The 64,994-nt window shown below is 41.9% G+C and overlaps 3 protein-coding genes across 3 annotated transcripts in view; 2 read left to right on the top strand and 1 right to left on the bottom strand.

Annotated features, from left to right (window-relative positions):
• KLHL6 (kelch-like family member 6) overlaps nt 1-1,593 on the top strand; it is a 21,303-nt gene extending 19,710 nt beyond the window's left edge. The window contains exon 7 of the mRNA XM_009880774.1: nt 1,059-1,593. Within this exon, the coding sequence (XP_009879076.1) occupies nt 1,059-1,360 (302 nt within the window). The 3' untranslated portion in view covers nt 1,361-1,593. The remainder of the gene's footprint in view (nt 1-1,058) is intronic.
• A 6,610-nt stretch (nt 1,594-8,203) lies between these two features.
• Nucleotides 8,204-9,262, bottom strand: GPR148 (G protein-coupled receptor 148). The gene has a single exon (XM_009880796.1). The coding sequence runs from the start codon at nt 9,260-9,262 to the stop codon at nt 8,204-8,206; it is 1,059 nt and encodes a 352-aa protein (XP_009879098.1).
• Nucleotides 9,263-38,839: 29,577 nt separating this feature from the next.
• Nucleotides 38,840-41,854, top strand: AMER3 (APC membrane recruitment protein 3). Its single transcript, XM_009880775.1, has one exon. It carries the CDS (start codon nt 38,840-38,842, stop codon nt 41,852-41,854), a length of 3,015 nt encoding a protein of 1,004 aa, XP_009879077.1.
• Nucleotides 41,855-64,994: the final 23,140 nt, after the last annotated feature.

Here is a 64,994-nt window from a genome sequence, read left to right on the forward strand (position 1 = left end):
CAGCCCCACCTGAGGTTTAAAAGATAAAAGAGCATTTTGTTACTGCATCCAAAGCCATCATATTACCCAGAGTGATGAACTGCCAGATGAATCACTGTAACTAACACTGTATGTTTTCAATCTGCCCCAATTGGGAAATAACACTTGTTTAAGTCACCTCACAGGGACTTGATCATCCCCGAAGTACTGGATTAGTATTGCCAAACCCAATATTTATTATAACCACAACAGATAAACACTCACTTTGCCAGTGGGTAGGATACCAAGCATTGTTGCAACTTATCAGTAAGATATCTTCAAGGTTCCCCCAGCCCTATTCCATACAGAAGACAGACCCAGTCCCTGCAAATTTCAGAATGAGAACCTTTCAGCTGTTGGTACTCTCAGGAGCAGTGTTTCTTGGGTACTGAGGTATTGACCATTTTTCAAAAGAAAAGGACCCTGCAAAATTGGAAAAGTTCACAGAAAGTTTCAAGAGTGACTGCAGATTTAGGAAACGTGGAGAAACTGACTGTCACTCTCTGCTTAGCTTACATATAAGAAGATTATGAGTTCAGTCTCACAAACCTCTAAATGAGAAATGGGGTTTTGAAAATAGCCAGCTCCAGGCAGAAGAAGGTTTAATGGGCAGGTGGACACTGAAGTCAGAGAAGTCAGTGAAGAAATCACGCACCCATTTCTAATGGTGACAGCTTACCACATCTAGTCCTTCATGATCTGAACTCTTCTAACCAAGACTGTATTTTTCTAAAGTTGTGTTCTTAGCCGAAACAGCAGGTATGGGAAAGGTCTGTTGCTGGCTGCACTGTGGTCACACTGCATGACCATAGCAGTTTGTTCTGGCCTTAAATTCCACAGCTTTATGAACAATAAGTGGCCTTCTGCAGATCTAGCTTTCAAAACAATAAAGTATCCTGTGACCTTGTTTTTTCTTAGCTTTGGGGCATAAATCATTCTTACGAACGTCAGGAACGGACGGAGTCTTGTTGAAGTGGGTGGTTTAGTTAAAATCTCTTACAGGAATGGCTGGTGCAAACTGATATCCATTTCCTCTCCAGGTGGGGCAATGAAAGCACTCTACTCCTACAGCCCCCTGGAAGACACATGGTGCCTGGTGACTCAGTTCTCACATGAGAGAGCCAGTTGTGGGATTTCTCCGTGCAACAACAAGCTGTTTATCACTGGGGGCCGAGATGAAAAGAACGAAGTCATTGCGACAGTGCTGTGCTGGGACCCTGAAACTCAGAAGCTGACAGAAGAGTGTGTCCTGCCTCGGGGGGTGTCTCATCACGGGAGCGTTACCCTCAGGAAGTCTTACACGCACATCCGTAGGATTGTGCCTGGGGCAGTTTCTGTCTGACCAGAGGAGAACTGCAAATAAACCCAATACCTCTGTGCCGCTGTGGCACAGCCTGCAGTGATGATTTTTTTAGCAATGGATGGAAATATCACCACTGGGGTCCTCTGGGGAGTATCTGTATATATGCTCAGTCCTTGCATTTCCTCTGTACAGTATATCCTTAAATTATCTCAATTCCTTCCCTCCACAGACAAACAAAGGGACCAGCTGTATTTCACTCCTGCCAACACAATACCTCCAACTGGGCAAAGAAATGTGATGTGTAGGCGGGAAATTTACTTCCCAGCTATATCTGTCCTGAAACATGCTTGAACTGGCTCAGCCTGGTCCCGAAGTTTGTTCAACTATTTATTGTGTTAAATTGGATTTGCAGCACCGACTGGTGAAAAAGAGAAGGTGCTTTTTTTGGAATGAAAGATTTTTAACTTTGATGAAATGTAACGTCATTTCCTCCAAAGCTGTGCTTTTTTTTCCAGTGGTTGGCACATTAGATTAAGTTAAAACTGGTTTGTTTGTTTGGTTGTTTGCGTGAAGACACTTTGTTAGTTTTTCAGTTCTGCGTGACCAAAAAAAAATAAAAATCCATCTCAGTTTGCAAACCTTGCTGTCATTCCCACGAAAGAGACTGCATAGGCTGCAAAAATAAATGAACGCTAATCTGGTTCCACTGAACATTCATTGTAGCTGTTTTCTAATAAAGCAGACCAAAACCTAGTTTCGCCTTTGTTCTATTCTGGGATGGTTTACTGTTCTGCCTGAAAGGCTTTTTCCTCTCACTGTTGCTGTACGCAAGTGCAGTACCGGTGCCTCCGCCTGGCATCCCTGCCTCCATCCCCACTGGGTGGCAGTGCTCTCCCAGGATTTTTCTCACGGGTTTTGATTTCCTGGAATGCAACCGGATGGAACAGTCTGCTGGAGAGAAAAACAGTTCCAGGTACTGTTCCCAGCCTGATTCCTGGGACCATCACATGCTGTACCAGAAAGGGCAAATGTTCAACAGGCCAGGAGGGCCCGAGCCTTAAGTCCCAGCATCTGGGTCAGTTGTAGAGAGAGAAAAATAAACATTGAAGAGGTCACGCCCGGGACGCTTTGGGACACTCTTGGCCAAAGGCTGGGAACACATTCCTGTCCCTCCTCCCCTGCCTAGTTGCTGGAAAGAGCCAATGCACCATTAAATCAAGACAGAAAACACTGTGCAAAACAAATCTCTCCAAGCAGACAGCAGTGACTCCTTCCAGCCTCTCTCCCTCTCTATAATATCTCCTTTTGCCTTATACAGTATTAAAAATAATATTTCTCTCATGTTGGGCTGAGGAAAAAAAACGTGGCTTCCTGAATTTCAGCATACTAACACTGAAGTGCTCAGCAGTACAGTAGGGCACCAGACGGTACTTAGAATTCTGCTCCAGCCACGCAGGCTGAGGGGGGCAGATGCAGCCCATGGTGTAGATGCACGCCCTTCAACAGCTCTCCACTGTGTCCTTCCCTCACAAAGACTGCGAGAAATTCTGCCTCTTCTGCAATTGGCCCCATGCCTTGAAACTCACTTCTGCAATTCCAGCCACTCCCCACATTTTCTTACTCTAATCTTCCTACAGTCCTTCCATTTTCAACCTTTTTTTTTTTTTTTTAATTGGTCCTCTTCCTTCTTAATGCTCCTGTTGTTCTGCAGGTGCAGCACTTTTCACGCTTCCACAGTGGCCCAGTTCGTCCCATCCTGGTCTCCTTTTCGGAAGGCATGAAGAAGTGCCCTCTAAAAAGGGTATTTAATTTCAAAAGGTTTTTGTGAAGAACAGTTACCACCTTTGACTTGGCTGGTCTGGTACTGGCTGGTCTACAGGGACAGAGAAGGTGAATGAATGGTGGGGGCGTCTCACTTTCCCTTGAGGACCTGCGCTTCTGCATCTTCACCTGTTGCCAAAACTAATGATAGTGGCTGCTGGAGCTGGCCAGTTCTTCCTACTGGGAATCATCCTAAAAACCAGTAGCCTCCAGGAGCTGGTTGCTGATTTTCTCCCTGTGATGTCAGTAGCAAAATGTATTTTTTTTTAAAATAATACAACTGAGTTGGAAAAAAGTTGTCCAAATAAACTTTCAAATACAAATTCTTAACTCTACATATCAGAAGACAGCCTCTTGCCTCTCCTGTGACAGTTCCCCAGCCACACCTGCAGACCTTGGACAAGCACAAGCCAGACCATCCCTCACTGACAAACATGAGACGGCAGAACCACGCAGCTTGGCTCCTTTCCCTCTCCTAACTCATGAGAGTCTCTCAAAAACTCTGATGTTCTAATAGCAGTGCACGAAGAGTTGTTTTTATTTGACTCCCTTCTCTTTGTACTGTTCAGATTCATGTTGCAATCTGAAGGACTCAAAGCATATTGAAAAACAAAAAAAACATTCAGGATCGGTAGTTTTGTGAAGAAGCCAAAAATCACAAGGCTTGTGAAAAAATAGCAAGAACCAGCAGTCCTGTGCCCTCAGTTACTAGCAGCGAAGCAGGGGTGAAGACAGGAGGCAACAGAAATCAAGTCTCAAGGAAACTTGTAATTTCCTTTTCCTATCACGGGTTCTCTCGCGTCTGTCTTACATACCCCCCTCCAACAGGGAATGGCCACAATCACAGTTTCTGTCAAAACAGACACACAGTATCTCGGTGTACAAAACCAGCGACTAGCGAAGCAAAGAGCAGACGACTCCCTGCGGAAGCTGCATTACTTGTCCCAGGGGCAGCCAGAGCTGTCCCCCAGCGCTGGGACACAACCCCAGTGTTCCCGGGGCTGCCTCAACTGCAACCAGGCAAATGCCAGTTGCCTTCTGACCTATTGCTATATTAAAGTTCCCTTGGAAAATGAAACAGGCAGCTGATGGAGCAGAAGTAGACACTCTAGTATTAATTACTAAAACAGCAGGAGGTTAATTAGTTTTACTGAATAATTACTCAATAGTTGCAAATGAACTAAACCTCAAATCCAAAGCTGTGTGCTTGTTTACCTGCCTGGAGATTCTCCCGCATCTTGTGACACTGAAACTGATCTCGTGTGAGGCACAGAGCTAACTGCAGATTTATTTATTTCTCCAGTTCTATATGGCATGTACCCAGTCCCTGGAATGAGGTCTGGCTCCCCTCCGTCTGCAGGTTGCAGACACCAGTCAACTGCACTGTCAATCCAACTGGGAGAGGGAAGAGCGCAGCGGTAAGCTATGTGACAACATTGGCACAAGAAAAGAGGGGAAAAACTGACCAGCAATATATTTAGGCTATAAATTAGAATCACCTTAGTGAGTCATGCTGTTGCAATTTATTAAAGGATTACTGCCCCCAGCTGCCAAATCACATGTGAAAGTCAACCGCTCCCCTTTTCACTTTAAATTAAAATGCTGGGCAGGCACAACGACATCCAAGAAGTTCACTTATGTGCCCCCAGAGAGGTCGCTAGCTGGGGTCTGGTAAATAGTCTCAGTTTGAACTTCCAGAGTTCATCTGGAGACATCCTTACAAGGTTGCTGATCACCACAGCCATGAGGTTCTGGCAAAACAAGAAGCCAAACTATCTTAAAGATAAAATTCAAGACATTTACGAAAAGACCTATAGTAACCTAGTGCTTGTGATATTGCCCTGGTTACTCCTTTGATCCCATTCAGATAGATTTGGGAAATCCCCAAAAGGCAAATGATTCAGGTGTACGGTGTGTTTCTTCTATGCGTGCTGTAACACACTGCTTCTGTGCCAAACAGCACAGTAATATTCCATGGTAAGAAGTTGCCTATAAGCAGTCACTTAAGAAAATCTTATCCAAGTAATGTTAAACCAACTTAAAGTGGGTTAATAAAATATCATCAACTTGCAACGCGGATGACCTTTTTAGAATTCCATTCAACTTCATTTCACTTCAACTAAAACCTTTTCTAGGCAAACACCCATTTTAGGGAACAATTTCAAGGACATGAATAAGATTATTTAATTCATCTTTCTTAGAAGATTATTTCCACAAAGCAGTGTTTTGTTTGCTTGGTCCTTACATCACTCTAGACAGATTTCACACACATAAACTTGCCACAATCATCAATTCATTTCCTTCTTCTGTCAGTGTCCTTCTTTATATTACCAAACTTCTAGTTGTCTCTAACAACATCCATGTCTCTAAATACATCCAGGGAATGTGTAACAAGAAGTTACAGAATTGGCAATATCAGAGTCTGTCCTGGAGATTAACTTCATAATTGACAGAGGTTAACAGGAAGATCAAACACTATTAACCCACAGCTACTCAAAGTCACGTATGTCTGTATATAGAACTACCTTACTTTATACGATTTGCACAGTTATCTTTACTACTTAGCATGGAAATTTACAATATAGGTAAACTTCAGGTAATAAAGCTTGAAAGAATCTTGCATGGACAAAACAACCTGTTAGTTATCAGCCTCTTTGCCAACGGGCATTGGCATAAAGATTTGGCCCAGGATACAGGTGGCCTGGGGAGTTACCGGAACCTCTTCCCTTCTTGGTCGTACCGCACGCTAAAGGCATTTAGTGGAAAGCACCTGGTCTAGTATACAGACATTTTCCCCATTCTTCCTAGTGTTACGGAAGAGCCCTGTTATAGGCTGAAACTAAAGTCTTTATACAAACATAGCTGGTGTGCCAAATGCCTACAGCACATTCATCTCAGAGAAGAATAAAAGCAGCCAGTAAAAAGCAAATTTTAGGTCCTTTTTTTTTTTTTAATTATTGAAGAGGATTGAGAAGAAATGCGTATTTTTTTTCTGAAAAACAAAACCATTACTCAGGAATTTAACGTTTCTTTGGGTCACAATACGGGAAGTGCAGAACCATGGTTAAAGCAAATACACAATAATACAGTTTATTCACTTGCAACAACATTAGCTAAAAAATACTCGTACACAAGAAGCGTCCCTTAGCAGCAAAGGTGCTAAGATGTCCCTGCTCGTTCCCATCTCTGCACTGGAATTTGTTACCCCCTCAATTGTGCTGACACAGCTGTTTGCAGAACATGCTATAAACCAGACGACTGGGACAAACTTGGTTAAAATGAAAACAACACCACTTCTCTCTGGAGGGATATTTTTAACCTGCAACCCCAGAAGCAGTTGTATCAGCAAACTGGAGAGAGCAGACACTGCAATGTGAGGAGAGTAGCAAGCAGTTTGGGAATGAGGAGAGAAAAAGATAAGCAGGAACTTCTCAAGCAGGATTCATTGCCAAAAGAACATCTCATGCAACTAGACACCGATCTCCTCCTGGCTGACACTTAGTGGAATTCTTCAGATGACTGTGAAATACACAAAAGCCACATTCAGCACTTTCTGTGTACCGCTTTAAGCAAACAGAAGGTGGAGAGAGTTTGCACACAAGTGAAATACTGCACAGAGTGAAATCAAGGGCTGTTTTCTAATGCCCTTTTTGGTTTTTTTTTTAAGCCCAATGTATTTTTATATAAAAAGTAACAAATTCTAAAAATACCTTCAGAAATACAAAAGCTCATTTCTCAAGTCCAAGGAACGGCACAGCAATTTGAATTTCCCACATTGACGTTTACATCTAATGAAACGTTGCGTTCTTTAAAGATTAGAAAACCATTTCACTCTTCTATATGTAGGTAGCTGATCTGGAAAACCAAAAAGGCTCTTACAAAATATCATCTCTCTTGCCCCTGAGTACATCAACAGGCTCTGCAGCCTCTTCTCCTGACCTTCCTAGGGGTTTGGTGGCAGGTGCCCAACACCAGCTCTGATATGGTACAGCTGTAACCCGGCATCAGGCTGCTGGAAAAGATCTATGTGAGAGAGACCTGGGAAATGCCTCAGCAGGGACTTAGAAGCAGTGTTTACACTTAGTCCCTCACCCCGGCTCATGTCTGACCATGCTATGGGTATACCTGCGCCCAGCCTCGTGCCTCTGTGCTCCTGCCCTGCTGCCCCAGCTGCTGGGCACGGCCTTGGCCTGGTTGCCTCAGTAAGGACTCAGCAGGGAATCGGGGCTCTGGGCTGACCCGGGCTCCCTGCGGCCACCCGCTTGGCTCACCCGGCACAGGCAGAGTGGGACTGCACCCTGCAGGGAGGCACTGCCACCCACTGCTCCCAGATCGTTTTCCCTCACCGAGCAGCACATCTCTGTTACTCCCTGACAGCATCATGTGCTGGGCTGCCCAACGGACACTGACCAAAGGTGACTTCCCGTCAGACTGAGCTTTTATAAAAATTGAGTGTTTTTCAGATTGTCAGACAGAATCCATGAGGAAACTAATATGCTAGCACACTGCAAAAGATAACGCACAGTGTTTCACTAAGTACAGAAGTTTCCAGAAGCACCTTCCAGCATATGTTTTAAAGAAAAGGACATTGGCTACCAAACTTGCAAGAATACACTACGAGTGGAAGAAACAGCTGTTGTGTTCACAGCACATTTGGTTAAAGATCCTCTCTGCTGTAGGTGATGCTGTCAAGAGACCTGTGGTTACCCCCTTTGCTTTGCACCATCTATTTTTCATTTACTGTTTTCCAGAGAGGCATCTGCCACAGGTGGATGAAAATTATCTTGATTCAGTACCTCCTCCAAAAGATACTGCCCTCCCACATCAGAACAGAGCTTAGAACTTCATCCAGGGTAGCATTCGTTGTATTCCCAGCTGTGATGTGATAGAAGATCTGTGGCCTTCTGGCACCAAGGAGACAGAGCGATCAACCCATGCCTTCTCTGACATGGGCTGATCACTTCTTCAGATCAGTTCTTCAGGAGCTGAGTGATTTCCATCAGGCTTGCATGCTATCAAGGTAAGGACAACCTCTCTGCTGTGGCTGTGCTCTGCATTGGCTCAGGATGGCGATGGAGCAGGTGACACCAGGTGAAGATGCTTCCTTCTGACAATGGATTTGAGAGATGCTGAGATCTCTCTGTATCGAAGCCCATACAGAAAAGGAAACAAAACTTTTGGCAGAATCATCAGGATATTGCAGACTGTCAGGGAGACCCAGATTCCTGTCTGCGGTCTTATTACAACGTTAATGCAGAGGAATGACTCTACAAAAAGGGCCAAGAGTGGAAAGAAGTAAAAAAATAATACAGTGTTGTGCATTAAGAACGTTACACTGGCTCTGGAGCAGATGCTCTCCCATATACCCAATTGTTTAGTTTTAAAATACAGAATAGCATAGCAACAAAATATTAGAGACAGGCAGAGAAAGATAACCGTGGTAGAAAGCCAGAAACAGAGTTTCACAGCATCAGTCCCATTCAGAGTCAATATCAGTATTACTGGAACCGAGCACGTTTCCAGGACACAGGGCACAAAGCTGTGAGTGCTCGATAGCACCAAGAAGAAAATCCCAGGGAAAGCCCCTGAATACATCCATAGTAATACAATAATTTTTTTGGTTCGTGAAGGTGGCAAAATAGCAATGTAGCGCAAAGGAAATAAAATAGCTATGTATGTGTCCAAGACTATTGCAGCAGCTGTGAACAATCCACCACAGTAAGCCACTGCCAGCAAAAATAACAGGAGGACACAAGCTTCCTCTGGTAGATGTACATGTGCCACATTGAGAGCGGCTGACAGGGTGTAGAACAACAGGTAGATCAGGTCAGAAAGCAGAGCATTTCCCAGCAGCATGTACCTTGTTTCCTGATGGATGCTAAGCCTAGAGAAGATCACAAACAAGATGGTAGGAATGACGAGGACACCTGCCACGAAGCAGACAACTGGAGGGATTAAAAACATCTTCATGTTTGCACCTGGTCGGTTGAGAGCCCATTCCTCCAGCAAATAGTACAAAGAAGCATCATCCAAATTTGTGGAACCGTTGAACACTGTCTCTCTTTGGCGGTATGCAGTTGCATTCACTCTCTTTACTAAAGCACAGCCAGGGAAGTCCATTTCCTTAGGATTTTGGGATGATTGTCTGACTTGGAGAACACAGGATCTTCTACACTGAGTCCTTAAAAGGGCAAATGAAGGAGAGGATGCAAAAAGCCTGTGGAAGAAAAGTGATTTCTGTAGCCAATTCTACCAGCTCTTCTCAAGGACAGAAAGTTGAAACTTGGAAGTCAATTCTGTGGTGCCAAAAGATATTTTTGCCTGAAGTAGAGATTTTCTTTTCTTTCTGCAAAATCTAATGTTTAGAAAAGAGAATGAATCTTTGTGTGCTTTAAAAAAAGTCTAAATCCCTCAGCTAGCTCTTTGATCAGAAATGAATGGGTTGATCATTTTCAGTAATTTGAGTTTGTTCTCATCACATTATCACTCCAACGAGGCAGATGAAATATTAGCTTGATCAAACAAATATGTGATGATACAGAACAACATTCCACGTGTACTGATGTAGGAGAGCCATAAATTGGTGACGTTTTGTACCAATTTGTACGCAACACCATCGATTTGAAGTGATCAATAAAAATGGCTCTCAATCCTGTTGTAAAATTGTATTGCAATGGCTCTAGTGAGTGAAATTATCTCATTTATAGATGACAAACATTTTTGCTTCAGTGAATCAAATCATGTTATTTATAGATTATAAGCCTTCCCCTGCTTTTTTTAATGCATGATATAGATGAGAATTCAGTGTTTCTATTGCAGACTTACAGTCAATATGTGACTTGTCTGGGATGAGTGACATACACTATAATGTACCAGCATACACCACAGCAGATGTAGCATTTCCAATGTCCATTTGGAGACAAATCCTTGGCTTTCTGGCCAGCACACTGCTGCTGCACTGTGCTGCTTTTACTATCAGATCTCAGCATCGGAGCTGGGAGTGCAATGAAAGAATTGTGAAGCATCTGGACTGTAGAGAAGGACCTCTTCAAATCCTTCCAGGCGTGGTCTGATCAAAAGAAAAGCTAGGGTTTTTTTGATAGGCTCAGCACTGGCTAATGATGCTTTAGTTTTGATCAACAAGACTGTATTGATGCAGTTGTTCATCATCTTGTGTGATGCAAAGTGGGCAGAGCAGCAGAATTTTATTTCATTGTCTACACCTCCTGTTGCTTAACCCTGTGTAAGCTGCACAAAGCAGCACACCGCTGCTACAACACCACATTACCTTGCTGTTTACACAGCGTATAAGTAGCTAAGACGAGATCTGCAGAATATTCAGCTTTGACAACTCCCAGCTCTAGGTGCTCTTCTCACCGGTGGTTCAGGGGTATCCTGGAGCTTTTTAAGTAATGGTAAGCATCAAAGGATTACTCCCAGTATTTGAAAACCAGTGCCTGCACAAGCCAAAGGACTAATAAAATAGTCACAATAACTAGTCAATGAAATCTGCTGGCTGCTCAGCTGTTTTGAAGTTATATTATTTATTTAGGTGCCTAAAAATATAAATATCTAAGTTCAGACAACCCCTTTGACAGTCCTGACAAATCTACCAGAACCTCCCACATTTACTAGCATGGTCAAATCTTTAACTATTGTTTCAAGTATGATCTTCCTCCTCCTCTCAAGTAATATGGATGCTACTACTGACACTACAAGAGTAGAAGGAATGCAGCTGCTTACTTAAAATGGCATTATTGTATTTGTTATTTCCCCAGCACTACCAGAATACAGCAATGTAGTGTGCTTCCATCCATGGGAGACAGCGTTTAGAGTCATCTTGCAGAAAGTCGTGCTGTGCCATGCACATGCTGTCTCAGGGCATGCCAAGTAACAAAGCAGACAGCTTATGAACCTCAGCATCAGTCATCAAATCTTGCACACGTTTCATTTCCTTACACACTGATAGCTGACATCCATGGAACTATATGTTAAGACAGTTTCACAGGCTGCACCATATGGAACAAAGAGATAGGAGGAAAAAACAGTGATAATTTTAAGCACAGCATTTCAGTTGCTATGGTGCCTGGGTAGGCAAAACAGAAGGTGATTATTTTTGCTCACTCAATCCTGCATCCACTGAAAAGTGTGTGAACAATATTGATGCAATTATACATTTGGCTTCAGGATCATGCCCCGCATCTATCAATGAGTCACAACACAGTTAATACCTTAAGTAGATGGCAGCACTCAAACACCCAAATTGTTGAATTATATTATTATTGCAAAATGGAAGGGAAGCAATGAAAACTCACATGTGTGCGAACCACCTCCAACTATAATTTCAGACCTTTGTTAATAGTGGAAGCGTTTCCTACCTCCCAGCTTATGGCATTCCAATGGCATCCTATTAATGGGCAGATTCTCTCATTTCCATATAAAATCATAACTGTATTTTCCACCAGCTGGTTAGGATTAAATATGAACAAACAAAAGAGTTCATTGTCATCTCAGCTGCACACTTTTGGCTGATAGCAAAATAAATGCAGATACAATATACAGTGATCTGCTGGCCTTTATAGGCGTGTCTAATGCAGCCAAGTATTTCACAGAGTGATGTTATACAGCACTGTAGTTCTGCAAATATATATCTATCTCAAGGGCTTGTTGTTTTTATATAGTTGTTCAATTAACAAAGTTCTTATTTCTTCACTCTAATTATTTTCCTCCTGATGCCTGAAAATGACATCTTTATAGCAGATCTATTCCTTCCTCTTGGATAAAAGAGCTACTTATCATAAGCTAGAAGTTCCAGCTACATCTGGGAGGGTAACAAACGCTGACATCCTCACTACTGACAAGTACAAAGCCACAGCGGTAACTCTAGCAACCTTCTACCGAACCACCTTTTAAAAATCCACTTCTATGGTGATGAAAGTGTAAATGTGAATAATGTAAGGTAAATAATGTTAAAGGTAAGCAAAGGTATGAACTTGCTAATTATTCCACAGTAGCTGACTGCAGGTTCACTCTCAGCTGAGATCCTCAAGACAAATGCAAAGTAGCTCATGACTCTCTCATTAGCCCACATGCAAAGAGTACCACAGAGCCCAGGAGACATCACAAGTTCACAGCCTCGCTTATCCTGTGCTCAACTATTTGTCTGCTACAGCCAACGGATGGCAGAGTAATCCCTATGGCATGAGCTTGTTCAGCTTTACCTGTGCTACTCTAAAAGTCTTAGGAACGCAGGCAGGCTTTAGTTTCACAAGAATGGACAACAGCAAATAACTGGAAGACAGATTCAACCCCATTAGACCCAGGCAAGTCCAGCCCAAGCCACTCCCCCTACATTTCCACAGGGGCTTATAACTGTTCAGTATAGTCCTCCTAAGATTTAAAAATTTAAAAGGTTGGTGTCAAAAGGTTGATATCCAGAATAGGTGGCTCCAGAGAATATCTGGCTGTTATCTCCTTTCATTTTCTTGAGCTTATAAGGCACTTCCACACCTAGACCATTTGCAAGGGGCTGGCAGCCCTGGAGACCACTCCTGAGGATACTGAACTTAGCCAGCTCCTTGCCATTTCGTCTCAGTGTTCAATATTTTGTGGTGCCAACCTGAATGATTCTCCTGCAGTTTCCTGTAAACCTGATCTTAATGCTCTAGTTATTGATTTTTTTAAAGTGCTCTCTGGTAAATTTATGTTAGGTGGATGCACTTTTTACATATCTTGCTGATTCAGACCTATAGTATTAGCAGCTCCTCTTCTGGCTCTTATTCTGGTTCAATACAGTCTGTATTGATTTTCAAACTGAACCATGTACTGTTAATTACTTTACTCATTTCTGCTTCAACCAACATCCCACTGAAAGCTTAGTTATCTGTTGAGTTCAGGAGATCTAAGAAAGCATGCATTCAGCCATACTGAACACTGTAAATCCAGCAAAGACTGTACTACATTATATTCTGTTGCTGACTACAAACAGGTATTGTCAAATTGAACAGAAAAGGTCAGCAATATTACTGTCTTACAATAGTTGGTATGGACTTAACTGTGTACACACATAGGGAAGCTTCCTATTTCACAAAGAGTTTAGTCTAACCAATTCAACAAGCACACTGCTGCCATGACAGGGAAGCACCATACAAGAAAGGGAAGCCAACCAGAATAACGCTAAGATTTCCCCATCCCTTCATCCCCAAGAGATTGCCTTAGGAGGAGATACCCAGAGGAAGTGTGTGACTAAATTGCATGTTCCCATTCACTGCTGAGGTTCCCTGGGTGCCATCACGTCACTGCCTCAGTACGAGCATGGAGTCTTTGACATAGCTGCCTGTTCCACCATCACTCACCAGGTCCTACCCTAGAAAATGACACTGTGCCTCGGGTGTGCCCCAGAGACTGATCTGCCTGGCCAGGAGCTCAGGGAGAGCAGTGTAGAAAGACTGCCTCAGAGTCCACCACAGCTCTTTGAACAGGAGTGTTTTGGATGAGGCAGTTGGGTCCAACAAATCAACATTTTCACTAGAATGTTGTTTCACGGGGATATTTCCCGTCACGTTTAGTAACAGAGCCTTGAGCTCAGGAGCCTTCATGTGCCATTACAGTTTCTTCAACTTCCAGAAGGCATCTCACTTGCTGGTGAAGCTCTCTCAGCTGTGAATAGCCAAGGGCCCACAAGCAGGGCTGGGAAAACCAGCCCTATTTCCTGCCTGTATCCATATTCTCACTCTGGGGAAATGAGCTGCTGTCAGTGAAAAAAAAAGTAATCAGAACAGTTTAACTGTACTGTTTTTCTGGTTGAGCTTTCCTTTGTTCCTCTCCTTTAAATAGAAAGTCAATTAAAAGATAACTTTTTTCTAAACCTTTAAGATCCCCTCTAAACTTTTCTGCAAGCCTCTTCAGGCTCAGGACCCGGCAGGGGAGAGGTACAGCTTGTCTGTCCCAGTCTTATTGTCCTAGACTCCATGCATCAGCTATCTGTCTCCACCTGGTTCCAGAACGATTGTTCAGCCTCTTGCTTGTTATTTGCTATAGACAAGAGACATACGTGTTGCTCTTGTAACTGTACAAAGTTCACAAATCAGGCATAGCAATTACCCAAAGAAACAGGTGTGAAAACTAAGATCAGATTACAATGATTTTAAAGGTCAAATGAAACCCGAAACAAAAGAAAACAGGGATTAGAAAGCATTGGCTTGAAGACATTTTGATGAGGCTCCCAAACAAAAGAGAAGACACTGAGAGAGAGACTGGGACGACTTAGCATTAAATCCCTGAATCACTTTCTCTAACTCCTAATACCATCAGGTCATGGTGATCACAAAGCCAAGGTAAATTTTGTACCAAATCTACCCTGCAGGTGCAGTATTAAGAATTAAGCTGGTTGTCAGAAGAACAGAATTTTGGAATATTTGACAAATATTCCAATAAAAGGTTAGAGAAATAACACAACCAGAGAAAAAAGTGCCTGTAAGCTCCAGACATCTCCTACTTTCCTGCAGGTCACTGCTTGGTCCTGACTGCTGTGAGCTGCAGGTAGCAGAACTCACCCATTTTCATTTCCTGAGCCTGGCAAGGCAAAGCAGGACAGGTTTTCCATCTCTGCCACAGTGCCTCTTTCACGCTGAAAAGACCTACACGGTTCATTCACTAACATGTTTTCATGTGACAAGCTACAGATATGACCAAGGATTTATAGCAAACAACTGCTAGCTTACATGGTCGTTTGTGGACAGATTCACAGGACACCAAGAGAAGCCATTCCAGACTGTTTCTTAAATTTATTGATGTCTCCTGCCTACCTCCTTTTCATAACAATGTATTTTTGAAACAGGAGAAATCACCTACTAAATAAAGCCTATTTTTTAAATATCATCCCTCTTTCCTAAAGGAGTTTAATCTGTGAGTATCCTTTCTAAAAGAATTTCAAACACTATACAACATCAGCGCTAACAAGAGTTACTTGCAGAAATCCGAGGCCTTAGGTAAAGAACGATACCATATCACTCTTATCTGAGCATTTAGCAACTAGAAGAGATTAAACTGACGTTCAGTATCACAGAGTCATGAGCAGAACTAGAAATATATGCCTGAATTCATGGCTCCTCCTTTAAGTCAGGCAGAAAGCTCCTTTTCCTGAGAGAAAGCTTCTCAAATGGGGAAGCTACATACATCCATCAGCCTCTGAAGGGCCTCCTTCCATCTCAGGCTGTCTTTCTGGTTGTGGCTGGCACCAAATATTTTGCCTCTGTCCTTTCTCACCAGCAAGGATCTCCAACAAGGCATAGGAAGGACTGCTGCAGGCAGGCAAAAGCAGAAGTTGTCTGGCTATGTCCCTGTCTTAACTTGTTTTGTCTCATGTAGCAGTACAGGAGAGGTTTAGCATGATGTTTTCTTGAAGGATGATTTGATGAGAAGGGAGACAGATGGCCGGAGAGTGTAAAGTGCAAGATAAAATTAAATACCAGAAGAGAGATGGAAGGAAAAAGGGGTAGAAGAGACAGGTTGGCATACACAGGCAGACAGACAAGGGCTTTAATGGTGATGCAGCAGACAGAAGGACCCCAGCCACAGCTGTACACTGTCCCAGTTCCTCCCTGACAGCTGGGAAGTGTTCGCCTGCATTGTACAAGCTGGGGACAAAGACAGTGTAGGAGTCAAGATGGAAGGAAACATGCTAGAAGTAGAGAAGAATCAGAGAAAAGGTAGGAAAAAAGCAGTGTGAAAGAAACACGTTTTCTCTTCCTATTCATGCCTTTTGATGACAGACTGTGAATGAATGGATACAATCTGTACACAGCACGGACTAGCACAAGGCACAGCACCATCCTGGGGAGGAAAGAGCCTCACTGCCAAAGTTAAGATGCTCCTATCCCAGCTCCCAGCACTATACCTACAAATGGCAGTAGTTCCCGGGTGACAAAGACACTGAAGCAACATTGATTATCTGAAATACCTCTGCCCTCAGGGAGACGCTGACCTTATCTCACACTGATGAAGCAGGTGCCATGCACAGCCGCCATATGGCAGAGAGATTAACTGCCAGCATGTGCTGAATAAGAGTCACAATCTCTTATTAGCCAAGCGGGGGATATGCTGTGGGTCACATACACAGTGCCATTCACAAGCTCTGTTGTCCCTTCCCAGCAGCTCCTTTGTTACTTGTCCAGCACAGGTGCTTAAAAATTAGATTTCCTCCATATGAGGCCTCGCTCTGCCTTGTCCTCGTAACAGCGGCTTTGTACTGCTCCCACTCATTTCCATAGCAATAGCCTGTCCTCTCACAGCAGAGATTCAGACTTCTTGGCAGGAAAGCAATGTTAGGGGGGGTGTAGGAACACAAATGCTCCAAACTTGTAAAGAAAAGAGATAATTTTTTTTTAGGCAAGACTACTAGTGTTTGGGTTCTGTAAGCCCACATCAGTCTGACTCTCCTGGTGATGCCCACAGGCATAACGCAGAGGGCACATCACCCCTGATATGCCCAGAACTTCTTGCCAAACTGCCTGGCAGAGTTACAGCTCACAACAGGGAGAGAGAGGCACGGCGAGAACACTGTTGAAGGCAGCCAGCAAGCTAAGATCTTCACCAAACACAGTCAATTTCATTTCTAGTTTAATTATTTGTTTCTTTCTTCTCCAAGTTCCAGCTCATTAAAGGAAGCGCATGAGGAGCTCGAGAAGATACATCCTCTTTTCCTTGCTGTTATCCCCAGCAGCACCAAGAGCTAACAAAGGCTCTATGATCAACAGTACAATGGTACCTGATGAAAAACAGAGGCCAGGTGCATTTTCAGCAATTTAACAGAAATCATACCAAAAAGCAGTGGCAGAACCAGAAATCAGAATTTCATCTCCTGAGTTTTGGTTCAGGGCCAACATATCGCACTCCCTTTTCAGTCTCTCCACTTTCGTAAGCATTGCTACCTCCTAGCATGGTAGCCAGCTCTAAACTGCCTCCAGGTAGCTCAGATATAACTCAGCTACCCACAGGAAAATGCCTGTCTTGTGGACAGTTCATTGTATTTACAGCTACTGGGGGCAACTAGAAAACAAACAATTTTTCTAACCCATTCTCGGCATTTTAGGGAGGGAGCCTTTATCAGGCAGTGTAGTGACAGCACAAGGGGTAATGGTTTTAAACTGAAAGGGGGCAGATTTAGATGAGGTATTAGGAAGAAACTCTTTACTCTGAGGGTGGTGGGACACTGGAACAGGTTGCCCAGAGAATTGTGGATGCCCCATCCCTGGAAGTTTTCAAGGCCAGGTTGGCTAGGGCTTTGAGCAACCTGGTCTAGTGGAAGGTGTCCCTGCCCAGGGCAGGAGGGTTGGAACTAGATGGTCTTCAAGGTCCCTTCCAACTCAAACCATTCTATGATTCTATGACTCTGATTTTCTCAGGATTTCCTAGGTCCTTTTAATTGAGCTGCTTTTTCCTCCCATGAAGTAGAAGTTTCTTTCTCCAAAGAAAACATTTCAGTGCCAACCCAGCACAACAGATAGCAACTATGAGGAATATATAGATGCACAAAACTGCTATAGATCACAAAAACTGCAAGACAACATACACAGGAAGAAAACTTAATGAATTAGCAACCCATTTTAATGAGCCATTTCAACAAGCTGTGAGTTGAACCAGATCAGAACTGCACTGGTCTCTCACTGAAGTCCTTCAGTGATGCTCTGAGGCAGTTCAGGGGCACACACCCAGCTGACCCATGACCCTTTCCCCTTTCAAACACTTGGCTTCCCTAGGAAGCCCACAATATTCTCTTGTTTTTGGATCTTGCCCGAGCTGTATTCAAACCAGCGCTGTTACATCCGTGCCAGCTACAGCTCTAACACAGCAGCTGCGGAATTATGTGTGCCTTCCCCTGGGACACCACCTCAGCCCTTGCCACTTGTGTCTCTTCATTCCCTGCCAAGTATCATGCCAATTTCTTCCGCATGAATTTCTGAGCCAAGACTGTCTCTCTACTTATTTTTGCCATCGCTTCAATCTCCAACAGCAGGTAGCAGAGAGAAATAAGACTCACAATGCCACTTCTAATCTCCACCTATCTGTCCTGAAAGTCTCCTACACTGTCTATTTGTGAACCACTTCAGCTCCCATCAACACCCTCTGTGAGGCAGTTTCTGATATGCACCACTGAGCCCCACTTTCAGTCAAGGCAAACGTATATCTAAGGCTCTTTCTGCTGTTGGCAGCCTGAGAAGCTGAGGAGCCAGCATAAGGGTAAGCCCCTCTGTTCCTACAGTCTCAAATCTGCACCATCAGTAGTACAGGCTTTTCACATAAATCAAATGTTCTTGAACTCCTGCTGTCCGCTTGGGCTGATATAGGAGCTGCCTGCCATGTGCTCTAAACCCAGTTTCACAGCAAGTGTCTCACCTTGACACTTTGCTAAAAAACAGCGACCTCAGCCCTGAAGCGAGAGAAACGGCATGTAAGGACAGACCAGAGGGAGGTAACCGCCCTGGAGGCTACACCCCAAGCTGTTTGCTGGCAAGATTCCCAGGCCCTCCCTTACTCTTCCCAAAATAGAGAGAAGTCTGTCCAATGATTAGCCATCAATAAACACCAGCTGGGGGGACTTCCCCCTCTCCAAGCAAAGCCTTTCAACTTGTTGGAGAACATCATACAGTGGGTTAACTTTTGCTTTGTCAGACTCAAAACAGGGTCCTCACAGGGTGTCTGCAGGGGTACAGAATTATAAAAAGGTATTTACTTTTGTAAATGAACTGGAGGAGGGTCAGCTCCTCCTACCCACCCTTCATACTGTCCTTTCTGGTTTTAGCATGCTATAAATGACTAGCTTTTCTAGTAATTTATGCATAATCAGGACTGATTTCCAGCAAGAGGCCCCACAAAAGCAGTTCTGAACTACTAAGTAATTTACTGGTTTTGTTTTCAGTTAATATAGTAGCCTTAGGAACAAGCAGCCTGTGTTCTTCATTTAGGCACAAGATGATCTCTAACTGGATAGAGAGCTCAGCAGAGGTTAGGCAGCATCTAGTCTGATGAAGAGTGGAAAGAAACATGTTCTCACATTCATGCACCTCATTTATTTTTCTAAGTACCCCTCCTAATCTGGAAATCTTTATCCATTTTCATCTGCTCTGGAATTTCCTTCTGCCTCCAGACAGAATTTTATCTTCTCAGGGAAATGGCATGTCTGCCCTGAATTTTTACATGTTGGGTGGGTGGGTGGTTTTGTTGTTTTGGTTTTTTTGTGTGTGTGTGGGTTTTTTTTTGGTTGGTTTTTGGGGTTTTGTTTTTTTGGTTTTTTTTTTTAGTTTTGTTGGGAGGGAGGGGAAGGACTTTTCTGTACAACCCTGTCCTAGGAGCTGATCAGCCCAGGCTTCCTGCATCTCCATGCAGTCGCAGTGAAGACAGCAACAAATGCAATAAGCCTATGTACCGTGCCTCTGAATCCATGCAGGAATTAAGCCCAATATGAGAGGATATGCAAAGGAGGAGAGATTATGGCTGTCTAAATCAGTGTGCTCTGGGCACTTAGGCCAAAGACAGCCTGGAAGACACCTCCATCTGATCTACTTACATTTCTGCACTATGATCCTTTGTGTGGAGAAAACGTTAGGGGATTATAGCTGCTGTGAGCAGCCCAGAAAAACCACTAATGCCTCATCCCATGCTACATGCATTTCCTTCCCCCCCCCCCCCCAACCAAACTCCAGCAGAGTTGTGACTGGCACCCCCGAGACTCACTTGGCTTGTTGAACTACACTTTGAAGCACATCTGCCTTGTTAACATTGAAAAGGATGGGCCAGCCTGGCTTGGACTGGGAACAGTTTGGCTAAGAATAACCTTTTCTTAAACAGATCTCGACTGGGCTTGCCTCTACTACAGTATGAGCATAATTACATTTATTATGACGAACCACAACTGTGTACAGGCACCCTTTTTCCCAGACTCAACTCCCATAATTACAAAGGAGTTGGGTTAATCCTAAAGCTTGCCTCTTCCTTCACAAATTCACACTAGTAGCGACACTTTAAATTGTTTTATCTGCAAACCACATGTCCACATCACTTCTCAGCTTCTGGTTCCAGCCATGAGGTTGTCCAGATTGTCTCTTTGTCCTTTTAAGACCTCTGCACTAATCCTCAGTAAGCAATCAAATCTCCCCATCTGTGCTTTTACTATTTCCCTTGACACCATGGTATGACTTCTCTATTTTAATTAACTCAAGCTAGATGCCTTGTCAAGACTTAGCTGCTCTGATTTCTCATTATATTATCATAATACCATTTAGCAACACCACCCTTCTCAGCAAGGAGAACTGATTCCAGTCCCTTGAAGGCAACACAGTGAAACAAAGAGCACTCACCAGGGCCCACAGCAATATTCAGTCGCATTGTTCTTAACCTGCTGCATTTCCTTCCAGGTAAACACACCAGTTCTTGCCTAGTCAGAAAAGCACATTTTAAGATATGTTTTCTTATTCTGATGGTCACCATCACTTAATTTCTAACTTTTTAATCCCTCTGCATATTGCTTGATCAATGCCCCCTACACACACCATATTAGTGACAGTTTTAATTTAGTTATTACCAGCATCAGTTGTTAGTACCCCACACCACCATTTGCCTTTTTCCTGCCAAGCAGCTCATTACTTCAAATTATCCTGAGCCTATTGCATATTTAGCAGCAGCTTAAGACCTAAGGTCTATGGGTCACTTTACAAAATAAGAAAAGAAGTAAGACTGTTGCTTTCATTTCAGTATGAACATTTCCAAACCTGCTTAGCTGGGATATGGTTATTAGCAGCAGCAACTGAGAGGACAACAATAGCACCCAGCTCTGCAATAGGCTGTATGCACTGCACTGAGGGATGACACAAAATTCTTCTATCATTTTATTACAGCCACCAACCTATAAACCTAGTCCCCAGCCCCTGCCTTATCCCAGTCTCAGCAGCACCTTACCCTCAGTCTCTTCCCAATACCTGTTTCCATCTCTTAAATTGTTGTGTGGTTCCTGCAGGTGCCATGAGTTGCCATTTGTGCACAAAGCATCAGGTTAGCACCAGGGACCTGTTTCGCATTAACTCCTCGTCAACTACTTGGGTGAAATTCCCTTTGTGAGCACCTGCACACCACCAGAATGAGACACAGCCTCTGCCACACATCCACCATCAGGGTCACTTATAAAGCTCTGGAGTGGTTGTGTACCACTAATGGTCTATGAGTTATCCTCTGAGAATAACCAGCACTGGAAAGAGCTGTGTGTGAAAGCAGTTTACCTATATGGAGCTTATGGCAGGAAGATGAGACTTGCGTCAAGCATCCTGCAATTTAACACTAGGCAGCATCAGCAAAATGCAAGAAGCACGGGAAGGTGTTATTTGGACAAAATGGAGTGACCTGGAGGAGCAAATACAAGGAAGTATTCTCTGCCACACTCCAAGGAAGAGACCTCCAAAAATGGCCTCTGTTGGCTTGTCATAGGCAGAATAATCAGAAGGGATGTCTCTCAAAATTCCTCAACCAAAGCCAAAGCTGAGGTTGATTAATGCAATTCTTTAAATGTTAATAATGTCAATTTACATCATCTGAAATTTTAGTTCTGTGGGTTTTTTCCCACTTAGGAAACCCTGCCAGATGTAAAAATTTTAAGCAGGTGCAACAAAACAAATGACAAAGCTGTAATATCAATGCTTTCTCTTTTGTTCCTGAACATGAATGACAACCTCAAGTCCCAGATCTCAATTTGTTATACATGGATAAAAAGAACATTTAACAGCCACTTATATAGCTCCCATATGCAAGAAAGCAGGATTTTAAGCATACATATTCTGAGGACAGGTTGACAGTAAAAAAGTCAAGGTATTTTAATGTAGGTATTGAGTTGCAGGAATAGATGGGTGCCCAGTCTCAGGACTGGGGAAGACTTGTGTTTGGACCGTGTGAATCATGGGATAGGAAGTTTGTTGACAAAGCTTAAAACCAAGAAATTGTTTCCGTGTTTACATGGCAACATATTCAATGTTTGATGTAGAGGGCCATCTAGTGGAAAGTCTCTTTGTTTGCAACACCAGCCCAAATACAGGTAGTATTTTTACAACAGTCTGAACAAAGGCATCTTTGCCTGTTGACGTCTCAAAAATGCATTTTACGAGCTTTTCTTTTCAGACGGAAGACTTCCCTGCTGAGACACTACAGCATCCGCAGGAGAGGCTTTGGAACAAGAAATCAAGCCTGTCTCACTGCAGGATCCATTGCAACAAAGTGTGCATTTCCTAAGACTCATTTACTCTGACTAATGACTACAGGAAGCTTTCCTCAAAAAAAAAAAAAAAAAAAAAAAAGAGAGGGAACAACAACAAAACTCAAACCCCCAGTTTCAGTTACTGTTCTTATTGATAAAAGTGCAAATCAGTCTCAGTGACACTATCAGGCAGCATAACCTGATGGTGCAAAAAGGCATTAGTATATATGTAATCCTGTATCTCTGGTATCTGACCGAATTAATCAGATCGCTGTGCTGGCTGATACTCAGTATTTTTTCACAGAAATATTCAGTGTTCTGAGAGAGATTCTCTGGTCAAATGACTGGGGTAGCCCAGAAAATACTGGAGTCACTTCAGAGACGTTCAGGTTAATTCACCCATCTACCCATCTGTCCAGTGAGGAGGGCGAGAAGGGGGTTTTACAGCAGTTGTAGGGTTACCTATAAATCCCACTGTGAATCTGGAAAACAACCAGGATTTCCAAAAGCATGGAAAAATCTCTCAGATTTAGTTTTTTACCATTTTTTCATATTTTCTTTACTACTGCTTATAAACAATTGCTGCTTAACAGAGGCGTTTTGTTCCCCACTGATTTACATATAAAGTAAATAGTTCAAGCACTGTAACAAAGCCTACTTTTCTGGGGCCTTGTAATCTGTTGTCGACCAATTGCTTTTTGTATCTAAGATGTTAACCTGCCTGCAATGCTGCTTATTTGATTTCCAATAAAAGCCAAGTTTCTTTTCCAGCCTTTTTTTCCCCAGTGGACGTACTTACATGGCCCGTCTTTGCTAGCTTGCCATCTAGCTTCATGAAACCCTTAAAAAAAGGCAATGTTTTCTGAGAGCTCTCTCACCATCTCAAGTAAGGATAAACCTGGCCAATAGGTGTAGAAGTTATTCAAAGGTAGGGAGAAGTATGCAGGTACAAACAACAAGATTTCATAAATCTTGCTGAAATTAAGCTAAAAAGAAGTTACAATATTGTTATAATTTTTCCTGTTAAAAATGCTTTAAGAGTGTGCAACCATTACTTCATTCCATGAAAGCTGACTTTGAATATTTATTTCTTCTTTATTATGAAGCAAATTAAAACCCAGTTATAGTCATTATATTAAATAACAATATACAGTGCCTGAGAGTGTAGTTTGGGCTGTTCTCTAACCAACCAGCATCTCTCTTATAAGCACAATACTTAATATATTAATACAAATTATGCCTAATTCAACGAGCAAAAGGAAAAGGCCCAAAGAATTAATGGGAACAATAAACCCTTGCATTTTCCTAAACATTTTTTATGTCTAGAAATATTTCAAATGCTTATTGAACAAGGGCTGTTCTTCCTGGCTCCTTTTCACTCCTCTTCCCTTCTCCTCTTTTATTGCATGAGTGCACTCTGTACGTCCTGCCCACAAAGGAGAGATAAGTCAAAAGAGACCCCGGAGCTGCTCTCTGGCCTTTTGCGGCCCTCTTGCTGCGGCACCAACCGCAGGCAGCTCCCGCACACCGCGGAGGCCCCTTCCCCTGCCTCCTGTCCTCGACCATGTCACCGCACAGCGAGGCTGTCACCAGCACATTACCCACAGCTGGAATGGGGGTGCTGGAGCACAGACAATAGTCTATTGCTGGGGTGCTAAAACGCAGTGTCATTACGCCTGTTTGCTTCATCAGTGAATATGGTCTCCCTCTCCTCACAGGAAGTGCTGATGATTGCCGTAGTCTGACAGGCATATCATCCCCATGGAAGGCTTTTGTCCTCCTACAACCAGGCAAAGATGAGAACTCTGAAATAAAACACACATTGCTGATCCACTCATCCCAGACCCTTGTACACTGAGGGGATGTGACAGTCTAAGATCTTAATAATCAGAAATACGTCAGACATTTCAGGTGGAAACAGCAGCACACATCGGGTCAAATACCTGTTTAGGTGTTGAAGAAAGATCTTTATGGGACCAGGAAAATAATATTATTATCAGAGAATCTAGGGGCCCTATCAGGGTGCCTTGGGCACACACACTTACCTGGGAACTGTTGCTGGAAAAGCAGGTGATTCCTGCCCACCCGGTTGCCCACTCCTCCCTTCACCACCAAGGGTGGTAGCACGTGTGGGAAGAGGACCACAGCAGTTAAGAGCTAGCCTCCTCCCTGACTCATGTTTCTCTGCATATTATCTGCGCTCTTCCACTACTGAGGTATTGCAGCACCTTGTTATTTTAGGTCATTTCTAATTACTGGGGCAATGCTTCCCAATCTGGAGCAGACTAACCTGGGTTTGATGCATGCTGGCATTAGGGAAAACATCTATAACAGGCAAAAGGTGAGAAATCTGTCTCCTCCAGCTCCAGCCAGCAGTACTGGCACTACTGTGACTGATTTGCAGGGTGTCCACCACAGATCCCCTGCCCTATGCAGTGTGAGGAGATCCAACATTTCTTGTACAGAGAACTTCAGGCTAAAGCAACAAATGAGGAAATCAAGGTCCTCCATCCTTGTGTCATTCTCATACCATTTCTGTGACAATACATGTAACTTCATGTGAATCCAGACTTCATTCTTGACTGGGCAACTCATTTAATGAACTGAGGAAGAAGTTAACTCATTTTGTGGCTGGCTTCTGTCCATTTTGGGATACCACTCTGTTAGCTCTGAATGGACCAGGTGCTTTGAAACACTGTCAAGCTCCAAATGACTCACTATGTAGCTATGACTGTGCAGACTATGTAGCTATGACCATGCAGACTATGTAGCTATGACCATGCAGTCAGCAGCACTCCCCACTTCATACTCTTTCATGCACCTTCCATTTAAGCTCTGTGAACTCATTGGTCTCCTGATGCCTCCCCCCCCCACCCCCCCCAGTAAAATCTCAACATATAAAGGTCTTCAAAGCACCTTAAGGTATCTGATTTTCAAGATGAGTTAGATTTCCTGTAAGATGCTTCAAACTATGTTCTGAGAAACATATGTATTAAAAAAACACTAGTCCTTTTCAGAAGTGCAGGTTGTAGTAGTGTGTTTGCAGGGCAAGAAATTGCCATTTCTGTATTAAAGCTCAAGAATAATTCCCGAATCTCTTTTCCCAAATGAAGGTGTCCTATTTCACAGGCTTACCACCCCCCTCAACACACAGCAACAAAGAAGAGGGCATCCACCCTACTGTAACACAGCACGGCTCGCATGGCCCCAACTGAGCTCGGCTCCCAGCTTTCTGTCCTCGAACACACTGTTCCTATCTCCCAGCCACCACGCCACCCTGGCTTGCACTGGCACTCAGCTGCTGGTTGGAAAATGGCTACTGCACATTCGTAAGAGAAATATGTAACAGTTTAATATGCTTGAGTACTGCCTAGGCATATCAGCTGGCTTAGAAACATTAATAACCCCTCTGTGAAAAATCAGACAGCTGGGAGAGTTTGTTTTGTTGCAGAGCTATGGCAACAGCCAAAGCCATGAAAGGATAAAGCCCAAAGAATAGTGCTCAACAAATCACCCCTCTCTAAATAGCCTGCCAGCTAGAAGACCTATAAAATACCATATTTTAAAGCCTGCTGGTAATTAGTGTAGCTGCAAACCAAATGATGACCTTGGCATTGTCAATACTCATGATACATTAATGGAGCACTTCGTCAGAAGCTGAGTTCTTCCAGTTCTACTACTTTATTTACTGTAGCTGAAAAAATATATTAACGGTCGTATTTCACTACCATAAGAGCCTTGGTTGTAATGCCATACTTCTACCACAAACATCATCTAATGACTTCAATGAACACGGTCAGAGGTTTTACCTTCCAGCTGTGATGGCAGTTAAGGCAGCAGCGGGCAGTACACTCCTGGAGTTAGCCACTACCACCTGGAGCACAGGAGGCAGGAGAACAAGAGAAACAAACACCTCCAAACATTATCTCTAGATCTGCTAGCAAAATGCATTTAAATGTGTGTATTTTATTCTCTTCTAAGATGTAAAACTTGCCGCTTTAAAATGAAATCTGGCTGTGACATTGCCACTAACAACATAAATCCAACACACGGATTTGTTTCCAAAATGTATGTTCCACTGACTAAACCAACCATAAGCATTTCTAACTGCTTTGTTATCAACTGCACTGCTGGCGATTTCAAAGGCTTCATTTATCATCCATCTTCAAATGTTCTTTTGTTTGCCTGTATTTAAATACTGGTTGGTAGACAAGTGGGGTTTTATGTACAGCAAGTTGCTACTTGTCGCAGTTAGCAAACTGGCTGTAGTGCTCTGTTTCCTCAAGGTCCCACCAACTACATGCTCAGCCAAGAAGTTTCTGCCCTCAGAATAGGATTTGTGATTTGTTTCACAGCACCCCTATCACCCATGAGGACTCCTTTGCAAGATCCTGTCACAAGTGTATCTTCTGCAATGTGACCAAGCCAGCATCTCTGTGCAACACACAATTTATATTTTTGAGATACAACATAAAAGCTTACGAACAGTGAAAGGCAGAAGTGGGAGCCACAGCCTGCCCTGCTCACAGCTCAGTATCCTCCTGTCCATGCATGTAGACCTGCGCCTGCTGTGCTACTGCACTCACTCTCACTAACTTTGCCTAATTACTCACTTCTCTCTTATCTAGGTCTTTTTGGTTTTAGCCCTCCTTTGATCCCAGCTTTAGCATTTGAAAGACTATCCCATTAGAGCCACTGAAATAGTTTCTCCCTCACTGATGGTCTGTTTCTGTGTATCTAGGGCTACTTATACCTCTATCTCTTTTTTTTTCGGTTTTCTGACTGAGGCTTTAACAAAGCCTTTAGAGCACTGAATTGTATGTATTCAGGCAGAGAGCAATATAAAATTAAGCAGGGAAACCAAGCCATACAAAACATTAAAAATTTCCTATAGCCTTCCCTCAAGTCATCACAATGGCATCTTCCAGCAGATACTGAGAAAATTTTGCTTTTGGTTGCACTGGGATGTCTGTGGAATAGCACATTTTGCTGTCCCCCATGCTTTATGCTGAATGATTATTTTGCCTTTGAGACAGGGAGAGTCTGTTAATGACAGTAGCAGTTCAATAAACTGGAGGTATTCTTGCCGCATCTGGTATGTCTGTGACACACAGGCATATCAGGAATGGAAAAACTTCTGAAGATGTGCCTTGTATTTAAACATTTCTGTAGTCAGGTTCCTGAGGTGTCATGTACTGCCCAGGTGTTGTCTCTGGTCTATAGAGCCTCGGAGTTCTTCATGATTTGGTGAAACAATTCTTCTGGAGTAGTTCTTCATAGTATTTAATGCAGCTCATTTTTGCCACATTGATTTCATAGGTAAGCATTTATTACCTGAGAGCTTTTTGTTTAAAGCAGTTTAAAGGCAGCCACTATTCTGGAGCATGCTGGAGAAATGTCCTCACCATTTTCTTTTTTTCTCAAAATCCCTTTTCATTCTCCTTTGAGGCAACAATCATTTCACAATCAGTCATCCATAGTCCCCAGAACAGCAATACTGAGAATGTGATCAGTCCCATCCTGGAGGCACTCGGCACTCCTTCCTGCCCTCAGAGGCATCATTATTGGCACTTGGAGGGCTGGCTGGCAGGCAGGACAGCCAGGCTTTATAATACCAGTACAGAAAGGGGCTCTCACAACCCTACCTGCTCCACCTCATCCCCTTGGCAGCAAATATGGCAACACAGAGCTTCACAGGGAAGACAGGCAGGAGTTGTTGAGGTGGAATACACTTAAAGAAATCTGTGGATAAAAATCCTTCTATTTCCTGTGTTGAATACTGATGTTATTAACAGCAATTCACAATCCTAAATTTGATGGCAGACACTAGCTCACCAAGTAACAGAGAAGAAAGTAACAATTAACTTAATGTAAGCCCTGGAAAGCAGTCAGATAAATAGCAAAGATTGTTCCCTTCAACCTAGGGCAGTCTTCTGTTAGCAATCTGGAGAGAAAAATCTCCATATCCCATTACCAATTCTCTACGACATGCAAAACCAAGAAGTACTGATAAGAATCCATGAATAATTAAGTTTAAGCTGATGTTAGCAGAAAGCTCAACTCGATTGGGGATGTTAGACTCTTCATTAGTTCACTGGCAGGAAATAGCCTGGGTCAAATTCATTCTGTAAGTAATTCCTTGGAAACAAATAGAGCAATCTCTGTAAATGTTTTTATTTTGAGTCTTGGGGTTAAAGAATCTGCTACATTCTTCCATGACAGAAAATCAAAAAATAGTATAGTTTGCTTTTTGTGAGTTGCTTATGCTAATAGTTGTCTTCAATAACTTGATGCAAACATTTGCTACCCACACTGGGGAGATGCAGGCTCCCACGTTCTGGCAGGCTGGGCCTGCTTCATCTAAAAATTACTCCCTCCCTCTGTTTCCATACCACCCCTTTGTGGATTTTCCTCTTCCTTTCCCCGGTCCTCCTTGCTGGATACCAAGGATGCCTACTGCCCTACTCTTGCCATGCCAGGGACCGTACGTTCCTTAGTCCCTCTTCTCTCAAGGGCCCTCTTCTTACTCCCCATGCCAAGGGCTGTGCGCTTCTGCTAAACAGATGGCAGCTGTCCCATATGCCCCTCATTTACAGTTTTCTGATTTCCCTTCCCTTTTATGCCCACTGATGCCCAAAACAATCCTGGACAGACTGAATTAATCAGAATTAATCAGAGAGGATGATTAGATTCTCCAAGAACCAACCTTTTGAACAAAGCTGATCAACAGCCACAGTGAAATACCCTGAAATGAAATCATAGCAGAAAAGGATAGTTCAGGGAACTACAAGTTGAGAATATTTAGGAAGAAAAAAAAGCTCTATTGCAATGCATAATGGTTACCATGGTTCAGCTGCTATTCAACATACTGTGCGTTTACCAGTGCATGCAGTGAGACTGCGATTTAGGCCAATGCAGGCAATGGCTATGGATGGCTATGGCCACAGATGGCTATGGATAGCTATGGCTATGGCTGGCCAATGGATTTAGGCCACTTCCCTTGATGAAGGGAAATAAAAGACCCTAAAGATGGAAATGTTTGCCCATATGCACATCCTAAAGTAAAATATCCTGACATCTGGAGTTCTCTCATCACAGGAGCTGCTTTACCTGAGTCACCATGAACAGATTTTGGTATCTCATCCGGGTCTAGAGTGATCTCCTCTAACTCCTCCAGCAAAGCGACAATAGGTGCCATTTGTTAGAAACAGGGACATCTATATGAGAGCTTTCCTATTTCCTGAGGAGAAGCAACAGACTCTCCTAGAAACAGCAGGTATGGGAACTACCTGAAACACTACTGGAGTTAAGAGCTCCTCCCTGGCCAGATTCTCTTCTCTAAATGTTTAAGGATGGCTTGTCTTACTGAGTTTGAGCTGAACATGAAGTAGGCTTCAAATGCCATTTTAAGTGCTCTCTGTTGTCTATTTACTTCTCCACATGGCATATTTGCTGACTGTCATGTCTATCAGCATTTCTAACCAGCTTTGGTGTTACTTTGAACAAAGAAGTACTTCAAAGTTTTAAAGGCTCCCTCTTTCTAAAACAGAGCGCACAAAGTGGAGGCTCTCAAAAGCGACATGACTGCAGAGCAAGGATGTACTACCTGAAAACTCAGGGGCTTCACATACCCATCTTGAAGAATTGTATTAATATAAATCTAATTCTAATTAATGTATTTTCTCTCATGATTGGTCTTAATCTACTTGCCAGAGCTACTAGGATTCCCCCACAGCTTGTTCTTTCCTCCGCCCAGTCTTATGGTGAAGTCTTACACGGGCTTTCTACTTGTTGCAGGTTGGACTGAACCCAGGGTGTTTTCCAATATGTAACTTTCCAGTCTCTACCATCGGGGACACAAGTGGCTTATTGGCTGGCACTCAGGGCAGGAGCACTCTGTTCTGCCTCCTTTAAGGTTAACTGGCTGATTTTTCAGCTTTAGAAGCTTAGACAGCACAAAAGTTTAAGCTCCTCCCCTCCCCCATCTCCAAGATTTAGCTCAAGCACACTGTGAAATGGAAGATGAGAACAGGTATCAGGTTAAGGCTTTTGTTCCCTTTCTGCTGTCATGTGGGGAGAGAAGAGATCAGCTCTCTGACTGATGCACCCACTCCATCTTCAGTTCATACAAAGTTGGAGGACTTTCTAAATACCTGCACAGATTGGGCCTGTCTGAACTTGCCCTGTCTCACTCAGTCATCTGAGAACTGCCTGTTCACTACCTTAGAGCAACCATGATGTTAGCCCCTACATCAGAAGGATAAACTGCTCACAGATATGTCAATCATCTGTACACAAACTACTGCATTATCCTAGAGTACAGCTCTAAACTGCAGCTCACAGGAGTGCTACTGAAGTGGATTAAGCCACTGCTTCATGGCATACACTTACTTTTAAGAGGCTCCTATCATGCTCCCAACAGAGGTGTTTCAACAAGCAGGAAGGAGAAGACGAGGGGTTTGAGAAACTGATGTAAAGGACTCACAATCAGAGGAGAGTTAACGGACAATCAAGATATGATCAGGTTGGAAGCCCTTCATGGGAAGAGGGCTGGGGCAAGGATGCCAGCTTTACACTTTTGTGAAATTAAAAGTCAGGTGTTTGTGATGATAATAAAATCATCTATATAACAAAGAATGATGTTGTAATATCAGATGTTGACTTCACTGCACACTGAAGCAGAAGTTAGACTGACTAAGGAGAATTTGATAAATCATGTTTGTTGAAGGCAATATGAGGCTAACACCAGGCACTAGCTTTGGGCAGCAGAAATACTCTCTGCCTTTACACCACTTTACTCCCACATTAAATCCCCTCTAACTTCAGCATTAACAAAAGCGCTACAAAAGGCAGCACAGTCCAATAATTTGTATTGGACAATACAACAATATTGGACACACAGTGAAGCATCTCACTAACCTAAGAACATGTTAGGACAGTTTTTCCTGAATCCTAGTCAGAAACAAAAAAAACATGTGAGAAATGAAATTAATTTGGATGTATTCCTCCCTATTTGATAAGCAGTCATACAGAGAGGAATCAAAATGCTGGCTCAGGACTCTCAAGCTTACCTTCTGGGCTTTTATTACTTAGCAATGAAGGCATTTCCATGGCATCAAGCAGATGGCTGAAATAAGCATCTTTCCTAAATCTAGCTACATGTGGAAGCCTGAAATCTGTGTAAGGTACAAAAAAGCTTCAAGCAGGAGGAATGAGGGGGTGGGGATGAGGGAAGAAGGAGGAGGAAAAGACAGGGGGTGGAGAGTAACACTGGAGAGCAGCAGTGGTCCAGCCCCTCAGAATCTGAAAAGCATCACAGGAGCCTCTGGATAAAGACAAGCCTCAGTAGCAAGGCTAGGAGACAGAGGATTTCTGCTCAGTGATAAACCATGGTGAGTAGGATTTTTGTGATCTACCTTATTGTTTGCTGTGGTGCAATGGCATTTCCTTTGCTCTGACACTCACAGCGACTCCGAGGGACTATTATTTTGGGATGACTGCTCATTTTTGAAGCATTGTGTTTTACTTATTTTTCCATACATCTGACAAGTGTGTGCCTGTATTTATGTAAATGCATATCCTATCTCCTTTTAAAGCAATAAATTACTGAAAACAGCCAAAGCTGACAGCATTAACACTTTGCTGTCTGCTACCAACAGGCTGCTGGTCAGGGCAAGTAAAAAATGCCCTGTTTCCTTCTCAGGTAGACAGCAGAAATTTCTGCTCAGCTGCCTTGTCCTAGCAATAGAGTGATGATTCGATAGCTCCCTGTGCAGGAGTTTATGCTGCCCTTTTACACAATAATTGGAACATTTCAAGCAGTTACATTTCTCTCCGCCTCAGGTATAGAAGAAAACTGAGTGAGGGGTGCAAAGGTTTTGTCAGAGAAGGAGCCTCCTTTTGTCATGGTCTCAGCATCCTTCCGCCCTGCCTCACGCCCCACGCGGGGCTGGGGGAAGCAGTGGGTGCTGCTGTTCCCCCAGGGATCCCTCCTGTCGGCACACAGCAGGACAGTATGCTGGGAGTAGAAACGTGGTTAATTTTACTATGAAAAATCCTGGGCTCCACAGAACAGTTGGCAGGGCTTAAAGGAAGGTTCAGGCTCCCCTATAGCACATTGCTAATAAGATTAAGCATTTAACTACACATCCTTCTAGTATTCTGCTGGGGAGTATAAGGTTTTACTTTGTGTGCTCATTGGAATTAAGATTGAAGAAAAACACACCAATGTGCTTTTTGCTGGTTCTTCATGAGAAAGCCATTGCCTGACCTAAATGTATATGCAAATAATCAGGCATCCTGGGTTACCCAAGAGAGACAAATGATTAAGGGGAATGATAAGATACAGCCACTAAGGATGATGAGAGGAGTACTCCTCACAAGAGGCATGATCTCAATGCAGGTTTGTGTGTCACACAGGCGTCTTTAAAAATAAACGTTCTTCTGTTTCCTGAATCATGACTGCCCCTGATTACATCCTCCATCCTTTCCACCCTGTTCTTTTCTGTTTTCTAACGGAGATGAGATACTAGCAGGGTAATCAGTTTAAGTGAGAAGATGAGCCCTGCTTTAAAATCCTCTTTGGTTTTCACCCTAAGAACTGTTATGTTTATTTGCTGACTAGAAACAGTGTTACAATAACTGCAGACAAGATATCACTACCCTCTAGCAAGGCAGCATTTTATTGCTTTGTAATTAAAAATCAAATTAACAGAATGGAATATATGCTCATGATTATTAGTAGGTATTTACATTATAAACTTTTATCTTCTGGGACAGAGTTAAGGTTTTTGACCGTAAACAGTCTTATTCCAAAAATAACCCCTCCACACTTTACTGGGAGCACCAGCTGTTCTTTATGCATTGCTAATTGATTAGATGATAAGCATTAAAAATTAGTATTGTCCACCCACTCTAAAAGTAGCTGTGGCTCTCACCACCTCATGTTTGCTTGGTTTTGCATTTTAAAAATTCCAACTAACTGGTGCCCAGCAAAAATCCTCCTGAGGTTAACTAGGCATAGGAAGGGAGAGCCTCCCGGAGCCCTTCGCTGTTTTTCCCTTTCCCATTATACAATTTCTCAAGAAATATTTAAAAAAAAAAATTCCATCCGAAAGTGCATCCATTTTAAGCATAATAGATGTCCAAATGCCCAAACCAGATATATGTTTTCAGGAAACCTAATTATACTACCATTTTTGTTTGGAAAGCAGGGGTAACATTTTCAAAGGTAACTCTGATACTCAGGATCTTAACTCTGATTGATATGAAGCCACTTGTGGGAAAGGGATTTTGGACTCACTTCAACCTTGTATCCTAAGACATAAAAGCAATCCAAATAGAGTTTTTTCCTTCTTTTTAAATTAAAAAAACAAAAAGACTATGCAATTTTTATCAAGTCTTTCATTTAATGAAAGGAAAATGCTTGGAGGGAGGTGAATTTAAGACTCCAAATGGCATGCAGAATTCTGCTTAGCAAGAGACAGCAATGTACCATCTCCAAAACCTGCCAATTTTAAGAATGATCTAAAGGTAAAGAAGCAGAAAGAGCACTCCTTTCTCCCCTGCAAAACAACAACTGTATTCTGAATTTTGCTTATTTCTCCCTCCAAGAGAGACAATTATATATAAATTACACATCAAACAAGCAAGTAAGAGTGTCCAAGCCAGACAGCTGATAAGATTCTGGAATAAATGAACCTTAATTATATTTGTTCCTACTCAAGAAAAAGCAATTTTGAGCCAAACTTGCCGAAGCCAGAGAGTTCATCTAAATTTCCTCTTTGTAATACTATTATTTCTATCCATGTAACCTCACTGAAGCAGATACTTCTGCTTTCCCAGTAGGATGATCTTCCTAGAGTTTTGTCCCAGAGGACTGTTATTTTAGCTACTGTCACATTAAAGCACAACCTATTTTACCTTTTCTTTGAAGATAAACTAAACAAACCTTTCCACTGTGAGATAAGCTAGTAACAAATAAGATAACAACTTTGACACCAGCCCAAAAACTAAAGCAAGTCTTCCCCTATTCCACCAGAGAGGGAAAACTGTAGACAGGTCAGCCTGGCAGAAAGCTTTGGGGACCATGAGCAGAGGCAAGTGTGGCTCCTCTCTTCTCTGACCCACGTGACAGAGGCAGTATTTGCACAGTTTGAATCCTGCCTCCACCCACCTTCCTCCTGCTTCCTAATGAATATCCAGTCCATCTCCCCTGAACCCTTCTTTGGCCTCCTTGTCTGTTGACCTGGACTTAGGTAGAATTTAGGCCATCTGAATACGGCTGTTATTAACCAGAACAGTTACCTAACTCAGCCTTGTTCAGGTCCTCATAACCCAGAACTATAAGCAATTGTTTTGACTGTCCTAAAACCAAGTCTCCTCAGCCCACAGGAATGTGTTCACCTTCCTGTTCTAAAACTTTAATTTACTTCTAGATGAATCATAGACACAGTAAAACCTTCTGGTTTTATGAAAAAGCTGTCAGACACTCTGCACAGATGGTATATATTTGAGCATGAAGTATCCCTGCATTTTATGAGAAATATTATCAAAATTTAAATAAAAACTTATTCCCATTATAGTATAACCCCAAAATCGAGATCTAATTGCCTGCTTAGACACTTGTGAAATCCTAAAAGGGAGCAGCTGGTATGATCAAGACAGATAAAGGTATTATTCAGTGTAGATGGGAAGTCTCAACATTGCTGCACCTAAGATCATTGTAAATGACAAACTGTATGCCAGTATAAGATTCAAGGATGTCCTCTATTTTAACACGCTTTCCATAAGTAATTTCACAGATATTAAAAAAAGAGGTGAAGTAACATTAACAAAGAAAACATCCAGAGCCTGTTGAAAACAGAACAACCTAGCCTGAGTAGACTGACTCCTAGTTTCCACAGGTTTCTATTCTTTACAGTGATTTTTAATTGCAAAATATATTTCCTTTGCAAAGGTGGAAATCAGTCCCTCATATGCCCTTTATCCCTGTGGAAGAAGAGCTATACTGCAAGTTAAGTCCAAGAGAAGAATAATTATAAAGGAGCAGAGATGGGCAATAGAGTAGCTGAGTGCATGGGTCAAGAAATCCCAGAGAAAGTGTACCATTTTTTAAATTCCTAGAATAATTTTTCATAGAATTTTGATTAGCTTTACATAACCACTGGAGGTTAAATTTCCCTTACAACACTTTAATCTGTTTCTAACTTCACTGGTACAGCTTCTGGAGTTAGAGATATAACTCTATAACTGTCCCCGCAGAGAGAAAAAAAAACGTATCATGGTATAGTCCATTACAACCAAAAGCGCTGAAAGTATTAATAGATATGGAAAGAGAGCAGCATCACTTAAATATTTCTGTTCCATATTTGGAAAGAAGCTCATTGATAATTTCTATCATATGAGGACAAAGAAGAACTCATAGTATGGGAATTCACAAAACAGTATCTGAGATGAACATTTAAAAAAATCTGCAGATTCTGGTAGTCTGCCCTTAAGACCCCTCACAGAGTTGACTAAGGAGATCTTCCCTTTCTTGGTGTTCATTTTGAATAACATTTTTAATAACATTTTTAATGGGGAAGATTCCCGAAGCTGTGCCAGTGTTAAAACAGGATAAGCAGGATGACACAATGAACTAGATCCTAATTAGTCTGGCATGAATCCTGGGGGAAAATGAGAAAAAGAATATATGAGATTAAATAGAGACATGAGAGAATTAGAATACAAAGTTGGTGCTTTTATGTATAATAGATCTTAAAAAAAACAAACCAAAACAAAAAAAACCCAGCAACACCTAACTTATTTTTTTCCTTATCAGAGAAAACTGAAAAGTTAGCGTAGGCTACCATCACTGTACCTTACATTATTATACTACATATGTTCTCAGTACAGATGTTATTCAGGCCATTTGGCCTTTCAGGTTAAAACTGTTCATCTAATCTATAAAAAAAAGACAGGAGAACAAGCCTTGAAGTTTCTAGACCCAGTTATCAGACTGGTAGTCCATTGTGTTTCTTATCAAGGAGATACAATTCAGTTCAAAGATTTCTTTATTCAAAAGATTATCTAATGATGTCCCAAATTCTTAGCTTTCATAATTTCATACTCGACAATAAAACAAATCCACTTCTGAAAGCCTTTTTAATGCATCTACAGGAAAACTTCCCAAGTATGCAATTTCCTACAAAAATGACCCTTGCTTAATACTCAGAATGGGCAGAAACAGCTGTAGGACTTTGAAGGGTCCTACTTAACATTGTTACCGTGCCAGCATTTGCCGTGTCACAGACCTCTAAGGAGCTTCTCAGTAGCAGGACTTCCCACAGCGACACAGTACCTACTTCTACAATTGCAAAGGACTGAGATGTCAGACACTTTATTTTTGAGATATTAATAAATAGTCTTGCGTCAGCTGTGTCTGACCGTTTTCACAACTCTGCTGGAGTTCTGCGCACTGAATTTCTTCTCAATCACACCTTGCTTTTCAGAAGAGGAGTGTAATCATGTCCCAGTGACCTATTTCTAAATATGCAAAACAAGTTTCCTCCAGCATCAGTGAACTCCAGATACCTGACAGTGTAGTAAAATGTTTACCGGCTTTCATTAAGAATGCTCTGCAATACTCACATGCAGCCCCAAATGAAACTAAATGTGCCAACATCTCAATCATACTGATAGATGCCCATCTATCAGTGAGTATCAACCTCACCATGTTTTCCGTAGCATCCATACTCTTGATGTTGAATATTCACACTTTACCCTCACGTTTTCTACCTTTTGTCACTGACCTACATTTAGTTGTAAATATTGCTAGTCGCCTGCTAGTTTGCAGCTTCTGTGAGAAACAGGCTGTCACTGATCTGCCTGCCGGAAAAGCACTGCAGGGGACCCAACTCCCGGATACACAGACTGGTTTCTTCTGAGGTGTTGGTCAGTGTTGCTGTTCCCAGCAAGCCCTGGCAACTAGAGAGCCTCTGGAGGCTACAGACAGCTGTTATAGTTCAAGGTAGACTAAAGACTGCTTTAAGTTGTACTTTAAGCGTGTATAAAGGCTAGGCTTGGTGCTGCATTTAAAATCTCCCTGGCTGTCTTTGTACTGGGTGAAAGTCTGGATCCACAGGTCTGATCTGAGATTGTTCTCAAGGGAGTATTAGTAACTTGTCATTTCATCAGAGCTGTTACATACAGCTTGTCAAGGGGTGCCAGAGATAGCACTGTGTTTCTTGCATGTTACAGAGTTCAATGGCTCTAAGTCGTTTTAGTTACGTCTAAACAATTCAAAATAAGATAACCCATTAACTGAGGTCTCATTAAGGAAAGATCCAAGCACATTCTTTCAAGAACAGGACTTCGAGGTTTTGTCCTGCTTCCCATCCAGTAAAAATCTGATTTCTCTAACAGCTTTTAGGAAGGTCTTGCCTCTTCCCTGACACACCTTTATGTAAGTCCATTGACATACTCAATAATCAAGTTGATATAAGACAGAAAAGGATCAGATGTGTCCATGAAATAACTGCTGGAAAATGTGAAGTGTATGGCTAAAATAACTAATGACTAATTAGATGTACGAAAACATAAAACAGATTCAATACTAAACCATACAGGCAGAGACCAAAATTGGCATTGATACAGATAATAGAGTATTTTTAGAAATAGCTAATCAATGCGCAACGCCGATTCAATGTGGCAATGCCTCAGTGTACTACACTGATCTTTGTAAATAAGAAATGACACTTCTGTCATAATTAATGGTGATTTTCAATGTGGCATTTTTGACTTTCTACAATAAAAGTAGTAGTGCAGAAAACTGTATGTTATGCTCAGGAGGAAGCAAAAAAAGTAATTCAGTTTCAGCATGCTTCCCAGTGTGGTACCAAGGTTTATGGATTTTCTATTCACAGGTAAGGATTATTTTAATATAAACTGAGCATCAGGTGTCAAATGTTTGATCCGTTTTCTCAGGAGGCTTCTCACCTTGAGCTCTTCGTTGTCCCCAGAGGTACAGATTTATGAACTGCTGCCTTCTTAATGCACACACGTGCATGCTGAAGTTCCTCAGGCATTTCTTTCCATTGATATCTCTTCTACTTTTGGAATAGGACCACTTTCTTGTTAAAAGCCATCCTGCAGTCACAATCCTAAATCCAAACCCTCTCATTTCTTACAGACAAAATGTTCTCTGAGCCTCAGCTACCAACCCATAATGTGTAGTGTCTTCTCCTTGCTGGATCTTCCAGCCATTGCCAACATACCTTTAGTTTTACTTGATCTGTTTCTCATGCAATACCATGACTTAGCGATGGAAATTTCTGGTGACAAACAAACCCAATTGTATAATGCTTACTATTTGTCCCGTTGTTCTCTGGTTATTTTCAAAGTTCACAAATGCTAGCCACCAACCTCAAAATATTTTTATTCTGCTGTTTTCTTTACAGAAACAGATGTGAGAAAGCAGCATGGAGCTCAAAAGAGGAAAGACCTTCATAAAATCCAGTGTGCAACATGAGAAAGTGCCACCAGTGCCCACAGTTCCTATCAACAGCAATGATACAGGGAAAGACAAAAAGGCAGCTCTGGAGGGAAACCATAGTGTAGCTGAAGTCCAGCTTGCATGTTTGGCCACGCACAAGAACTACAGATTTTCTACCAGAGCAGCAAGGAATGGAGCTGGTGACAACAGTCTGGAAAAATCATCTGGGTCTTCCTACAAACTTGTAAGGAAGAGTAAAACCCATGACTGTGTTACTGAGGCAGACAAAACAGAGCAGTGCAGCCCCAGCGGCAGGGCTTGTGAGGAAGGTTTTTCTGGAAAGGGTAAGGGGCGACTTGTCAATAGCATCAGCTTTTCGGGGATGTCCAGCTCCAGCAGTAAGAAAGAGTGTGTGGTCAGTCCCAGCCAGTCTGCATGCAGCAGTCAGATGATCGATTACAGGAACTTTGTGCCCCAGATGCCTTTTGTACCAGCTGTCGCAAAAACCATTCCCAGGAAGAGGATTTCCCTCAAGAGATCTAAGAAAGGGATCAGAGATATATTTCATATAAAAAAAAATAAACCAGACAGCCTTGCATTTCTGGTTGAGAAGGACAAGAATCTGTCCTCTCCAGGCTGCAAGAGGGAGTTGTCTGGGCGTTTTGCAAAGTATCTTTTCAAAACCGGAGAAACTTTTGCAGCTGATTGCTTGTCACAAGACTGCTCAGACAGTGAACTGCAGTCTGACTCTTCCTATGACTGCTGCAACACCCTGTGTGAAGATGTTGCCTCGCTGAAGAGCTTCGACTCCCTCACTGGCTGTGGGGAAATCTTTGCTGATGAGAGCTCTGCTCACCTGGAGCTGGAGAATAGCAAAGAAGTTCTGCTGAGACGAAGCAAGCACAAAGACAACCCTGTCATGGGCTCTTTCCAAGGGGGTGTGGAGCAGCTGGCCTCTCCTGGCCAGAATGAGACCGTTGAATTTGCAAAGTTTTGGGACAACATCAACAAATCAGTGAGGCTACATCAGAGTGCTCTGTTTGATAAGAAGTTACTGAAGGTACCTGGTCCTGATGTGGAAAAGGCTAGAAGCCAGGCTGCTGCATCTGTGACAGACTCCCAAGCTTCACCTGATAAAGATGGTGACAATTCCAAAGACAGCTCCACAGAAACAGGAACGCCAAAAAGTGACAACCAGGAATCCACATCCACAAGTGATGAAGGTTACTATGATTCATTCTCTCCTGGACAAGATGATGAAATGAAGGAAGCTCAGACCCCTGGGGTCCCAGGTAGATTTCCAAGAGACAGCTACAGTGGAGATGCCCTTTATGAGCTCTTCTATGACCCAAACGAAGTCCAAATAAGCCCAGTCCTAGACGACGACTTATGCACATCTGAAAGCATTTCAGAACAAGCCATTGAAATCCCTTTGTCCATTTACAGCTTCCATGTCGGAGCTGAGGAGAACATGGCTTCCCAACCAGCTCTAGACATTATCAGCCAGGGTTTTTTCCACAGCACGTGGAAAGGCAAAGAATGTTTGCTAAAGCTCTGTGATACTGAGATTTCACTGACCATGGGGATAATAAACTGGCTGCGAAAACACTCAGGACTTGTTTCCTCCCCTGACTCTCTTCAGAGTCCTCAATCACTGCCAGAGAAGTCTAATGATTCATCAGTCCCACCCAGCCCCAGTCCACAGCTGGCAGTGAGCACAGAAACTCAGCAGGAGAAATCAAGCAAAGAATCTAATAAATTTAACCTACATGTATCTTTGGATGAAAGCAAACATGCAACCCAGGCCTCTTCAGTAAATGTTGCTGAAAGAGAGCACAGCCTGGAATCTTGTCCTGACATATCTAATCTGGATTTCCAAGTACAGGAAGGGAGTCACTACAAGGATTCATCTACAGTGCCGGGGACTGTGGAAACTACCAAAGCATCAAATTATGCACCACAGTCACAGGCTAATGGAGACAATCTGCAGATATCTTCAACTGAGAATGAGAAGGTGACAATTTCAGAAGGATGTGAGACATTTGGAGATAAAAACTCACTGCCAGAAAAGCTGAATAGAGAGAGCGGCTCCCAGAGCTCTGAAAACCCTTTGTTAGATGATAATCACGAAGTAGAATCATGTTACTCCTACAAGACTGCTGCGACCTCACTCCTGGATCCCCTTGAGAGGGAGGACAGAAATAAACCAATGTATCACTCTCTCTCTGTTTCCTGTGACAAACCGCTGCAGCCTCTTACTCTCAGACACTTCCAGAGCTACATTAGCCCCACACCAACGGAGAGCAGCACTAACATAGTGCAGCTCTTAGAGCGCTGTGTAACACAAGTGGCATCATTAAAAATCAGCTATGAAAACAAGCACGTGGAAAACAAATGCATTGGGAATGAAATGAACAATATAATTCGTAAGATGTCTCAGTACAAAAACAAGTTATTGTTGCAAAATGAATGCAACTGCATTGCCCAAAATCCAGAATACTCCAGTATTACTAACACAAACCAATACAACTATGAGACAAGTTTCCAATCCAGCAGTCTGTATCATTTAAAGCAAAATGTGGAGCAAATTTGTTCTGAAGATCAGAAAAGTAGAGCAAAAATCCTAGATGAGGTCACTAGAAGCAAAATAAATTTTGAATATGCCCAGCTAAATAATCAAGCACTCTCCTGTTTAAAAGACTTTACATTTGACCTCAGTCCAGGTGACTCTGCCCCTGCTACAACTCTTAGTAGACCAACATTTTTACCTCTCTTTAACTCTGTCTGCCCAGACATACCTGCTACGTGTTCACAAGCTTCATGCAGCACCACCCTCTCTCTAGCTGACTCGCTGCAGCCTAAGGAGGCCAAGCAGTGCAGCCCAGGGCCATGGAATTATGCAGAGACCCACTGCAGGGGCCTGGCTGGAGGGAGCGCCCTGTCCCCTCACCCAGAGGCAGCGACCCCGGACACAGCTGGGACAGGGAGAAATCACCAGTAACACACCTATTTTGAGAAGGTGAGTGCTTATGGGAAGTCTGAAATGAAATGCGAAATAAGTAACATCTGTTCCCTTTTCCCAGAGGGTCACTTATGGCAGTGGAACCTAATATATACTCAGGGTCTTTCACTTTTACAATTTCATTGTTCTTAACCTTCACTTCAGTGTGTTAGTTAAGAGTAATGAGAAGTTAAATTACACAATTGCCCAAACCAGGCACCACATATAGCAGGTATCACATTCACTGAGTCTTACAAGTCCCATGCAAAGACTGAAGCGCCATTTTCCACCCAGGTGCAGCAGTTTTCACCCCAGCTGGAGCAGGGAAAATTTTTCTTTCTCCCACTCCAGGATCTGCCACGTTTGGAACAACACGGTGGATACGGCTGCCTGGCCACAGACTGCCGGCAGCATTCAGCTCAGATTCCTCACTACCAGCTCATGAAATCCTCTTGCCACATAATGACAGCATAAAAATCATGCCCTGCTTACCCTCTGGAGTGATAATTGGGTATTAGAGCTCTGTACTGGAGTCCTCATGTGTGAGCTGCTTTGCAGGGGGTCACAGGAGAAAGCCAGAGATCGGCAACATTAAGCCACAGGGCAGACAGACATACCTTGTCCTGCAGTTGCATACATATGGTGCACCCTCAAGCACAAGGGAAAGCCCATAATACTATGCTGCTACTGCTAAGTGTACCAAAAAGGATGTTCCTCCTTCTTGCAAGCCTGAGTCTCTCCAGCAGGTGCAGTTGGTCCCCAGCCAAACAGTGCAGTGGCAGGCTGAAGCCAAGGCATGCTCCACGTGCAAGGCTTGACAGGCTTCTCGAGAGGGGGATTATAGGATCTGTGCTGCACCTCAAGCTTTTGAAAATCCTTGAGCCACACTTATGTAGTATAGGGAGATCCAGAATTTGGTCTCTGACATAGGGTAAGAAACACCTCTGTTGTAAAACAGAAAGAGCTGATCAAGTACGCAGCCATTGTGATGTTTCACATGTGCCTGTCACACAAGGCTTTAGGCCAGAGCAGATAACTATCTCTACAGACTGCTCTAACTCTACGCCAGCTGAGAAATATTCTGTCTTCCAGTTGCTGAGTGGAATCTGTCATAGAAGTATAAAACTTGTGTAAGTTCTCTATCGTGTGCCCTGCCAAATCTGACAGATTGGCTGGACTCTGCCCAGCCCTGGCACTCTGAGAAGGAGCCTTTGGAGGTGGTGGAAGATGGAGAGGAGGCTGCAGCAAGGGCCAGGATAGAGAATTAAGGAACAGCTCATTATTGAATGGAGGGACCCAGGGAACACACTTCTCTGGCATTTGTTGCTCACAGCAGTGTGACTGCTTTCTGGTCATCTCTGAAGGCTTTCCAAGCAGCACAAACTGAAAAGGACAGTGTTTCTCTCTGCATGAGGCAAAAACACCCTCCCATTTTCAAGTCTTGGGAGATTCAGCCACATGCTTTGCTATTTAAATCTTTGTGAAAGTGCCCTTCCCCACTAACAAGTCTCCCATTGCAGGGAGGGATATTTTTCAGGGGTCTGCATGAAATTAAGTGCCAGAGACTGTCAGTCTTCAATATGCTTTACTAACATGTTGTCTAGATATAAACTGTTCATCAGTGAACTAGGTCTTCCTCTAGCGAAAGAAGTTATTTTGCTTTTTCTCCAAAAAATGCTGCAAACAATGCTGACTAGCAAGCCACCTTCTTGTGTCACCAGATTTTTGGGCAGGACTTGGCATTCGAGGACACCATTCTAGTCCTTAGAACTACGTGCTTCTGTTACATTATTTCTGAAATTAAAAATTTGGTACAAGCAAGGAAGGGTTTGTGGGCACAGCTAATATATGTAAGAAACCAGTGCTAGGCACAGCTTTAAGGTTAGAACAGCAGATCAATGTCTACATCGGGCTGATATTTTTAGTTTGTTGTGAATATTAGTCTACAGGGTACTGCTAAGCATATCCCTGCCTTTGCAGGCTAGGAGCGCACAAAGGAATTCTAATTTTGAGGAGTCACTTGCTTTCCAGTAGAAATGGAGAAGGGAGTCCTAGCTGCCGTGGCTGTCAGAAGTGGTAACAGACTGTATCTTTACATGGTACAAGATCTATTGCAAGTAGACATTACTGGACTCGGGGCACTTTCTACTGCATTGTATCAAATGGCAGCTGCTGTATGCCACCATGTGTCAGCACCGATACCTGCAGTGTCAGGAACGTGGCGCAGTTCATATGCTACCACCTGAGTGTCAGAGAGAAGACAATTCAAGTTTTTTCCAAGGTATCTGCTGATTTTTCATCGAGGTTTCTCTAAGAGTAAAATGAATGGCATTCTAAAATACAGATGTGATTTGCATATTCATAAAGTGACTTTGAGGAATGGTCTAATTTAAAGGAATTATTTCACTACAGGCTTGATGTTTGTTACAATTTCTTACAAGAAAATAATTTAGACAATAATTAAAATGTTATGGTTAAAAGAAATGGCTGAGGTGACAGATATAAACACTGCCATGTGACTGAGTTTTCCTACCCAGTATCTTCTTGCCTGCCCACATTAACAGATGGTCTACAGGTTTGCCGGAAATTTTAATTTTTTTTCCAAGGTGACTCAGGATCTTTGCCTTAATCACGGGGGTGGTAGTGTAAGGGAGGCAATATACAAGCGTGGTGTCACTTCTGAATCCATGGAGACAGACATCATCGAGAAACACTCCTACTTGGACATGACTGTCCAAACCCCAAGAGCTTATACATGAACAATGCTCCAAGGTTCACTGTTTTAAAATGCCACACTTGGGAGCTGTAAGAGAAGTTGCAGATGCAGAGGCAGCTCCTATGGTGTCCCTCAGAACAAATGCTGCATAAGCAGGTCCAATGCAGCCCCTGCTCCTCCCATGGACTCCCAGGCCTGAACTGGAGGACCTGGGAAGAAGGTCAACTTCCTTGCCATTTATCATGGGGCAGAGGAAAAGCGGATATCAAAAGCCATTAAAATCTCCAGGTTTTGTCACCCCATCTCCACATGTCCCAGCACCCATAGTAACAAATGAGCCCATCCTCTCTGCTCCAACCAGTGTGCAGGGTTCCCCTGAGCCATGCCTGGTCTCCGGGGCTTCTCTACCCTGCCAAACACAGATGCACAACTGTGATGAAGAACGGTACGAGAAGTGTCAGTCCCAGCTCCTCTTCCATTTCTCCCTTCCCTAGCATTTTAAAGAGACTTTTGCAGATACCTCATACCTGAGGTGACCAGGAATTTGAATCCTGATGGTAAAGGAACTGCAGTGGCAAATGGCATCCTTACATGGGGATATAGAAGGGTTATGTAGAAGGTGGAAATTACCAGTAGGAAGTGCGGTGAAAGCCATAATTTTCATTCTTCAGTATCAAAAGGCTAGGACTTAGGAAGTGAATGCAGTCCATCCCCTGAATATGGGGAGGATTCCTAGATTTGTATATTCATGAACCACAGAAACCAAGCCACAGAAGTTTGTGCTTTTCAACCAAATGTTTTCCAGCAGGAAACTCTTTATCCTTAACAAGGGAACACTGTCTTAGAGCAGTGAGTTGGGATGTCTTTTCCTGACTGTTAAAATCTCTGGAACTGACTGAACAGATAAATACTGCATGTCATAGCAACTGGACACAGGTAGAACAAAGCACTCTGCTAAGAACAGTATTTCAAACTACTGAGCTATTTCTACCACTTTAACGTGGTTTGAACTGTGTCTTCCCTTAACTGGTGGACATGGCAGAGAAATAAAAATCACGTGTGCTTCCAGCAATATGTGCTCACTTCATTCACATGCTGAACCACCACATTATGCACCAGTTGGGGCTTCTGGATGTGTGTCAGTGATAGCACTGAGAGGAACGCATCGCAATAAGCTTGCCCTCAGGTCAGAAAAAATAGATAACTGTCAATCAAAGAGGGATTGCCATAATAGATAGGGCAGCTATAGATAAAAGAAGACAGCATGGCAGGCATACGTGATTGCTTTTATCAAGGAACTGAGATTCAGAAGCAGATAAAATGCAGCCTAGACACTGCAAAGTGACACAGGAATGTGTATCTGATCCTCACCAACTGATGGGATACTCACAGTCTAGGGAATTTCTGTAATGCTTGTTATACCCTCCTGGTTCAATTTTATTCCCTCTGTCTTAAATTAGGTTGCATTTCTCCCAAACAGATATTTCTCTGTCTGCCAGGCATAGGGAAGGCAGATTGCAGTATTTGGATTTGACAAAAATGAAAAGCAGAAGGGAGCCTCATCTGCATATAGGCAATTATCTGATAAACTATGGTATTATTTGTTGAAATGGCCAGAGAGATGCCTTAATAGGTGAAAAAATAAAAGCAGAATCCATCTGCACGCAGCACGGAAAGAGTATGGTAACACCTTCACAGACTGGGGTACGAAATCCATGTATTTCCATGCTTCCTCCATGGCATAGCAAAGAGGTCCTCTCTCAAGTCTCACATGATGAAATGTAAAAATATTAAAGTGCAGAGACAGCCAGCACATTTTCCATATTGGAAATGCCTCTGGCTCTGAAACATATACCTTTATAATGTGAGCTGCCCAGATCATCTTGCACTGAACCAAAGACTGAAATCTCATCTGACAGTCCACTGGCCACATGCACACCCACGCAAGCACATACACACAGGCTTCTGTTCAGACAAATGCATCACAAGGTACAAATGTACTGTTTGTCACATATGGTATCACAGAAGCAAAGAGCGGGGAGACAGAGGTGACAGGCCACTGCCTCTGCTAATCCTTTTGAGTGTTAGTCATCATGTGCCCAGATACTTGGGCTAAATGCTAAATTAAACAATTTTCTCCTTCATTAAACACTGTTGCTTCTGGACTTGGCTCCATCTCACTGTACTGTCTTCATGGGACTTTGTCATCAATGCTTACTCTACCCAAAATCAGAATTCTATCAGGAGGAAGAAATGTTCTTGCCAGCTTATTTGCTAGAGAAGGGGTTTTCAACACAGTTATCAGCACAGAGGATTGCTTAAATGGCAGATGCACTATAATATTGTTAAATGTGTTTCATTTTAAAACTGAAGAAATTGATTTCCTGCTTTAGCTGCTATTGCAGTAGGATGGTTTCCATGGATACAGTCTTATACGGACTCTATTTTTCCCCTGTTGACAGCAGTACAGAAAGCTAAATTCTCATCTTCATTGCACCAGCATAAATTTGAAGCCAGGGGAACGATTCCCAGATTTAACCCTGAGAGCAGAAATTTCCTCCTTTTATGACATCTATTTGTCCCCAAAACAGGTACTGTCCTTTTTGTAGCCTGGCAACACTTGGGAGATTACGGACATTGTTGTGATTGTATATTTAGGGTAGAGGCCATGCTTCAGCATGTAAGTTTGGGGTCTCTGTGTAAACAAAGACTGATGGTCCAAGGAGACAGAAAACACAGAAATCTTCAGCACCAGTAGATTTTCTGCTTTTTTCTCAAAAAAAAAAACCCCAAGCAAACAACCAAACCAAAACATTTTAAATCTGGCAAACAAGTGAAAAGGCATAAAGCACTGTTGTCATGAGCTAGTGCTCATGAACAGTAATACAGGGAACCTGCACTCTTTTAAGGAAATTTCCAAAATGAACACAGTTCCCCATCAGGTCTTATGGAAGGCTGTTCTGTTTTAAGCACACTCTCCTTGTCAGTTCTTCAAGAAAGGCTAGACTGTATACATCTGGTGTGGCGAGTTTTTCATGCCATTCGAATCATGGGGACTGCATCTCATTTACAACATTTGAAGGTGCGAAAGATGTTCACGGTTCTTGGACAGCAATACAACTCAGGGTAGAGAGAAGCAAAAAAGTACTGTAAGGTAGATTTTTCCTATGGAGCAAGGCATTAAATCTAAGCCTCTCTCTACATGCACTGTGGCAGGCCTATTCAGGTAAAGCTTGAAAGATCTTGTGGCACTTAATGAGAGTGGCAGCCAGGGACGAAAACTGCACAAATGGTACCATGATATTGCAGCCAGCAAGCTTCTCTCTTCCCACAATCAGCTATCCTCTCCTTTGAGGTGATTGTATCATCCAAGGGGAAACTGTCAGTCTGCAGATCAAGATACAGGAAAGATTACTGGAGATCCAAGAAAAAGGAAGGTCCTTTTTGTCCTTATTTCTGATGGAACAATTCTCAATTCACAACAGAGAACAAGGTAGGAAAATGCAGATTGTATTGCCCCATCTTCTCTTTATTAGTCTTCTGTAACTGTGATAGAGGAAGATTTACCTCTTTTTCTCTTCATGACAACTTTCCCTCTAACTTGCCCCAAACGTGCCCATCTCTTTCCTCTCATATGCTGTACATTCCTTCTGCTACCTCTTGGTGACTCAATAGACTTCAAAACCCCTTTCCCTTTCCCACGTCTGCCAAGCTGCCACCTCCTAGCAGCTCTTTACTCCTCCCAGACAATTCGTCTCACCCTCAAGGGCCTGGAAACCCCTCTTCAGGCAGGCAGCCTCCTCCCCAGACTAATAAGATCCCTGCATCGCCAGCTCACTGGCTGAGTCCGAAGCAGTGAGGAACAGCTGGGAACGGGGTTTCACACAAAGGAAGTGAAGTCATAATTTAGAACTGGCCCTTTGCTATCACGGGCTGCTCTCCTCCTCCCCATTTCATTCTGCAAAGGAAATGTGCTGACTCTGCAGAATCCCAACCTGCAGCATGTTGTAAATGATTATGCACAAAATGAAGATCAAGTGCTCAGCACACTATGAGAGCAGACAGAGTTGCACAGCACCCACGGTGCCATTCCTGCAAAAGCCAGTCAAGCTCTGTACAGTAGCCACAGAACTGAGCCTTGGCTTCTGTCCTTTGGTCACATTAACAGAGATGCAGATTGTGACTGAAGGACACAGGGATGGGAGAATCACAACCTAAGATTAGGCAGGATTAAGGATATTTGTTCCCCCGCCTTTGTTTTGTAACCCCTTTGTTATATTTTTCCATCTTACAGCCAACAGAGGGGAAAAATAAATCAAGCCAAGGTGGCTTCTGCACTGCGATACACAACTAGGGAGATGTTTGCAGAGAATTCTATAGCAAAACAAATTCCATCTGACTTCAGTAAGGATGGAGAGGGAGCCTTATTTACAGCAGGAGACACCAGACAAAACACTCCATCAGAAATTTTCACAGGTCCAGCTTTTCAAGAAAGATTAAGCCCTCTGTTTTCAGCTGCACTTTTAGGAAATTCGATTGGGTGTTAGCTTTAATTAAACCTGGTACAGTTGCATTTCTGAAATAAGGGAAGGTTGTATTTTACACAAACCTCAAAAGGGGCTTGTCAGCGGCAGGAAAAACATTGAGGAAAAGGAGCAGCTCTCCTGTCTGTGTACTTTAAATAGAGGATGCTGCAATTTGTGGCTCTTGGAGAAATACAAGCTCAATCTCCGTTCCTGATCCATTCTGTCTTCCCTCGAACATACAGGCAAGTTGGGTTTTGCTCTTAAAAAAGCACTAAGTAGACTGTTGCTATAGCAACCAACTCCCCGAAATCCATTTATAATTAAGATGGTGGTCTAACCACCCACAAAATACATTTTGCAAAAATTCCAAGTTTACAGCTTTCTGAGTAACAACTGAATGTTTTTCCAGTGAGTCCATCTGATCAGGGCAAGGTTGGTTATGTTAGTTTACAAGAGTGATTAGGTATTTGGAAGCAGTTTGCTACTGCGATAGCAAAAAGATTTGAGGAAACAGCAGGGTTGCAATTTAAAGCTTCTTTTTTCTATATTTCTTAAAGCTTCAATCAACGACAAGACTGCTTGAATCATCTCAGCTCCCAAAAGTGCTCTTCAATTATAATGTGTAAAATTTTGCAACACCTAATGAATCATACTTACAAATTTAAAAATGCTCTTAGCTTTTTTTCAGAATTCAAAAGCTGTTTTACTTTAAAATCACGTAACAAAACTAATAAATAATCTTTCTGTTAGAGAAAGGTACGTTAGTTTTCCCTTCAGTGTTCATTAAAGACATGACAGCTAGACTGTATGATTGAGTCCAATGCTTGAAACACAAATTAAGAATGGATGAGGTTCATTTAAAAATGACATTTATTGCGGATTGAGGGCTGTATGATGTGAATGATAGAAATGTGAAGGCTTTATGTTATGAGATTTTATAGAGATAAACATATGTCCAGACACTTAAAAGGAAGAAAAATGTGAAAATAGAATAAAATATGCAACCCCTCTTCAGGAATACAGCAGAAAAAAGGAGCAGTATATGCATTCAAAAAGTGTTGGTTTGGCATACCAATTTAGTCTAATTATTGATTTTTAATACTTTACTTCCATTTTCCTACTTTTTGATTGTTTTCTTGGGAAAATGTATGTTTTTCTCTTTATTTTCTCAATTGTTTTAGGAGCCATGTTCTAACATTTTATAGACCAGTAGTAACCCCAGAACCCCAAACTGCAAACAGTTGCTCTCCAGTGTACTTCTGAGCCCTCCAAAAATTCTAAATGTCATGATCAGTAAAGGAAGGTTCCACCTTTATAGTCACCTTCCAATGAAAGCTGCTTCTTTCTAGCTTGATTCTACCCCTTATCAGTCAGTCACCATTGTCTACCTTGACACTGTTCCCATTCTGCGGTTCCTCTCCGTGCCTTAATTGTGTTTTAGGGAAGCTGTATTTTTGCAAGGCCAAGGTTCATTTTCAGCCTAACAATCAGTAAACACCATTAGGAATTTCAATTGATTTAAACTGATAGGATACTGCTCTTAATACCTGTGGGATTTCCTCAGAAATCAATTTCACTAATCCCCATCATGTGTACGCTCATGTGAGCTGTGCTGCACTGAGCTGTGTTCTATCTCAGATCAGCAGGGAAGGATTCTTCATTGAGCTGAAATGTGACCTATGTCAGGAGGCATGCTATCTTCCTTTATTTGCTAAAGAAAAAATGAAAAAGTCTACAACTGCAGTAACTATTATTGAATAGTAACTATTATTGGCCTAATCCTGAGTAGCAGAGTGTCCTCAGCTGTATTTTGGCTTCTCTGCAGATAGATGATTAAACTTCCAAGTTGCCCACACTGTCAGACAGTGCTGGCAAAAAAAAAAAAAAGAAAAGAAAAAAGAATAACAACCAGTTTCTCCATTTCTTTATCTAATGTTATACCTCTACAGTCTATCAAAAGGAATGCAAAATATGGAGATTCAAATGAATGTACACGAATCACCTGACTGAATATAGACAGTAATTAAGATTTTTCATCTAGCAAACATAAAAATCTTTACGCTGAAAGTCAACAGTGAACAATAAATCATTACCTTTTCCCTGGTTATACACGTCAAACTTAAGAGAGAAATTCTTGCAAGGTACAACCAGTTTCCTGTAGGAATGCACTCTAAAACTACATACTTTACTACTGCCACTCAGAAGAAGCCTGGGTGATAAGAGCAGGAGACAACCATAACAGAACATCAGGGTTACTCTTCACTGCTACTGAGAACCAAGCAAGCCAGCAATGAGCAATCAGCAAAGGGAGGGACACAATCCCCTGCAAGTCAGCACCACTTGGCCTGGGCAGGGTGAACGTTGTATACAGGATAGTCCTTTTGGGAATTCAGGAAGCCAATGATGTGACTCCAAAATGGAGGTGGGTGGATAGACCTCCTGCACTGAGCTACAGTTACTATAGCTGTGATGACACTGAGGAAGGAAGTTAAAGTAATGTTAAAACCTGTATAATCTTAAAAAGGGCAATGAAAATTTTTATGAAGTATGGGTATCAGGGAAACCTACAAGTGAAACATCGGCAAAAACCTAAGCAGCACAATTTAGCTATCTGTCATGGCTTAACCCCAGCCAGCAGCTAGAACCACGCAGCCGTTTGCTCACTCACCCCCGGTGGGATGGGGGAGAGAATCAGAAGAGTAGAAGGAAAAATTCGTGGGTTGAGATAAAGACAGTTTAATAGGTAGATCAAAAGCTGCACATGCAAGCAAAACAAAACAAGCTTCCCATCGGCAGGCGGGTGTTTGGCTGTCCCCAGAAAAGCAGGGCTCCATCACGCTTAACAGTTACTTGCAAAGACAAACACCGTAACTCTGAATGTCCCCCCTTCCTTCTTCTTCCCCCAGCTTTATATGCTGAGCATCATATGGTATGGAATAGCCCTTTGATGTGTTGTGATCAGCTGTCCTGGCTGTGTCTCCTCCCAACTTCTTATGCCCTCCCAGACTACTTGTTGGTCGGGCAGTGTGTGGAGCAGAAAAGGCCTTGGTTGCCCAGCAATAACTAAAAACATCAGTGTTGTACCAACACTATTTTCATCCCAAATCCAAAACATGGCACTATACCCACTGCTAGCAAGAAAGTTAACTCTATCCCAGCTGAAACCATGACACTATTGTATAGGCACTTCTTTTGTTATACTGCTCGAGATCACATACCTCTCTCCTGCATATGCCCAGGGTACACAGGCAGTGTGCAAGACAGTTGGTCCTCCCCAATCAACATAACATCTGTTTCTGCGTTCCTATGAGGCATAGATTTCTTCAAGTGCTCACAGCTCTCCATTATTTGGGCTTTCCAGTGGGCTGAGAAGATCTGTATAGTGGGAAAAACATAGATAATATGGGCTCTCAGGAGGACACTGCAGTAAGATCAAAAGTTTTTTGCACAGAACAGCTTCCATCTGACCTGGCCTGCTATTACAGCTAAGAAACCCCGACAAACCCACATTCTGGGAGAGCACATCATCCCACACATTTACATTGTGAGGCACCTTAGCTAGCCCTGTGTGTACACTTTGCTTAATCCACAGTCTGAGAAACCGCCCATGGATCACGGAGCATTAGCTGTAATTGCAAATCCACTGGTCACCTCTGACTTCATGCAGTGATTTGCTGAAAAGCGCTGTTCCCTACAACGCACAGGCCATGCACCATCCTTTCACATCCCCTTTGCACAATCTGCTTCACTGCCCAGCCAGCGCATAGTTTCTTCATGCTAGCATGTCTGTGGGATAGAGTGGGCACAGACTTTGGCCCAAGAGTTGCAGTGCTCAAATCAGCCCCATTGTTTAGTCTTTGAGGATGGTTCTATTAATAAATGCACTGTTAGTCACTGTGATTTCTGATGGGATGCTACATGTGTTAAAAGAATGAATGCTTCATGTAACTTCCAATTAGCTTGGAAATGTTTTCTGATTCTTTGCCTAGTAGGACTTAGACAACGGTAGCATTGTTAGCAACGAACTGCCACCTCCTAATGTTGAGTTACAAGAATTAGTGTGTTAGTAAAATACCACTGCCCTTCTTTTATTTTTTTTTAATTAATCATGAAGCTTTTGAAAAATGCTATAAAAAAGATATTTTGTCAGAAACTGGGACTGTATGTATGTAGAATAGATGAGTTTATTTGCAAGTCTATAGCACCAAACAATTGTTCCGACAAAAAAAAGACAGGATTCCTAAATATGTTTTAGACTTGCCTTCCCACTGATCTGTAACAAATCAGTTCAGCAAACCCAGTCTTTTTTAAAGAGAACTGCATTTTGGCAATTGTAGATCCTGAGCACTCTCCAGGAAGGTGTGGTGCCAAATTATCTTACTTCTAATGATCAGACTCAACCTCTTCACAATTCTGTGCTACTGCCCTGCCTCTGCTGCCTCTTTCACCTTTCTTAGCGCTGATTCCCTTCTGCAGGTGGGGAAGAGATGCAGGTCTGAAGTTAACATCACTAGAAGCAGCATTAACTTTATGTGCTGCCTCCAGGAAAGAGGTTGCAGAGAGAGCAGTTCCTTATCCACCTTCCTCTGTTTCTCTTGTATGTTATTTGGACACAAAGCTTCAAAACTTCCAGGAAGGTCTTCCAGACCCTCTGCTGCGGCTACAGGTGCATCTGCTCTCCTCTTAACTATATGTCTTTTTGCCTCAAAGTGGAGAGAGCACCTCAACCTTAACCTGCCCTGTTGGCATTGTGATGTTGTCTCAGCCCTCATTTTATTTAATGAGCTCGGTAAATATATAGAAACTATTCTGTTATCTAATAAGAATGTCATATGGCAAACATCTACAGAATATAAATCAATAAACTTCCCCTAATGGCAATTTATCACTCATCATATCACGTAGCAATCCACTTAGTGTTATAATTAAAGGCATGAAAATTTTAAGTGAGCACAATACAATGAATAATGGCCCAATACAAAACATTTCATAGTGGAAAAATATCCTCCCATAAAGAGGGCTTTCTCTAGGACCCAGGAAGGAAATCCTTAAGTTGATTAAAGACCTAACAATTACCAAGTTAAACAACATGAACATTGAAGTCCTTGCTTTACTAAGCTTTCTGACAGGAGAATCCTGACTTTTTACAGGAAATAGTTACTTAGTTCCTTAGACATAAGTGTAAAGTAACATAAATATCCAAAGCACCATAATCAATTGAAAAAAATTCTGCTAAGTTATAAATTGGCACACAGTATATTTGTTTGTGGCTTTGGAGCATACCTGAAAAACACATCTCAGCGAGAATAAAAATATGTGCTTTCATCAAAAAGATCAGGAAAGTTCATTGCTGTAATTATTTTTTTTTTCTTCACTTTTTCACCTGTGCAGTTCCCATATTACAGTATTGGGAAGATAATAGGTAGAGTTCACATTTCCACATTTAAAGTTGTTACTGGTAATGGGCTAAGCTCCCTTCTACTGAACAATGCTAGAGATCAATCCAATGTTAGGGAAAAGCATAACCCAACCACTGCTGGCTAGCAATGGGTCTGAATTTGCTTAAAGGGCTCAGGCCTTTCTTTGAACACAGTCTCTCAAGATGGTAAGGGATCACCAGCGGGACTCATTACCTTCTGTTTTGTACATCACTGTCAAATACCTTCCAAAGTCTGAACTCTCCATTAATTTATAACTTGGTACTATATCTTAACCATATTTCCATGAACATAAACACCTCAGGGTATAAAGCACACTGAATTATGTCCTTCACTGATTTCTGGAAGTCTTCAGCCTTTTACGCCATGGGAGCTAACCAAAAACATTCACAAAATTTTTGGGGTTTTATCAAAATTGCAGATTTGGAAAACCTCTGCTAATGGTATCAGTGAGGTTCACTCAAAGCGTTTTAGAGAAGAGCAAGACATGAAGGCTTAGACTCAATTTGTAAAAAATAATAATAACAGAAATGACAAGATTCTGGAATTTCTTTGCAGTATTTCACAAGGCTGAATGTACATCTTCCACAATTCAAGCGTCTTCCTGAGGAATTCCGTTCTCATAAATGAGACAGGAAGAGAGACAGAGACAGTTATGATACATGGACAGTTACAACAGACAGACATAGACAGATTTTTAGGATGGATACTTTATTAACCGATTTGACACTAAACAGTTGCATTTATGTGAATATGCAAAACATCCATATTGGAGAAGATGAAAACCCCATTTACCTTCTCCCCAGTAGTGTCAAGGAGTGAATGCTTATGGAAGAGAACAAAAATCGGGCAAATAAAAAATAACACAAATACTCTAGTATCTCTCACCATCTTGCAATCAGTGGTATTAAGCTATCCAAGCTAAGGGCAAACAACGTTCATGGGCTTGTATTTAATAAACAGACCCATCTTCCATTATGTATTTAATCACATTTTGAACCAATACCTACTTTTGGCCTCCATGAAATTCTATAGTAATGAATTCTACAGTTTAGTTTTGCATTGTATAGGAAAAAGATTATGTACTTTGCATCTACTGCCCCATCAATATTTGGGAACCTGTACTCCCTGTATTCTGTGAAATAATGATTCATGCCCTCTTCACCAACTGTGTACCATTCACGGATTACATTCACATTCCTAGGAGTCATCTTTCCAAAATAATACACAAACATATATGCAACAGGAATATTAGCTATTCTCCTTGAAACTTACACAACTTACTTACACAAGTATCTTAATATTTCTCATCAGGTCATGAAAGTATATCAGTATGCTGTGTGCTAGTGGAGCTAAGGTATCATATGATATCACTTTATCTTCTTTCTTCTCCAGCTATTTATTAGAAATTTTAGCGATAAAATATAGAAAACTTAATCCTGCTCACTGTGTCCTTTTAACCTTCTAAGTGAATTTCTGAAGGGGATGTAAACCGAAACTTGAAAACACAACAAATTATTCATTTATTATGTCTAAGTAGCCACTTTTTATCTCTTAAATAAAATAGGATGTCCATATGCAGTGTAGATCTGGCCTTTTAACTGATTCATCTGCAAGAATACAAATGCTTACTAAAAACAAATTATAACTGTGTTAGTCATCTGCCTTTATCAAGTAGGAATTCCCTTACCCCAGAAGGTAAGGAGCAAGAACAATGCCATGTTCAGCTGATCATGTTGCTGTTGGGCACCCTTGGAATTAATTTCCCAGATACTCCAAACCATTCTACATTCACATCATTTAATGAACATGCAAGTTTACAATAGACTGTGTCCTAATTTTTGGACATGGGAAGAAGGGCAACAAAACAGTCTGTGCTGTGGTTATGAGATGAAAAAGGGTCAGTGATTCAACATTCTCTGACAAAGTGTGGGTTAAGCAACCTTAATGGGCAGTCAAGATGATAGTAAATCACAGGACAGATTCTTAGGTTTGATTAAGGACTGTAAATCCAGTGGATCCTCTCTCCAAATACTGCCTGTGTTGAATAGGAATACCTGAATGGCTGAGAAAAAGCATTCAACAGTATTATAAAAAATTGGCAACATTCCTAGTCACCCATTCATATTGGCTGATCTCCCATTGGCAGAGCAGCTCTATAGGATTTGAAACAAGAGAGCACCAGAGCAGCCTACCTCAGTGACTGAAACAGAGGAATGGGAAGATGACACAGAAATACTGCCTTCTCCATTCAGTGCAGTGCTGGGGACAGCTCAAGTGTTACTGCAGAAAACTTAGCTGCACTTGTGCTTCCATCTTTTCATTTACCTCTGGGTTGTGCCTGCTTTTACATCAGGTCCAGTAACACTAGTAGTACCTTGTGTGTTTTCCATCATTATCCAAGCAGATCTGCCTGGATTCAGCATCTGTGACTTACTCTACCAGGCTCCTGGTAATAACTGTTAACAGAAAGACCTGCCAGTCTTCCCACAGAGACGGTGTGTTTAACACTCAGCGTTAGGAAAAAAGCATAGTGTCTGAAAAGAAGTGTGTTAAACCAGAGAAGGGTTTGCAGAATATCTAACTTAAGATGAGGTTTTCACCTAGCAGAAAAGCCAAGGATGTCTTAACTTCTTTAGCACTCTACAGATTCCGTAGGAGACACTCATTTGCCTTCAACAGGAAGGGAAATGAGCTCATCTCTCAACATAAAATCTGCTCCACAGTTTATAGCCCTTGTGGTCTGTTGTAGCCCATCACTGGTAATGCCAGCTATTCAAACTGGCAGGAACCTAGACGTTACAAAGCCCAAAGGAAATAATTTAGGCATTTGCCCTTTGCTTACCCTGAGGTGTTTACCAAGGCATGTCCTGGACTGACTCACTGTTTTTCCTTCCTGTTTTTCTAAGAGGCTGCTATTAAGGTAAACCCACGTAGTCATACAGTCAGTTCTAAATAACAGGGTCGTAAAACTCAAAGAACTTACTACAGTCCAGATCAATTGCTATTTTTACGTCATGAACACTGCTAAACATAGCACAGGAAGACTTCCTTCTCCCCTCCTCCATACCCCACGCATTGCTGACAGCTAGATTTATCATATTCCCAGCCCTGACAGTTAAAAAAAGAAGTTAGCTTCCAAAATTAAAATCACCTCCTTCAGCAATGTGAACAGAGTCCCTACACTAGTTAAGATGTAACTCTATATTCGTCTCTCTAATTACCTGCACGACATATACTGAACCTAAAAGCAAATTTTGAAAAGAGACCTTTTTTAAACACACTAAAAAAATCAAATTCTTAGAATAAAATCTTGGTTTTATTGGGATCACCATTTGCTTTTTTAGCTTGTCAGAGGCAATTAAGTTTCTTTAACAAAGAAAAGCATGATGTATTGCTGGAGTTTGTCTAACAATATATATATAAAAAAATACAATACCAATAGTTTAGAATCCTGCAGAAAATGTCTTTTAAAAAACACCTTACCAAAATGGATCAGTTCTAAACTGCAAGCTCAAAGCACAAGACTTTAGCACCATCAGTGTTTTTCCTTATAGACCTTATCAGACCATGCAGACTAAAATTTACAGTCTTGTGTGCCTAAATTTGGATTTTACAAGCAGATCCAAAATTCTGACTCAGCCTATATATTTCAGCTGTACATATTCCATTGGGTCAGACAATCAGACTATAAAACAGGGAAATTCTAATTACATTAGTCCAGAAATGAAGGAACAGTTGAAATCATCCTGCCATTGAACTAACTGCAGGCAACAAGGAGGGCGTTAAGTAGTTCAGCTCATCAATAATGGAATATGGAGACTTTCAAGAGTAAGTAGGTCAGTGGTACATATTTCTCACTCAGCAGCCTACTCACAGTGAACTCAGACTGGCTCCTTTCTCTTCTTAGCAGAAAGTCTTCAGCCTCACAAAATTTACCAAATCCTCCCATCCCTGTTGAGAACTTGTGATCTGAAAATGCATGGGGATAGAAGCTGGATGGTTGAAGGCTGTCATCCAGGAAGGTTGTGCTGAGAACTGCATTGATATTGCTTATTCTGTATCAGCTAGGGATGTGTACAGAAACAAGTCTGTGTGGCTGCTATAAGGTACAGTTCTGCATAAATCTAATCCTAATTTGCTGTATTAAATGGAATGCCTCCCATCAACAGACATTGCGGAGGCTGTTGCAAATTCATGGAGATTTTTTCCGGAGATTTTTCCAGAAATTTGAGTGGGTTCTAAATCAATATCTAACATGACTAAAACATGATAGCAATACTGATAGCTATGTTACTTTTGGTTCTTTGGATAAGAAAATACAAACAGAAGAATGAAAATGCACTATTTTGGAAGTCCCTCTTTCCCGTAGAGGCTGTAACGAATGAATTTGAATAATTTCAGTTAAAGGAAACTTGCTTTTTCTTCCTCTTTTTCTAATTGTTGCCAAAGGGATAAAAGTAGAAAACTGTCCAGTCAGCCTACCAGATACTTGCTGACTCTGTGCAGAAAAAATTTCAAAGCTGATAGAACAGGAGCTGTCCAGTTCAAAGTCAGCATCATATAGCCCTGCAGGAGAATAGCACAAATGGAAATGTAGAAGCAACTATCTATCCAAAATTCAGGGCAACCATGACATCTAATACCTTCAGTAAGAATGCTGTTGATTGATTAACATAAATCTGCAACAGGATTCTTGCTGGGTACATTAATAACCAGCCAGGAGACCTGATAGCCAAAGGCAGTGTAGGAAGCCAAACAGGGTAGTAATCCCTGAAAAGATTTAATAGGCATTATTTTTACTGCAACCAAAGTAAATAGGAAAAGCAAAATCAAACAAACATTATTTCTCTAGGGCTACACAGATCTCAGTGTGGCATACCACACATAGGAAGACTGAGGGATTCAGTAACATAATTATAAAGACCAGATATTAGCCAGACAGGTAATTTCAACTGTTAAATAACATTTTCTATTTGGTTTAGCATGGGCACCAGCTAATACAGCACACATCAGTTGTTCTCTATTGATAAATTTCACTGATAATACTATAGTTACATTCAGAGAAAACAAAGTATATTCCTATCTCCTAAATTATATAAAACATTTCTTATTACTTCTGTTAAATCAAAACATTTATTGGAAAGTATGTCCAAAATGAATAAATACTCTAGAGAATAAAAGTTTTAAGTCTAATATATTTGCCACCCCAGAGCACTTCTCATTTTTCTCCTCACTCTTTTTAACTGAACAAGCCATTTACGTGACTAATTAAAGTAATCTTATTGTGCAGCTTTTAAGCTATTATTCAATAGCTAAAAGGAAAGTAAAAATCACCCTTTCTATCAATAATTCAGCTTCAGTGCTAATGTAGCCATTCAGCTGCCCCCCTCACCAGGGTCTCATGCATTTTTAATGCTTAGGCTCTTTGTTAGGAGGTCAAACGTGTGAATTGTGGTTAGAAACACAGTTACCAGATGTGCGAAGCTTAACTAGAGAAAATATTCCTATTGCCATCAAAACAAATTAGACTGGCAGGACTGTAAAGGAAAACTGTACAGTAGGGTCCTCAATGCCTGACTTTGCTGAAGACCAGAAAGATAAAGTCCAACTGCCAGCACTGCCCTGACAGTCCTGGCTGGTAAAGAACCTGGAGCTCTCGGCAGACCCAGTGAAGTGCCAAACACACTTCAGCCAGCTTTGTCTGATCATGTAGTACAGTACGTGTCCTAATTCAGTCTCTCCCGCAGTTACACTTAGTTAGTCTATCTGGATCCAAATCCGGATGATGTGACAGGTGCTCTCTCCAGAGCACCATAGACAAAGGTCAAGGATCTGATCACAGCAGTGTTTCCCTCATAGTCAAATTTTTACTGGTTTGGATGGTAATTTGGATACCTGTCACTAAACTTTAAACTTGGACTGCCTGGATCAGATCTCAGCATCTAATGAGCCTACCTGGTCTCTTTAGCTTTACCTCCAGAGAGGCATTTTTAGAGAATTGATCTTTAAACACCACAACAGTTTTTAAAGCCCCAGAAGTATATAGATGGCTTCCTCAGTCTACATTTCCTGCAATGTGTGAATAACAAAACCAAGAACTTCATTAGCAAGGCTTTTTAATCTGCTAATAATCCCCTTTGAGAGTGCAATTTTCTCTAAGAATACAGTTATCTTCTTTAGAAAAGATTAGCATGAGGGCTCCACAACTTCTGAGCTCAAAGAGCCACCATCTCCTCTCATGGGGGGCACTGAAAACTCCTGAGTTGACACTAGAGAGACCTATGAACTTTTAGACCTCTCCCATGAAGCCATGCATGTCAGCCTGGAATCAAGGAGCTGCTATTATCTTTGCAAGACTTCCCATTCTGTCAGATGGAGGGGTTCTGGTACAGAGAAGGGACCCTTCCCATGTGTTTCTGGAATAAAATATTCCTCCCTCAGTATGAGAGACTGCCCCAGTCAGTCTCATTCCTCTGCTGATGGGTCAACAAGTTAGCTGAAGTTCTGAACTGGAAATGGTCCATTTTATTTTTATGTCTTTGAAAACTCTGCATGACCCAAGACCTTTTATGACAGAAAAAGTGAAGGATTTGCCTTATTTCATCATGGCTCAAAATGAAACCAATAAAATTATATGTAACAGTTGGCAATTTCTCTCTACATTTATTTTTTGCTGTCTGGCCTTCTTCAATAAGAGGAAGTGAAATTAATTTGTTCCTGAGAGTGTAAGCATTCACTCTAAATCTGGAATTGTTCCAGATGGAAAATTAGGCTGATTTATCTGTGTGTCACATCACTGCTTCATGTAGATTTCCATTCCATTGAAGCTCAGCAAAAATGTATATAGATCAGTATAAAGGTTGCTTATTACCAAAACAGTATCATAACAATTGGCCTTATAAATACACCAAAGATGTAAAAATGAGCAGGACTATAGCATCAAGGACAGTTGACCATAGAGAATATTCAGGCAAGAGTCAATTTCAATTTCAGTTTTGCAGAATCAAAGACTAAAGATGATGTAACAATTTCTGTTGCTGTCATGCCCACATATTCCAGACCCAGATGTCTGACTTCTTTCTCCCCTCATGTTAAGCACTGCATAAACGAAGATCAGTTTGGGGATCTCTACTCCAAAGAGTCTAGAAATGACAATGCAAAGCAAATGTCCACAGATGGACAGACAGATGGTAGACTACAAGGAAACAATGAAATAGGACCAGTCAGCCCATCAGAAACAGAAGCGTCATCTAGTGTTATCATACTTTTAGGGATGGACTTCCAAACACAAGAAGCCCCATAGGACAAAAGACCAAATTTCTTCTTTGGAAATATAACAAGGAGACAATGAAGACTGATCTTGTGACTAATGATAAACAAGAATCAATACCTAGGTAGACCAGGATACCACTGACAGGATAGAGATTGGTCTTCAGAAACCTTGGAAAGGAGGTCAACCACCAATTGATGGATGTTATAGAGTAAGAGAAATGAGGGGAAATACAGAAAATGACAGGTATTTGGATTAGTATAAACAGACAGAAAAATACCATCTTTGTGACAACATTCTGAGTGGATATGAACAGGCAAGACCGTGCTAGTCAAGGCCAGAGGAAAGGGAAATTTTGATACCTTGGACGCAAAATGAACAGAACATGAATTAGAGCCTTAGTCATTTGGATAAAAGGATTTTATGCACAGAATAGACCAGATGCAGACACAGTTGGGATGTGAGAACAGAGAGAGAAATTTGAGTCAAAGAGTACTGCAGTGACTTGAAGGATAGTGGGCTATACCCAGCAAAAGAAAAGGAGTTGGCTCAGGAAAATTAATTGCAAATGTACTTAGGCCAGTTTGGTACTCACTAATGATTGCTAGGGTCTGGTTTGCTGACCCTAACTTTAGCAAGTCAGCAAATATACCGTAGATGTGCAACACAAAGATGACACAGGATTCACTGCAATCCAGACAGACTGTGCCCTGCAGACACAGCCAGCTTGTACTTTCCAATCAATGAGCCAGATGCAATTGAAACACTGCTAACTGCCTGTAAATGATATCTTTTTTTAAACCTAAAGAATTTGAGAGACTGTATTGCATTCATTACCATTTCAATCAACAGTAGCACAATGCAGCACTGACAAGATTCAAATGACTATCCGATATAAATAATCTGAAAGGCTTGTGGTAGCTAGGGGAAGAGATTATTTACAGGCTATTTTATTATAGGCTTCCTATTTGGCAAAGATTTTGCACGTGTGAACTTGTCCCGTGCATCAGACATAGGTCTGTGCAGGCAGCTCTTTTATAAAGAGAGATAAGAAAAGAAATAAGGTTGAGGAAGGCATAATGGAGGCGTGGAAAATTGATTTTCAGGCTGTCTATGACCTTGACTCAGAGGCTGAATGTGACCTGTGAAGCAGACAATGAGGATGGGAACAAGCTGCAGACAGCAAACCTGCAAACTTTGGAATCGGAGATTACAGACAAATTCTGACAGCCTGACCCCTGCCCAGTAATCAAGTGCACTAAGCATGTGATGATATTTTAACTTATAGGGACAGTTGGGTACTCACAAAAGCACAACAGAGCTCAGACACTATTTATCTCAGAGATCACATTGTAGAAGGATGTTATTCAAGTCACTTGTGATTAAAAAAGGAAAAAAAATGGAAGGGAAATTTCTATACAATGTATCAGTTATTTTATCACATTATGATAATCCCATTTGCTCACATGCTCACGAAATGCTTCCACTAATTTACCTTTGGGTCTGAAATTTTTTAGCATGGGTGTGCAGACATGAAAAGATTCAAAGAGAGAATGTAGTCATGAAGGTAGAGAAAAACACTGGTCTCTGGTAACCTACACGTGAGGCAGTTAAGGAAGGCAGGGAAGTGTGGCTGCCAAACATTTGCAGTTTGTCACTGAATTATGGGGACAGATACAAACTGATCTGAACAGCTTGTTTAGAACTGCAGAACAACCAGGGATCACATTACTACTACATGAATATGTTTCTCAAGTGAGAAACAGTTGGAGAGTGTTTTTCTGTGCCTTTTCTGTTGTGCAGCTTGGGGAAAGGATGGGCTAGCAGGTTAGGCTAGGTCCATGCTCAGAGTGCTTTGTCAGCACAGGTATTATATATTATAATATTATGCAGTATATTATGCTGGCACAGCATTCTAAGGCAGATGCAGCTTCTAACAGCAAAATAAGTTTTTACAGTGTAACTTCTTGATTCCCTGGGAGTGACAAGTCAGGTTTTTTACACAGGTGGCTTCTGGCAACATTACTGTTTGTCAGGTCACGCTCCAGCCTGCTGATCTGTGCATAACTGCACCATAGCAAAATCTATAGTACAGTCCTGGTCTTTGAGCTATGGAAGAACCTCTGCTCTATCTAGAAAACACTGCTTTGGCTTCTTAGGACCTCTAGAGTGGCATATAAAGGCTGGAGGACAGGGAGTATGCACTGGATTTCTTCCCTGTCTAAAGCTCATTTTGACTCAGACTGAAAATTTGAGGTCTACAAGCAAGCAAAAATGCACAGTGTTCAGAGATACAATATTACATAAAGGACTGATTTACAACATCAAGATCCTTTAGCCCTTGCACAGAGTTCCTCTTAACTCATGGGGCACCAGCATAGCTGCACTCTTTCTGTGTGGGTGGTCAGCCTTCAGCGGGACCGAAACCAACCCAGTATTGCCAGAAATATTGGAAGTTTCCTGCAAAAAGTGCTTCTGAATAGAAATCATAGTACTTATTTTTGCTACTGCGCAATAGTGTGCTCAAGGCACTATTCAGAAATGATACATGCCCTGAGGAACTGAGGGGACTGGCAAATGAAAGCACTTCCTGCAAAATATTTTGTTTTTTAAAAAATTGGGCCAATTCATGATTACAGTATTTTAAAACCATACTTTTCATGGAAAGGGAGTTTCTGAATATCTCCATGGCAGACAACTGAGATAGATTATCTGTCTGTTTAGTGCATGCATTTTCTGATCAATTCTGTTCTATTGATTAGCAAATCTTCTAGGCAGTGAAGCATTTTTCCTATTTTCCTGGAAGAATTTTTTTGTTCCAGTAAAACTAAATTTTCACAAAGAATATTTTAACTTTTGAAAAATAGTGTATTACCCATCTGAAAATCATTCCATCAGAAAATTCCAAGCTAACTTCTAATCTACACAACCAGCTGCAGCAATTAGCTCTGCGTGATAATGTCAAAGCAGAACTATTAAATAACCTTGGCATCAAGGTTACAGCAATTCAATGGCCAGGCTAGACAAAGAATGCTTCAGGGCATTCCCTCATGGTAGAGACTGCTCCTGCAAAAAGCCCGCTTCAATTTCCCTTTCCCAGTGTCTACTTAAATTAAGTTAATCAGCTTTCTTTCTCTTTCTTTTTTTTTTTTTTGGGGGGGGGGGGGGGGGGGGGGGGGGCGGGGGG

This window comes from Charadrius vociferus, unplaced genomic scaffold, assembly GCF_000708025.1.
Source record: "Charadrius vociferus isolate BGI_N301 unplaced genomic scaffold, ASM70802v2 scaffold643, whole genome shotgun sequence".
Taxonomy (NCBI): Eukaryota; Metazoa; Chordata; class Aves; order Charadriiformes; family Charadriidae; genus Charadrius; species Charadrius vociferus.

Excerpts from the sequence above, each read along its gene's own strand:
- GPR148 (XM_009880796.1), bottom strand. The coding sequence starts at position 9,262 with ATGGACTTCCCTGGCTGTGCTTTAGTAAAGAGAGTGAATGCAACTGCA.
- AMER3 (XM_009880775.1), top strand. The coding sequence starts at position 38,840 with ATGGAGCTCAAAAGAGGAAAGACCTTCATAAAATCCAGTGTGCAACAT.